A 60,575-nucleotide genomic window follows, 5' to 3' on the forward strand; every position below is an offset into this window, starting at 1 on the left:
CGGGGTAAGTTGAGCATAGGGGTAAGTTGAGCATAGGGGCAAGTTGAGCCACCAGCCCCAGGCTAATAATGAATGAGTCAGACATTGTGGTGGTGTCATGTATTGATGACCCATAGCATAACCCCTAACCCCACCACATTGTTTCCAACTTTGAAACAAAAAGTAGTTTTTTAGAGGGAAAAATATGAATTTCAGCCAAAAAAGTAAGTGCTTTATAAACACACATGTCTTTAAATATAATAAAGACATGATAACAACATTATTAGTCCAGGTATGGATCTTCATTCTTGTCATAGTCTTTTATAAGATGGATGCATAATAAATGTGTGGATACAAAATTATCGCACTAAGTTCGGACTGGGGTAAGTTGAGCCAAACAGCATGGGGCAAGTTGAGCCATTGAGCGATTGAAATGCAGGCTGAAAGGAGCAAATTTACATGACTGCTCTTTTCCTTTTACAGGATGTTAGTATTTATAAAGAATTAGCAAGTGAAAAGACTTTAAACAAAAAATTGACATGCTGGTTCTCCCCATACATTTTGTACATAGTTTTTGTGGCTCAACTTACCCCACAAGGTGGCTCAAACTTACCCCATATATGGGGCAAGTTGAGCCATTTGACATCGTTTTTTTCAAAGGTCACAATGACTTTCAGTGTGGGGATAGAAAGTTATATATAGGTGGAAAATATTTCAGAAGAATTAAATTTCAAGGCAAGGTACTTATTTCGACAAGATTATTAATCATATCAATTTGAACATGCAAAAAGCAAAAACTGTCACAACTTACCCCGCCTTCCCCTACAGTGTACTATGAAGATCATATTGTATAAGATTTCCATGAAGGTCTGTATCAGGTGTAATTCGTTGAACAAACCTTAAACCCTCACACTCTTTGATCAAAACTCATCCTGAAATCCTTTAGTTTTGCTGGTACAAGTGTATTCTACCTTATAGATGTATTAAACTGAAATATTATTTGCAGGTGTCTCAAAGTGGGGTATAAATGTACATGGATTATAGATGACAGTAATGAACCCATCCCTTGATGCTCTAAATTTATTGCCAGATACATTTACTACATACAGTTGTGGTATTAAAGGACAAGTCCACCCCAACAAAAACTTGATTTGAATAAAAAGAGAAAAATTCAACAAGAATTACACTGAAAATTTCATCAAAATCGGATGTAAAATAAGAAAGTTATGGCATTTTAAAGTTTCGCTTCATTTCATAAAACAGTTGTATGCACAATTGCACATCTTGGTCGGTATGCAAACGAGGAACTGATGACATTACTCACTCACCATTTCTTTTGTATTTTATTATCTGAAATATGAAATATTTTGATTTTCTCGTCAATGTCATGTGAAATAAAGTTTCATTTCTCCCTGAACATGTGGAATTCCATTATTTTAACATTTTGTGCTTCAGGCAAGGAGGTCCTAATCGTCAAATTTGTAAAAATTGAAATATTGTATAATTCAAACAATAAAAAACAAAAGAAATAGTGAGTGAGTGACATCATCGACTCTCTCATTTGGATGTAACTGGCTCGTTCATGTAACTATTTTGTTAAAAATAAGCGAAATTTGATGAAATTTTCAGCATTATGCTTGTCTGATTTTTCTCTATTGATTCAAATCAACATTTTTCTGAGGTGGACTTGACCTTTAAAAGGTTATTGAACCCCACCAGAAAATGAACAGTGTTTAAAGATATATTTCAGTTGTGGTAACGATCTCAAAATGACTTTTTACAGAATCTAATATATTGACCACCCAAGTGTCTGTTTGTATTAATAAAAAATATGTGCCAAAGGATTCTGGAAGAAATTGTGTAATTGCTGAGAACTAAGCAAAATGAGCGCGGATTCGGTCACTTCTGTCGGGTCTTTATTCCATCAATAATAATACACTGTCCCACGTGTGCCTATCTGTGTTGGCGATCTTCAGTGTGATCATATTTCAGCTTCAATTTTATGATTTCACAAAGCTCAGTTAATGTAACTGTACCAGATCTACATCCACGCTGATATAGTCATACTTAACCTTGATTTTACAGACTTTCTCACGAAATAAGTGTTTTACTGAAACTACTATCATTTAGCTCTAAGTTTTTCCCAAGTTTTAGATATTTCATTGTGAAGTCAGGTGATGAAATATGAATAATTACATTCAACATTAAAGTTTGTTATTGTTGTCTCCATTCAACACTTGGCATGAAGCAGTGCAGTTTCTGTTGGTGTATATGGAGTAAACACTCGGGAGCAAGACATTGTTTCTTATCATTACAACTTTTGGGAATATGTATGTACTTTTTAACAATAACATACCGGTACTCATTTCTTTCAAGATGTCGTTGATAATTGTGAATCATATTGTGGTATAATATTGTATTATTTTTCCTTCATGTTTAAAGGGCAACATTTTCATGATTATATTACCTTAGGTAGGGCATGATATTTAAACCGCCTCACACCAGCCCCCCCCCCCCCAACGTCTCAAAACAGAGTTTTGATTGTTCCGATCAACCACAACTAGGAAAGCTAGCAACATCAACATCTACATGTACATGTATAATGCATATTGTTTCAAAATATTTTCTAGATTTGCTGCATATTAGTACATTCACTGTTTTCTTGAAAATTCAGTGTGCTTCTCTTTGTTTATTATATAATACAAAGGACATTGTGCAAATTTCTGATGAAAAAAATATGACATAGATGGAATTCCATACAGGTGGGGTCGATGGGATCAAAGGGAATTCAAGATGGGACCAAGATCTGACATGACTTGGTTAATGGTGGGCCAAGTGACTGTTCATGAATGCCCAGCCATTGGGCCACACTGATATCAGAGTAAATTGTCCTGTTTCATAAAGACTACTTTCCACTTATTTCAACAGTTCTTTGTAGGTATTCATGGGGCCACATTATAGAGACTTTAATAGACCCATGAACGGATTTCCACCAAATTTGGCCGTGGATGTTTTGATTATGATCTGCCGAGACATGGTATCCAAAATGCTGAAATTCAAAATCCCTTCAGTAATCTTTAGTTCACCAGAGTAGTTTTTTTTCTCCTGGTGCAGTGTGAGGAATTCACAGTTCAAACAGTCAAGAAAAAGAAGAAAGAAACAACTCAATGGAAAATTAAAAAATTTCTGGAAATATTCAAATTCAACTGATCAAAAAATGAACTATAAATTACATGTACAAAGGATCATATGTGAGTAATCATTATAATACACCTGTACTGCACATGTAGTTATAAATAGATGATAGCAAATAATTCATTAATAATAATAATTCATTAAAGATTCATTATCTGCTTATATGCCTTGAATTGTATATTTGTTTTGTATTATTTTGTACTTCTTGTTTTGAACAAAGTATTGGCGAATGCCAGTGACGTTCTAATAAATTCAATTCAATTAATTAAAACTTAATGAAAAACTTCAAGAATAAAAGAAGGTAGGCGAGAACAAAGGTGCTTACCATCAACAACTCGATACAAAACAATGCTCACCTGAATGTTATACAACTATGTCCAACTAACAATCATGTAAATGCATCAAAGTGCTTTTTGCCAATGTACTCCTGAATTGTGCCGATTACTTTTCAAAGGAGTTTAGCCATATACCAGAGCCCGATTACACAAAGCATAGCATTTGATCATAGGGCTGACTTTTATGTTTGACTACAATGAACATTACGTGCAATGAAGCATACAAATTAAAGTACGATCGACAGCCAAGCTCTGTGTTAAAGGCCCCAGTTGTGATACGTATCATATCAACAGGAAATGAAAGCAAGACAGGTATTGGCCAACAGCAAAGACTGCAGCAGGATGTCACTCATATCTGTACTTTCAATATTACACGAATGGCTCAGCCATACCACAGAGACAAACCAAGCAAAAAAAATTATAATTTATATATACATGCAGTATGGCCCGTATTCTGAAGTTGGGTTTAACTTAAACTCAGGTTAAAAGTTGTGGTTTAAGTATGGACAGCCAATTGTTACATAATCACTAATAGTAGAGATATCATACTTCAGCTCATTCGGTTCTCAAATCATTCATAATAGTGTGGGAAGTATAAACAGATGATTGGCTTCACCATTGATGAATCAGGAAAGAGCACAGTAAACATTTAAGAAACGTACAACTTTTTAAAATTTTTGATACTTTGGCTCCCCATACTTAAACCACAACTTTAAACCTGGGTTGAAGTTAATGTACAGTACACTGTAAACCCGACTTCAGAATACGGGCATATTTATTTTTACTGATCACACCTGGCTTACTACACAAATCTGTTGCATTGGATGAACTGTGCAATGAATGAGGATTTCCAGGGGTCCCTCTTTTTTTTTTTTGGGGGGGGTTCGAATCCAGGGCTCTTGAGAATTTTGTAGTGAAATTGCCCAAAGCCCCCACATACTTTTTTTTAATCTGACTCACGACTCTAAACTGACCTAGGTACATGAGTACATGTATGTCATGGAACGGGGAGAACAGGGTTAGTTGGAACATGGGGTAAGTTGAAACATTGTAATTTTCTTTATTAGGCCTGTAAAATTTAAATTTATGCAATACTGCCCTAAATTCATTGCTATTAATAATACAAGTGTTGAATCATTATTGAAATAAATTGAGGGCAATATTGCATAAATTTATTTCACAGGCATTAAAGAAAATTAAAATGTTTCAACTTACCCCATGTTCCAACTAAACCCGGTCTCCCCTACAGCTTTGTTCAGGCTGTCATCTTTTTTGATGAGACTGTCCTACAGTGTATTTACCACATTGTAATAAAGTGAAGGGTCATAGTACATAAACATATCTTGAGAGCTTGTTAGCTACTGACATTTACAATGAACTTCCTGCTGATTGATATTCTGATATCAGTCATGTGCATTTATTTTTTTTACAGTACGTCCCACAAAAAAGGAAACCAGGATTCCCATGTCTTTTAGTTCACAGCAAATGAAATAATGAATTTATGATATTTACATAATCATAAAATTCAATCATCCTTCTTATTTTGATACCTAATATGAGACGAACACTTCAGGCATTGATGAGCAAGACAATTTTAAAATTTTGATGTCAGAAGTCAAAACCAGTTTGCGCAGAAAAAAATGGACATGATTGGTTTCTGATAAAAAAAAACGTGCATATTCGATGAATGGCAATGGCTCATTAGCATTTCTTTTGTATTCTTTTTTAAGATTCTCTAACTGATCACTAAAATGGAATTGGATTCAGATTCACACGTAAGTTTCTGTGCAAATCGTTTCTGATATATCACTCAATGTTTCTGAAAAAAAAAACATCCATATTCGATGAATGGCTCATTAGCATTTCTTTTGTATTCTTTGTTTAGATTCTCTAACTGATCACTAAAATGGAAGTGGATTCAGATTCACATGTAAGTTTCTGTGCAAAATCGTTTCTGATAAATCACTCAATGTTCATTGTGGTAATCTGCCAATCGCAAATGAGTTGCTATTAAGCTTTTGGTTTCAAATGAGATTCCACTCTTGCCATGAATATCAAATTTTATAGTAAAAACGTATCGTGAAATCTTTCTCTCAAAATGAGTTTCCTTTTTTTTGTGGGACGCACTGTATAATATTCAACAAGAACTGGCATTCCCGGCAATATAATTATTGAAATCATGACCGTGAAATGTTTAGAACTGGACCTCTATATTGAATTTTGCATCCACCCGAAAAAACTGTTGAATTGAATCGATAGAGAAATATCAAACAAGCATAATACTGAAAATTACATCAAAATTGGATGTAAAATACAAAGAAAGTTATGACATTTTAAGTTTCACTTTATCACAAAACAAATATGCATAACTCAGTGATATGCAAATGAAGAGTCAATTATGTCCCTCACTAACTACATGTACATGTATTTTTGCTTTTTATTGCTTGAATTATACAATTTTTACAGATTCAACAATAAGGACCAACTTGACTTGACCATTTACTGTTAAAAATAATGGTAATTCATTATATTCAGGGAGGAACAAAATTTTGTTTCACATGGCAATGAGAAAGTTAGAATATTTCATATAAAAGAAATATTGGGTGGATGATCAGTCTCCTCATTTGCGTGCCGACCAGGATGTGCATAACTACCAAAATACTAAATTTTTATTTTGATTGTTACGCAGGGTTGGCGGATTTAAATCACGTTGATTTAAATCGTGATTTAAATCGCGATTTAAATCACCATGATTTTTTTAAAAAAATCATTGATTTAAATCACTTCCATTGAAACATGTACAAATCATGGACAAAGTATTTGTTCAATGCAGTTTTAATTCTTCAAGTCAACTGAAAAACTTTGAATTAACTTTATATCAATAAAAGATCAACAAAGTCTTCATATCTACTTAAAACAAATTAAAATCAAATTAATAAAATCAGGTAATTCCTTAAAAACTACAGATGTATGTTGTCAATACGTACTCATTTTTTGTAAATTATGTCGAGTTTTTCTTCTGAAATTTTACATTCTTTGTCAGTTATTATTAGTCAATTTCTTTCTTAACATAAAGTTTTCACATAATCCAACTTTTCAGAGAGCAGTTTGTAAAAAAAATATATAATATATAAAAGTCAATGAGAAAAGGTTTGTTGGCAGTTTTCCAGTTTGATCCTTAGCCTACACATAACTACTTCTGTCATGTAAAATAAAAAAAATGATACCTGAATGTAATCAACATATTTAACATGCCTCTTATTTCGTATTGTTACATTTATCATACATTTGATGTTTTAAATAACATAATTATAAAAATCACATTAACATAATGTAGTACAGTCATAAGCTTTCTCTTATAAACCTTTTAAGTCACTGCAGCCCATTTTATGTTCAGTGCTACAAATAATGGAAGTTTTGTATCTGCATGTAATAATGGAAAGAGCTCTATAACAACAATTTGCAAAACTCAGAATAAACATTTAACACTGCATTTTAATGTTAAGATGCAGGTACTTCAGTTACAATCATTGGCAGTTGTAAGCTGTGTCTCATTTAAAATAAAATACTTCTTTTTGTAATACATATGTTGTAATTTAAGCAGTTTTGCAGTTTTTATCCTTTAAGTTAAAAGTAAGTAGATTCTTTTTCATACTTCATGGATCAAACAGATTTTTTTTGTAGAGAATATGGGAATGAAAATTGTAGATTAATGTAAAAAAAAATCACAGTAACAAAATGTAGTATAGTCACCCTTTGACTAAGCTATCTCCTATATTGTTCTCCAAAACTGAGAGTTTTGCAAGATATCTGTAGCAAGAGAAGAGCTTTTTGTCAAAAAGATCCTAAACATATACAGTTGTAGTCTCTCTTTGACTATTGTAAAGCTGTGACTAATTGAAAAAAATAATTGATTTGAATTATTTCTCTTACAATATACATGAATACTAGTAATTGGCAAAGGGTTTGTTGGCAGTTTTGATAAGGGATTTTTTCTCTTGGATTTTTTTAAATATTTGAATGAAAAATCCCAGAGGGGAATTTTCTCTACTCACTGGGAATTCCCTATGGAATATTCCTTCATAGGCCTATGTATGATAGAATTAAGTTCAGATACATGATTCCTCAAATTTATTTTTAATTGTCCATTTTTACTGGATTTTAATTACAAAATATGTGGTTAAGAACAATATTAGGGGTGAAATGTATAACATCAATATTGATGTCATTCTAAGAGTAAGGGGGGGGGGGGGATAATTACCCTTTTTTTTCGAAGGAACTTTTAAAAAAATCAAAAAAATCAAAAAAATCTGATTTAAATCAAAAAAATCTGATTTAAATCAAATAAATCCGATTTTTTTTATTTTTTTAAAAAAATCAAAAAAATCGCCAACCCTGTTGTTACGTAATAATTATTTACAATCAAAATTTAAATGTTATGATTCAATTATTAAATATTTTTAATCTATGAATTGTTCTTCAAAACGGCACTTCATAACATAGCTCATCGAAGCAGTTCAAGGGTCAAGCCTATTGTATTTGCAGTGTTTACGAATGAATACACGAGATCGGTCTGGTAAGAAACCTTTCATTTTTCGTATTTTTTGTGTAAAATAGTAATACCTTTATGGCTTTATACGAATTAATTGTTGGTTTATAAAGGTACGCAATTTAATAAAATTCTAGCCTAAAATTCACTGGATGCTTACAATATTAATACAAAGGGAATTCCCTTCTTGTGTATCAACTTCACAAGGCACAGTCCAATTGAATTTTTAGCATGTTTCTTGTGTATGCCCTCTATTGGTGGAAATTGAAATGTCAAGAAATTTTTCAATTTCTATTTTTAGTTTAAAAAAAATAAAGAATTTAAATTATTTTAGAGTATCGTTATATAATGAATAGCAAAAATGAAAACTGACAGTAAAAAATCAAGCATTTGTCCCCAAGAATAAGAGAAAATAAGCCAATTGTTACGAAATATTATTTCACCACACAGGGAGTAGTAACAGAGACTAGGTTATATCATAACTTGTCTATTGAATGATTGAGTACACTGTGCATGTCTAGGCTCTGTGATGTAATGACAATATCAAAATCATAAAAAATATCATCACGAGTCATAAGAAACAGAGTCCTCTACGCTAGCCCTGGCCTACTAGACAGCTAGCAGCCGTTTGTTTCGAGGACTTTTTTAATATTAATTTTTTTTTCCTCCTTGACTTGTACACAGATGGCTCGCGATCGTGCAGCCGCCATTAGGGTGTAAACAATGCAAAATCATCGATTTTTTTTTCTTTATTTCATAAAAATATGTAAAAAGAACTGGGTCAAAAATTATGTTTATCATTAAATTTTAGCCTAAAATGCACCAAAACAGGAGTAAAAAAATTAAAAGGGGGAAAACAGCAACTCCCACTTCCCTTGTTTATCCGAACTTAAAGGAAACCAAAACCCAAGACGAGTTCTAAGCAATCTTATTGAAAAGAGTAAAATGAGAGGAACAATTTAAAAAAAGTTTCATCAAAACTGGTTATAAAATAAGCAACTTATGGGAATTTGAAAACTCTTGTTGTTCTTTCTATGGGGATCCTCAAATTGGCAAATGTGCTTCAAAATGGCCGATTCTGTGGACAACTCTCCATTTGTTTTGTACACAAATTTTTAGATTTTCCTCATTATCTTTCAAATTGCATCTTGCCTCCTTCTGAGCACAACATATGTCATGGGAAAATATAATTCACACCACATATGTCAAGGTCAGGAGGAGATGTGAAATATATAAAATAATGGGGAAAATCTGAAAATTTGTGTATAAAACAAGTGGAGAGTTGTTCACAAAATCAGCCATTTTGAAGCTCATTTGCCAATTTAAGGATCCCCATAGAAAGTAAAAGACTTTTTAAACGTCCATAACTTGCTTACATGTAATTCATAACCGATTTTGATGAAACTTCTTTTAATTATTCCTCTCATTTTACTCTTTCCAATAAGATTGCTTCTCTTCTTGGGTTTTGGTTTCCTTTAAAACATATATGGCCATTGACTCCCTGTACAGATCGAGTTACAACTTCAGTCTCTGTAAGAACCAACTACCATCTGCTTGTGAAATGTCCTGCCTACAACAGTGGTTTTAACAGTGGTTTTGGCTCCTTCAACTGAGTCTTTCAGGAGCCACCTGGAACCACTCACCCTTCGTTAGCTCTCCAGTTTTTACTTGCACTATAGTTTAGTTTTGTTCAACTGCACTAAATGTCATGTGTTTTTGTGATTGTGGCCTTAGCCAAGTACGACTATCTTCTTCCTGTTACTGCAGGCAAACTCCTTAATTAGGATATAATTGCTGCAGGCGTGTGTGGCTAGTGGTGAATTTGAATTAATGATGTGCCCCCCAGATGAAAGTAGACATTTGAATTTCGTTTAGCCTTGTCTTAAAACCATCGACCGATTTAGCTTCACGTATGTCAACTGGTAGCAGATTCCATTCTGCCATGGTCCTTGGAAGGAAAGAGTACTTGAAGCAGTGTTTTTTTTTGTAAAGAGGACTGTATATGTACTCAACGGAAGAAGAAGTAACAATGTAACAAAAAACTATTCATGTTACGTAGATTAAAAACCTACAATCTTCCTGTTTGTGATCTACTAGTAGTCACCGTTTATATTGGCTACACACAGTGAACAATTGTGTACAACGGATAGCGGAGCGTGCACGTAGCGGTAGAAATGCTAAAATGTCCCGCTTCAAGTTCAACCACTGAACGAGAAATACATATTTTCAGTTCAGTGGTTGAAGCGGGACATTTTAGCACTTTTTAATCTAGCACCGCTCATGATTTTGCCGCCCTCGATACGCGTCACGTAACTAAGTTGCATTAACAATGGATCTAGGGACAGTGATTTTCCGCGATCACGGAAAACGGACGGAATTCACGGAAATTGCCTTCTGAAACGGAAAGTGGCATTTCAAACGGAAAATCACGGAAAACATATTTTTCCTCAAAATACACAGAAAAGCAACATAAATTACTCCAAAATCTCAACAAAATACGAATATTAAATGGCCACAAAACCTCACAAAACACGATCTCACTTCACCACAATCACGACAAAATCAACACATCGTGACTGCTCTTCACTCCTTCACACCCGATCGTACCCCTCGCCCAGGTCCTTCCCGGCCGCTCTGGCAGGGTACGGTCGATCGGCCGTATCGAAATCATTCACATGCAGGTCGTGTTTTGCTGCCCTCTACGTTTGAAAATGTACAGCACGATCTTGAAATCCAAAATGGCGGATAGATTGAAATCGTTGACTGCTCGAAACGATGTCCAAAATCCCCCAAAATTATCTATAAAAATTCATTCAACAGTGAAATAATGCTAGTCATATGAAAGGTGAGGATGTATTCATGCTAGATATATGTGTCAAGATATTTTTTGTTCCCGCATAGATCCGATTAGAGCGGATTCTACTGCGTTGTTGATACAGTGACAGATCCAAATTTTGACCAGCGCGAGCGTTAACTTGTATTATTGCTACTGGATGGGTAAACGGAATCGTCACTTTTCCGTGTGTACAAAGTCTATGGGGAAACGGAATTTCCGTTTTCTGACATGCCGAAACGGAATTTAAGATTTTCTGAAACGGAAAAGGCAATTTTTTGAAACGGAAAATCACTGTCCCTATGTAGCAAACATGGCGATGACAACAAATGTGAGTAAACTCTCTTCTACTTTTATTTCTTCATCGCATTTCTGCGATGTTTTTCAACCATAAGTTTCATTTTTTTAACAAACGTTGCCAACCGATATTTTTACCCATGTACAGAAGTGTTAACCTCAGATTCTAAACATAACTAGCAGTTTAGCATGTTTGGTGCATTTGTATAGTTGCCTTTTCCTTCAGTGCGTGGGATCCTATACATTCCCACGCCAGGCGTTAGGGGGTAAAGGTCAGTAGAGGCGCACGGCCAATATTGGAGACTGTCCCCAATGTGGGAGATTATCTCCAATATCAGAGACTTTTGTAAAGAATTTGGGTATCCAATTTCAGAGATGGTCTCCAATTTTGGAGACCAATTTCCTTTGTTTACATTTGCTGCAAAAGGATTACCTTGGCGGCAAATAAAAATGTGATAAGCAGATTCCTCATGAGAAATTACCCCTTTTCACCGTCTACTTTTGTTTTGATAAGGATTTTTGTTGTCAATCACACACAAAACAAATGGGCTTCTGACCTCAGTGATAAAAAAATTTGGGTGGAAAAAATCATGCTTTTGTTGGTGTTGTTTCTTTTGTCCTTTTACAAAGCAAGGCTCTAATGTGGGAGATTGTCTCCCCTATTGGAGAGAGTCTCCCATATATAGGCCGTGCGCCTCTACTGAACGTGCGATAGTACTGTCTATGATTTTTACTCCCAAAGTTCAAACGCCTCCGGGCTAGCCCTGGCCCCCTTGACGTCATCAAGTTTCAACACTTTGTTTTTCTGTGTCCTGTGAACAGTGAAGTGTGGGAAATTATGGAAAGAAATTGTTTTAATAAGGTGTGTAGTTCAGAGACAGATAGCAGACCTAGGACTCCCTACCCACTGTTACTATTGGTGACTTCACTCATATGCTATTTGAATACCTTCAACACAAAATTGTGATGAACCTCATTCGCTTGTGTATAAAAAATTGCATACACTGTAGGCTTAAGAGTCAACCTACAGTAACACTCACTCAGTCACAGACACAAACACATTCATTATGATAGCAACTAAGCAACTCGACTCTGTATTTAATTCTAGTACGGTACAGTTATACTAATTTACACAGAAATTACAAACAGGATTTTGGATTTTAAATAGAAATTTAGTAACTTACATGAAAAATATGGATTTATTCAAAAGTTTCAGCGGCCAGATTGGAAGTTCTCGGGAAAATCTTGGATTCTCGCCTCCTGGTTGATGACGTAATCATGTGATTACGTCGATCGTCTGGGGCCGATTGCACGAAAGGGTCTTTGCTACTTGCTAGACAACCGTCTTTCGTGTCGCCCATTTATTATGATGCGCCATGTGAAACGCATTTTACCTGCAAACATAATTATCCATCCGTTAAAGTAAACAAAACCTTTATTAATAAAATGACGTGATACATCATGAAATTGCATACAAATTGATTTAAATGCTAGCTAACAAATTTAATTTGTTTATCATTCATTTCAGAAATATCCCCCAAATACACTCATTCAATGAACAAGGTTTATAATATAACCTCGTTCTCGGTTACATCTCCATGTGTCACAAAATAAGGGTGGCAATGTTTGGCTTATTTTCTCTTTTTTATGGGACAAATGTTTAATTTTCTTACACTGTCGGTGTTCATTAAAGCTGTAAATCATATAACTTGGCTCTAAATGTAAATTTAATTCTTCAACTTTTTTTTCTTAATTAAAAATAGAGATTAACAAATGAAAATTTTCTTACCATATAAACTTTCCATCAATAGAGGACGTACACAAAAATATGCCTAAAATTCAAGTTTTTGAGCGCTCGGGTGGATACAAACATTATTCCCAAGTTATTAATGAGAAATAAGTTGCATCTGCATGGAATTTAGTAATTTTGGTCACAAAAGTGATATTTTAATGATTTTTCAAAGTGTGTGCTCTGTACAACATTGGCATACCATAGTAGATTCACCACAGGCAGGATGTAGTCTGCTGGGCAAACCCTTCACTCGAAATAAGGGTCTGATTGTGCAGCCTACTCATGCCTTGTGTACTGAAGGCTCTCCTGTATTGGAACAGCAAGTATTGTATGTGCTAGTCTTTGCGTGGAGGCACACTTGTTGATCAATGTTCCAATGAGGATCTGTCCTGCAGACTAGGCAGGATGGTACCAGTGAACAAGTGCCCATATACAGTGCATCATAAGATACATGTATGGCGACACGAAAGACGGCCCTTGGAAAGAACCTCTCGTGCAATTGGCCCCTGATATAGATAGTCTTTTGTTTCAGACTTGTTCGATCTATTTTTGAAGGTCCGTAATGAAACGATAGAAATTTGATGATGAAACCAACTAGCTATATTAATAAGGCCGGGGGAGCTAGGATTTTATTCATTTCATTCATTTATTGGTTTCTGCAACACTTTTTCATAAACACATTAACAAAGAAAATACAATAATAATATACATATATAACTGACAACCAAAACATAGAAAAAATGCATTTTCTATTAAAACATATCGATTATTAGAAGGTGCAGGGGTTGCCACTAAAGCTATGCTTGACTGCGTGGCAACCCCAGAAAGCAATGATAATTATTATTATTCATCCTACATATAATAAAACGCAAGGGTAACGTAAGGGTGCAGGTGCATAATGGCGGGGGGACGCTTCATTTATTTTGATTCTTGGTTTTTAACTGTTTTTTCTGTTTTTGAAATCATGTGTGTTTCATAAGATATGGAGAAATAGAACATTAACTTTGTGAATATTTATTCAATAAAGTGATTTGATACATTTTTGGAAAGGAAAAACGAATCTTAAAACCGTTTCAGTGAATTTGGCAATGTATTCCATATTAATTATGTCAGGCCCATGATGTCTAAGTGTTTTATGTGCTAATAGCGTTCTAGGATTTTCTAAGTGAATATTTTGACAAGTCACCGTGACTGTTGGATATAGGCTAAATATAAGTTCTTGTTATATGATAAGAAATCGGTAAATACATGAGGAAGCAGTTTGTAATGATATTTATACATGTATACATAAAATAGTTATTTGTGTGGTATTTATATATATATCTTATACGTTTTTAGACGATAAAAAAGAGCCTGATCAGTGTGTGAAAGGTACGTTGATTTGGCGCAGATGCAGCTTTCTTGTTTGTAATAAAAAGTAAATGTTCAAGGTTGGATTTACTACAGTTTCCCCCAAAGAGGTTACAATAATTAATATGGTAGTACCAATGCATTGTATATCATTAAAAGGGAAAGCTCTGGCAAAAACTACTTCAATTTGTATAATATTCCAATTCCTTTAGCCATAATTGATGAGGATATATTGCTTACGTGTTGGTTCCATGATAAATAATTGTCTATTGTAATGCCAAGAAATTTCACATATTCTTTTTTATCTATTAATTGGCTCATTGTCAATTAGAATGTCTCGGGGAAAATCGTCATTCCTATGAGTAGTTTGAAAATGAACAAAACGAGTTTTACTAATGTTTGAGGATAATATACATTTAAACCACGACGAAACATTTTTTAATTCAAAATTCATTCATCTACATTTCTGTGAGATAATAAAATGTTGGAGTCGTCAGCATTTCAAAAAACGAAAGAATTTGGGAAGAATTTATCATTGATATATATTAAAACAGAAGTGACTACATGACCGTAAAAAAAGGGGCCGCGAAACAGTTTTGAAGGGGGGGGGGGGGGCTCCGCCGGGCCAATCGCTTATAAAGTAACCCCAGACTTAAACATGTATAATGTATAATTTATTTGCGGCGTGTTTTTTAGAAATACTTCAAAATGAAATAAATCCCAATATGTTAATCAATCATTATTGATAAAACGAAATCGGAGCATTCACTAATCAATTTGAATTAAACAACAACGACCAAATCTCAGGCCTATCCCATCAATCGAAAGATCAGACAAACATCCATACAATTTAATCGATCACCAACCAATCCAACCAACCATCCATCAAACCAACCATCCAACCAACCAATTACCAACCAACCAACCAACCGACCGACCGACCGACTGGCCAATGCACATATTGACCAATTCCCGGGGGAAAGGGAAAGATGCACAAATAAAGCAAGTAAATTTCAAATAATGATTTTGCCTAGACTCCCAAAGGTTCTTGTATATCTTTTAAACTACTAGTATATACAGAGATAATTAAAAATATATATGTTAAAAGTTTTCGGTTTAGAGTACCACGGGCAGTGGCGTAACAGGGGGGGGTGGCAAGTTGCCCCCTGCATGGCGGATTTCGTCGGGGGAAAAAAACGGGAAAAAGAGAAAAGGAAAAGAGGAAAGGGGAAAAAAGGGAAAGTGAAAAATGAAAGCAAAGGGAAAGAAAGAAAAACAGAAATAGGGAAAATTGAAGGATTTAAAGCGGGAAAAGGAATGAAAGAAGAACACGTAAGGAAGTACAAAAAAATACTAAATTCATTACCATGCATTGTAAGCAATTAAGAGAGGGATATAAAATCAACAGACAGATATGACTCAATGGTACGGGCAATTAAGATGGGAATATGGCGGGAAAATGGAAGAAAGAGGCAAAAAGAAAAGGAAATGAAGTAGAGCCATGGAAAATCAGAATGAAAGGGACAAGAAAAAAAGAGAAGAACTTATTAACACGACTGGGCTGCCGAGGATTGAAAATATAAAAAATGAGAAGAAAGGTGGGTGGCGTTTATTATAAGCTTGCTAAATTTTATAGGCTACTGATCGCAATCAGGACGTACTCACACACAAAAAAATCCTTAGCCAAGATTAAGGGCTAGTCCCCCAATAAAGCCTTATACGTTGGCTAGATTTACCGTATAAAAAGCCGCTTAATGTTTACTTATGACCCGACTTGGGCTAAATTTTCAAAGCTATAATTTCGAAATCATTTTGAAAGGCCATGAGCCTTTCGGGGCTCACTTCGCTGGCGGCGGCCACTAGCTTTATATTCGCAACTATGTTGAAGTTAATAGTGTTGAGTACCCGCGATTTGATAAAAAGTGCATCTGCAATGTTACAAGGCTCCGGAAGCTCCGCCCCAGACCGTACCAGTGGCGGCACCCGAGGGGGAGGCACGGGGGCATTTGCCCCGGTGAGTTGACTCCCCGAAATTAAAAAAAAAAATCCCAAACAGCTTTTTCGTTCTTTAAATTTTAAACATTTTCTCCCCCATTCACTATATTAGCTCCCAATTTTTTTTTGTCATAAACCGTATTTTTCATGAATTATATACAATACCGGTCATGTTGGCTCAGTGGTATAGCGTCCGCCTCATGAACGGGAGGTCGTGGGTTCGATCCCTGGCCGAGTCATACCAAAGACTTATAAAAATGGGAGTTCTGCCTTCTTGCTTGGCGCTCAGCATTTAGACTGGAGAAGGGTAATAATAACACATTATGTTATGCAGGGCCCACTGGAAGAGCAGTCTTATGATTGAAGTGGCTACCCTGGGTAAATAAAACGTTAATATTATTATTATTAATTCAACAAAATGTCGCTCGCGCTACACGCTCACAGTAACATTACTGTTGTCTGAGACAAGTAAATCATCTGTTCACATGGGACTGAAAAATCCAGTGTTCAAGTAAATATGCTTCTCGCAATTAGAGTTTTCATTATTCGTTTTAGCGATATACACATCCTGCGTATTGATAATTAAAAAAAATCAGCTCGCGCTACGCGCTCGCATCATTTGTTTAATTAAATAGCCTTACAGTTCATGATTAAAAAAGTGTTTAGAACGTCCAATTATCATCTCAGGATATCAAAAAAATTTCAGCTTGCACGTACTTAGCGCGAGCATTATTTATTTTGGTGAGATATATCATCTTCATGATCATGACCCAATTAATGTAGTCCTTCACAGATCCCTTATCAAGTCAGTAGCTAAAAAAATAGCTTGCGCTTCTCGCTCGCTTTTGAGAAATAGGCAAAATATTTGTGTGTTACCCCCCTGTTTTTGCCTCTTAAATCTAGTTTAAAGAGCAGTGTGCCACCATTGCCCGATCGAGACCCGATCCGCACTGTAGCACTGGCCTCCAATATTTAAATAACCGATAACAAAAAAAGAAAAGACAAAATAAAAGGACAGGAAAGGAAAATTTAAATATGTTATTTTCTGATAATGTCAAAATCTTTTTTTCCTTCGGGACTTATTAAGGAACTTTTTTGCTGCATGCACGCGCCATTCTATGCCGCCTCTTAAGGTTGCACTTATCACGCATTGCGCTTCGTTCCGTGCTCAGGGCACAATCATACAAACAAATCCTGGGGAGCGTTTCATGAAAGGACTTGTCAGACGTTTTATCCGACAAGTCCTGTTTTATCCGACAGTTACTCTAGTAACAGTGCTTCTCAACCAATCAGAATCCAGGAAGGTTGTCAGATCTGACAACCTGTCGGACGAAAATATTGATGAAACGCCCCGCTGGGGAGCGTTTCATCCGACAAGTTGTCCGGGGGGCGTTTCATCAATACTTTCGTCCGACAAGTTGTCAGATCTGACATCTTTCCATGATTTAATTGATTGGCTGAGAGGCAGTGTTCCTATGGTAACTGTCGGATAAAATTGGACTTGTCGGATAAATCGTCTGACAAGTCCTTTCATGAAACGCCCCCCTGTTCATACCATACTGTCGACCGGGAAAATTTTTGCTCTCCCCCCCCTCCCGTCCACCGAGCACCGACCCCTGTTACTCCCTTGTCAACGGGATGGGATACTATCTGTACTAAGTTTTTATTTTGGTCGATTTTCAAATCAGTTTTATTGATTTTTTGAGGGGGGGGGGGGGTCGAACGCCAGATTTGACTGCAATTTCCTTAAAAAAATATTCTTTCAAATATCCTTTTTCTATCTTTCTTTCGGGCTTTCTTTTATTTTCCTTTCTTTTTTGTTGTTGTTGTTTAGATTTTCTTTGTTTTTTTATTTCTCTGACTAACTGTCACGGGCCCGTTGCAGAAAGAGTGGGAATCAATCGCAACTCTAAAAATCAAGCGCAACTTGTTTTTCAACCAATCAACAGCGCGCATTTGGGACTTGCGATTGATTTTTTTTCTAACGTTTAAACGCAACTCTTTCTGCAACGGAGCCACGGTCCCTTTTGTCGCCAATAAGGGGGGGGGGGGGGGGGGGGGTCAGGGGGTTACTACACCCAGAGGCGTCGATTATGGGGGGGGGGGGCAGGGGGGCGATCGCCGGCCCCACCAATGAAAATATTGGGGGGGCAAACATATCATTTTGCCCCCCCCCCCAATAATTCCGCATGTGCTAAAAATAAAATAAGATTGTAATGTTACACAGAAATCAGCAAGCGAGATTGAGATACACAACTCGTTCTTTGTCTAAAATCGTGCTCAAAATGTCCACTTTTCAGATTGGAATATCAAAAAATTTCAGCTCGCGCTTCGCGCTCGCATCATTTTTGTAACAAAAACCCATACTTTCCATGATTGAATAGGTGAATATGGTCCCGTTTTCAGTTTTAAACCTCAAAAGAACTCCCACTTCGATTTGCAATCTTTTGTTGGATATATATTTTGTTCTTTATTAAAAACGTGCATGAAACTCATTTTTTTCAGATCGAAAAATCAAAATTTTCAGCTCCCGCTTCGCGCTCGCATTAATCTGCTGGTGAGATATGTATGTATATATATATATATATATATATATATACATGTATATATATGTGTGTGTGTGTGTGATCGAGCGCCTTTGGAAAATTGATTCATGATTTTGCCTCCCCAATCTGAAAAATGGATCGACGCCCCTGACTGCACCCCCTGAATCCGCCAATGCCCATTCGGTAGACAAAGGATCGAGTTTGAAAATAGAATACAGAAAAGAAAAGGTCAAGGTATATAGCGGTCTGAAATGTAATTCATCCACGACTACAGTTTTTACGAATGAAATCTCGCCAAATACGAGATTTCCAAAATCAGTCTTTTACACCTGGCAAAAATCATGGTACGGAAATTCGAGCTGAACCTAGAAATAAATCCTGTTCAATCAATAACATCTATGTGTCAATAATTTTTTCATTAACATACGTGATTTGTATAATATCTGAAGTTTGTTTTCCTTACTTTACTTATACTTATATCTCTCGTAAAAGTCGAAAATCTTACATTTTGTATGAGGGTACGAGGGATGGATGTGCGATGTTTTTTTGTATTGGCCCATACGTTAGAAACTGTGTAGGCCCATTATGGCTATGCTGGAAGTTGAAGGAATTCCAGATACGACTTCGAATTTCATACATGCTTAAGAACCTACTTACGTTACTGAATATGATATTTGGGTAGATCTTGTGCCCTGTCATGTATCTGGTTGTATGGTAACCCAGGGAGCGCTGGCCCGCAGAGCGCTGCGGCACCAGGTCCAGGAGCTCGCCATGCGCGCCATGTTACATGTATTTAATTTACCCAGGCCATACTCACGGGACATGGGTAGATTATGGTCAAAATATCTAGTAAGTACCAGTCTGTGCCTCTGTCAGGATACCTAAAAAAAAAAGGTTCTCTCCTTAGACTCCTACCCCAGTCTCTTGAAAGACTTTCTACTGGTATCGCGACGCGATGCCGACAGAACTTTTTTTTTGAGGTTCCAGTCTGTGCCCGGATGTCAAGAAGTAATCGCAGTCATAATGACTCAATGTAAACATAATGTAGACCCTATCAGTTTCATATCAAGATTAATGGAAGACGGCAAACTGAAAATAGACAGTAAACTGAAAAATAGACAGTGAAGGTGGGATTGAGGTCACTGAAATAATCTATTTTCAGCACTCGCTATCCCCGTAGAGTGAGTCCCCAAATATTGGGTGGTTCCAAATACATGACAAAAATGACTTCAACTCCCCACAACAACTTGCATGCATGTGATGCATGAATATCTGCTAATGAATTGCACACACAGCTTCAGGTTGCACAACGAACAATTGTCCATAGACTGTGTACAATGGATAGATCGTCTCCGCACAGCAATTCTAAGACCGCTGATTGGTCAATCGCGCAGATCACGTCATGATCACGTGGTCCGAAAAATAATTCCTTCGGACTGCTTGCGGAAGTATCGATAGTGATAACGATATCCGGTCACGATGTGTACGCGGTAAATGGTCTTGGTTCGTGATCGGATCGCTCCGGTATCGATCAAAAATTATCGAAACCCTGCAATTTCATGCATATTCACGCGACGCTCCGAAACCCGGAAGCCAATTGACTTTGTGCACGTTGTGATAGACTCTACAAATTCCAACGAACACGATGACATACAGACGCTAATTTGTAAGATTTTGACGGAAAAGCAAAAAGTAATCGAAATTCTCTTACCTGTGCGTTATCGGTGAGAAAATAGATCCTCCGAGAATACCTTTCATAATTCATATAAAATACGCGAAAGTGAAATTCTAGGTCGATTTTGGTACGAGGTGATAGAGAATTGCACACTTGTTTTGTTGGAATTCTGTGTGGGGAAATAAAAGGCTTGCACTGCGCATGCTTACTATATTTTCATTCATAAATTGGTTCTCGGCAGTGGCTGGATGACGTCATGTAATAAGCAAAAATGTACACGACCACTACGTTCACGCTCCGCTATCCGTTGTACACAATTTGTCGCTGTGGGTTGCTGCTCAATAAAAATATTCCAGGGGTTAAATCCAGTGGTAAAATCCATGATTTTGATTTCCAAAGATTCGTATGACGCTTTTACTATGGACTCCAATTATCCAAAAGATCAATGACCAAAAAATCTTGTATGAAAGGGGTAAGTGATTTCCGCTGGAAATATCGCCTCCGAGATCGTACATGTTCGATCTATCGCAAAAATCTGCATGGGTCCCTGCATATTTTAGATAAAAATTTCACCTACATTATAAAATCTTGAAATAAAGTAAACAACATAATACCTGAAAGAATGATTCTTTTTCTTTACAATACCGAAATCATGAAATTTGATGGATATTTAGAGCATCAACTACCAAATTAAAAAAGGTGTTTTGGTCTGCGTTAAAGCTCATTAAATATGCAAAACCTCTCTAGTCATAAATATCACTTGGATGAAAGAAGCCACCTTTTTGGACATGCCTACTAACTGCTGTAGTTAAGTCATTGTCAAGAAAAATAAGAACTTGTTGAAATGAAATGAAGAATTGAATTTGTGTAAGTGTGAATTGTTCAACTTTATAGGGTCAAAAAGCTTTGCTGATTTAAGTTCACAAGATTCTATGTATTCATTTTTTTAGGAACTACAATTTTAAGAGGATGTTTTGGAAATTTGTAAACTTAACTAAGATTGAATCTTGATTCTGTTAATGATTCTTTTGTCTCTGATGATCAATAGTGTTAACTGTTTTTTTGGGGGAATAGAAATAAGCCTTCTTTAATGAGCCATAATTTCTGGGCTTTTTTTGTAGTGCAGCTGTTGCGTGGTCTGTGTTTCAGTCAAGGAATGAATTTTCCCATTCTCACCTGGGTTGAGTGCTGCACTGTATGCACAATATGGATGGAAGTCTTGCTGAAGCAGGAAATTAATGGCTTAGGTACTGGGGAATAGAACCCGTGACCCTCTTAAACTAGTGTTTATTTTCAAAAATTATTTTATGGCATTGGGTGATTTCAAGTCCGGTGATGGGCTTGGTGTTAGTGTTGGAATTGTATTGCTTCCCCTTGCTCCAAAACTTATTCTGAGTTTGTAAAACTGATCCAGATCAAATTATTGACATCTCAAAAACTAGTGGGTGACTTTTCGGGACCAACTTCATCTTATGTTTAGTGTTATAATAGTGTAAAAATTGACCTAACACCAACACCAAAAAAAGGTCAACACTGAACTTGAAATCACCCAATGTGATACTGAAGGCGAAGTGGAGTAAGTCCGGATTGAAAGGATACGTTTGTACTGCGGACCGACATTTCACCCCCTTTCAAAATGGCAATCTCCGCAGCGGTGTATCTGCAGTTGCTTCTGTGGTTTCCAAGCAAGTTTGCGTGTGTGATGCGTGGAATCTCCCCAATGTAGAAATGAATGAAGTTACGCGTGAGATACGCGATACCGCATTTCTGGTGCATAACAACTCCATTTGTAACCCACATCGAAAGGAGGTTGGGCTTTGAATCCGGATCGAAATAATCCTCGAATTTTCATATTGCCCTCCAAAGTGGAGTAGCTCCTCCTGGACTGGAGTAACTCCACTTTGGCTGTTGGTATGAAAGTGATATCAGAAATTTAAAAATTTTATCTGGATAGATGATTTGATGAAAGATTAAAACAAATATCCTCGTGCAAAAGTAATTATGGGCGTAAATAACAAGTTTTTCATGTTAAGGAAATAAAAATTCCTTCTCAGACTGAATTCTCTTGGCTCATTTGCAATTTTTTTTTGTTTTGTTTTGCAGCCGAAAGCAAAGAAAGTCAAGGGGAAGAAGGTGGCACCCACCCCCTATGCTGCCAAGAAGGCAGTCCCAAAGAAGGTGGTCAACCCTCTTTTTGAGAAGAGGACAAGGAATTTTGGAATTGGTAAGAAAGAATCAGACTTGGAATAATCACCTGATATTGATAACCATTTTATTGCAAATGAAATTTAAAGGTCAACAAGGGTCTATTTGTATGAAAGCATTGATCACATTTAAAAAAAAATGCAGCGGTTTGTTGATCTTATTCCCAGTAAAGTTACAAGTGTTACAACTTCAAAAATTATTGGTATATTGTTAAGTTACCTTTTAAGAGTGGTTGTTTAAACTATTCCAAGAAGTTGATTGCTTTTATTGCTCTACTGTGATGTACCTTAAGAATTTCTTCACCTGATTATATTTATGAAGAGTTGAACAGAGCTTTTTAAAACTGAGTAGAGCATTAGAAACATTATTTCTTAGTATTGATTACTAGAGTCAAGTTGGTAAAGGGTGAGTGAAATCTTATGTTTTTATAAAAGGGTATTGTGACATTGACCCTGCAGCTCTGCTTCATGCAGCTCCACTTCAATCTGTAAAAATAATGTATTATGAAAACTTGACAAGATCTTGTTCATAACTCAGCATGAGACTGAGGTAGTTGTAATGTTGATTGGTTTGTGTTTTGAGGATCAAAATTTGAGCTATAGTCCAGTGTCCATCTTGTCTTGTCTACATATTTGACAAAGAAGCACTCAATTAATTTGGAAGAAAAAAAAGGGGGAAAAAGGGATTAACCTTAAAGCCCCTTTCACAATTGGTGCGACTGCTCACAACCGTTGCGATTGTGTGTAATATACAGTGTGACCAAATGATCGCAAACGGTCCCATGAGCAATTGTGAAAGCCACTTTAGTCGCCCACTGTGGCAAAAAAACATGTACAATATTGATGGATGTAGTTATAGAATTTGCCAGGTATATTTCAGTTTTTGCGTATCAGTTTGAAAAATGCTAATCCAATACAATTTGTATGTAAATATGTTTATATTTCTAATCCATTATTGGTGATAGCCACTATTCCTTGGTTTATTGAGTAGAACTTGCTTATTCTACACAGCCTCTTATTACCTGTCCATTACCTCCTATTTCATCTCCCAGGTAATGAGATCCAGCCCAAGAGAGACCTGTCTCGCTTTGTGCTCTGGCCCAAGTATGTTCGTCTCCAGCGACAGAAGGCCGTCCTTTACCAGCGCCTGAAGGTTCCTCCTTCCATCAACCAGTTCACCCAGGCTCTGGATAGGCAGACAGGTAATACTGGGCTTTGATTTGATTAATCCAAGGCCACCAAGTCTATGGATGCGGATGTTTTTTTGACGGGCCTCGGGCACCCTTCTCTCTGACCCTTAAAAAAAATTTTGGTGGCCCTTTTAACCCGCCAAATTATTGCAGTGAAAGAATGCGCCGTTTAGAAAGTGGCCTGTGCTAAAACTTGAAATTTGGGGTCTGGGTACAATATCCTTAAAAATCTTGTTGCTTGTTGTTGACAACAACTTTTTGATGCATTTCATAATTAGGATGCAAAATTAATTGCAAAAAAGACAAGCTAGATAACCATGGATTAAAAGAATATGTGCACAGTAGATTGGGACAACCCTCCGTAGCTTTGTTTAACTTTAGAGTAAGATTTGGTATTAACGCAGTATTCTGCTATTTTTAGTATGTTTGATCAAGTCAATGATGCTTTTACTTGAGTATTTGCTATATGAGAAAGTGATTATACTTTTAACACCCTCTGAGACTTGACTAAACATATTTTTTTTTCTTTGTGTACATGACCTAGATATATTTGGGATTCTTATATAAGGGGATAATACAGCCTGCTTCGATGATTTAAACAAGTTTTTGTTGCTCTGCCTTGACCAATGCATTCTAGCCACCCAGCTGTTCCGTCTGATGCACAAGTACCGCCCTGAGACCAAGCAGGAGAAGAAGGCCAGGCTCCGGGCCCGCGCCGAGGATCGCGTCAAGGGACGTGAAGAGGTTCCTACAAAGCGTGAAGCACGCATCATGTCCGGCGTCAACACCGTCACCCGGCTCATCGAGACCAAGAAGGCCCAGCTTGTTGCCATTGCTCATGACGTTGAACCTATTGAGGTAACCCGACACATTTCTTGCTCCCTCTTGATGCAATAGCTTGGTGCATTTTAAATGGCGGTTTGGTAAAGAAGTAAAGTAATATGTAATGGAAATTGTTGATTTCAGTGGGCACTTGCTTAAAAAGATTTTTTTTCCATTTTCCATGTCTACAGTATGCATAGTGCAATGGAAGTGTTAAGTGTTTTGAAGCTCCACAATATACTTGGATGTCGTAAGCTACATGAAGAGTAAAATATATAAAACGTTAATTTTATGTTAGTTCATAACTGTTTTTGAGATTTTGCAAATTCACAAAACTTTTTCTGCAATGATGTGAGAATTTCTTCACCTGAAATTATTCATGAAGATTACACAATCGAGCTTTTTAAAACTGAGCAGAAAAGGAGAAAAAGAGAAACCACTTCTTAATTCTAGAAAATGTAATACGTCTTTTGCTATTTGTTTCCGCAATGAAATATGCATTACTTGAATGTGTGAAGCCAGGTGTATGTGTGCATGGACAATCTGGCACATGAGCCTCAAGGCATTGCTGTTTGACAAGATATTTGACACTCTAGAGGGAAAAACTTTGTCAAGATAGTTTCGTCCTGGCATTGATGGGGAAGGTATGATAACCATCAACGACGGATCCTGTCAAGAAAACGTATCAGCAATTTTAATTTTTAACTGTAACATTGCCATGTTTCCCTGCATCCCAGATTGTGATGTTCCTTCCTGCCCTCTGCCGCAAGATGGGCGTTCCCTATTGCATCGTGAAGGGAAAGTCTCGCCTCGGTCAGGTGGTCCATCGCCGTAATGCTGCTTGCCTTGCGTTCACCCAGGTCAACCCAGAGGACAAGAGTGCCCTCTCCAAGCTGGTAGACACAGTCAGGACCAACTACAATGACAGATACGAAGAGGTGAGTTTGTTGTAAGCCATGTGTAGGTGTGTAATGAAAATGCCCTCACTAGTATCCCTAAGCTGCAAGTTACAGTTCAGCATATGTTCAACATCTGTATGGCAGCATTTATCCGCAAGGAACATTTGAAAGTGCTTGGTAGATCCACTAGCAAGCTATGTTATCACTGTATTCACAAAGTTCTTGTATGTCCTCTAACCCAATCTAGGCCGGGGGGGGGCCTCGGAGGCCCCCCCCTCAACATATCGTGCGATATTTTCGCCGCGCGAAATTTTTTGACCGCGCCGCTCGCTGACTTTTTACTTTCAAGTCTTGCGCAACTTTTGAGACCAATTTTGCGTCACCCGGGTACGTGGTTCCGAAATTACGCAACATTATGTAAGTGCATGTCAGACCAAAAATTGCTCAAAAACGTGATTTCGTGTACTAAGTCAATGCAAATTGTGTTATCAACCAAAATTCATAAATGCATGATTATTTTTAGTTTTGCTGGTCTAAATGTATTTTATGCTTTTTATGATCACAGAAGAGTCCCCAACAAATTTCATTGAAAAAACAATGAAAAACAAAAGGTCGAAAAACAAAGAAATACATAAGAAATTCCAAAAAACAATATAATACATAAGAAAATGATTTGATATCGCAATTTTTTTCATGTACACTTGCTAAGAACACCACAAAGAGTTTCTATACCAAGAATTAGTACATTTGGAGCTTTATTTAGGGAGTTACAGGAAAAATTATGATTTCGCATACTAATTATGCATAATTAGCATAATCACTTAATAGCAATTCGCATGAAATAAATCACTATGCAATCTTGTAGATTATGTCCCAGGCAACCTGCGTGCCAATTTTCGGCGCGATCGCGCGGTTGACGGCCGAGATCTTACGGGGGGAGGCCCCCCCCCCCCCCGGCCATATGAACTCCCAAAATACCCCGGCCTAGATAGGGTTAAAAGATGTCTCATATACAGTCTTCTTTTGTTATATCTCATCGGATGCCTGAAATCTGATAATTTCAGTTTGCAAGGATTATTTTTCTCTATTCAATCCCCCCTTCTGAAATGACAGGTAGTTAATGTTTGGAGTGAGACGAATGGCCTTTATAATCAAGGTTGCAATGGTTTTTTAATCTTTTTGTGTACCTATCCTCTGCAGTGATGTTAGAATTTCTTCACCTGATATCAGAAGCTGAAGATATACAATCGAGCTTTTTAAAACTGAGCAGAGAGCATGTCAAGATGGAATGAGGGAGCATTGTTCTGAAATTGTATTGAAAAAACAAACCCAAGGGCCTGTATACTGAAGTGGGGTTTAACTTAAACTCGGATTTAAAGTTGTGGTTTAACTATGAGAAGCAAATAGTATAATTTTTTTTTGTTAAGTTGTATGTTTCTTGCGTTTATTCTGCTCTTTCCTGATTCATCATTGGTGAAGACAATCATCTAAGTAAACTTCCTTGACGATGAATGATTTGAGTGCCAAATGAGCTGAAATATGATATCTCTACTGTTGGTGATTTATGTAACGATGGGCTATCCATACTTAGACCACAACTTTAAACCTGCGTTTAAGTTAAACCCCGACTTAAGAATTCGGGCCAAGGTTCCTGATTCCTCTAGGAATTTTTATCAATCCCTGAGGGGCATTTCATGAAAGGTGTAAGCACTGACCAGCTCTATCAATTTCGATGACATCCTTTGTTTTGGATGGCTGAGAGGCACTGGCATCTCACTATGGTTACTCTCATAGAAAGTCAACTTGTCAGTGCGTACAACTTTATGATATGAAACAGTCCCCTGTTGTCTGGTATATTGTCAGAGCTTGCAAACTAATCTTGGTTTTGATTTGCTGCAAATTAAAGCAAAGGGGTCTGAATGTAATGGCATTTGTGGGCAAATGACAACTTGTCAGTGCTTAAAACTTAATTAAAAAAAATATCATTTGATTTCAGACCATGTGGGTTGTGAATTCATTTTTATTGCAGTGTGTTTTAATTTCCTTTTATTTATTTTCCTTACTTTCCCATTGTAGATCCGTCGTCACTGGGGCGGTGGACAGGTCGGCAGCAAGAGCCAGGCCCGCATTGACAAGCTAGAGAAGGCCAAGTCCAAGGAACTGGAGGCTAGAGCATAAGAACCATTCCTAGAGCATAACTTACAGACTGACAAAATGTTCAACCCTTACCATAGGGAAAACTCAGTAAAAAACACACACATCCCTATTATTTTTGGAAGGCAAGCATTACATTCAGGCTATATCAACTTCATACTGATGACCATAATCAGATCAGATTACAGGCAATTTTCCTAATGGGCTCATTTAGTGAAGGGCACCTTCGAAATATCTTCTCCATTTTCTTGACTGGAAGCATGATACAGTACATCTCTGCTATGTAATAAGCATGGAATAAATGACCATAGCATACACAAGTCAGATTAGAGTTTGGAATTTGTGTTTTGTCAGAATATGTCATCCACTGTGTGTGTGTGTGTGTGTATGTATATGTTGTTGAGTGGTGATTGTGAAAATATGCCAAGACCAACTGGGATGGTTCCAAATATTGCTGTAGCCAGGCATGGCAGAAAAGTTTATATTACTTTTGCATGCCTTTTCGCAACATGTTTTGTATTTCGCGTATAAAATTCTTTAACCCTTATCAAACTGGGGGGGATAAATTTGACCCTCCTAAACAAATTTTGTCGCTATGCCGCCACACAAATTTTTTTAACCACGCTGTTCAAAGACTTTTTACTTTCAAGTCTTGCATATCATTTTGAAAACAAATTTGTGATGCCCGGGTACGCGGTACCTAAATTACACAATATTGTCAGTCCCAAAATTGCTCAAAAACGTGATTCTGTGTACAAAGTCAATGCAAATTGTGTTCTTCAACCAAAAATCATAAATGTATGATTATTTTTACTTTTGTTGTTTTAGATGGATTTATTTTATGTTTTTTCTGATCGCAAGTGTTGTTCCCCCCAAAACAAAGAAATACATTAAAAAAATACATAGGAAATAATTTTTTGTAGATTTTTGTTGAAAATGTAAAAATTGACATGTTCACCAAAAATTAGCATTCTATTAGCTATATAAAGCGAGTTAAGGGCGAAAAAAATATTGGGGGCCAATTTCTTACCCATATTTGCATAATTGATTAATGAAAAATATAAGCGATCAACTTTTTTTAAATTTCACTATACAGTCTTCGAGTTTACATCCGGCTCTACGTGCGTGCAAATTTTCGCGGCGATTGCGAGATCTGGGGGGGGGGGTGTCAAATTGACCATCTCATTATATGTTGGTCCGAAATGGCCCACAAAGATGGGGTCAAGAAATTATTTATACTGTAAGTAGGACAAAAATGTGACCAATGGGAGAGAAGTCTGTTAGAGAGGGGATTCTGAATGGGTAAACTGCCAATTCGTTTTCTGCCGTCTCATCTGCTCACCACATGGTCGACCTTCATTTAGTCTAATGCATACCATACATCAACATTTCGTCCAACAACCATTTGGTCCAATCATCACTTTTTCTAATCACCAATTCGTCTATGACCATCTCGTCGCATAACCTGTTAGTCTAATATCCATCTTATTTTCATTCATTTCGCCTATTTGACACTAATTCCAAGTAGATCAAATGGTATATGGACTAAATGGCTGTTGGACCAACTGGTTATTAGATGAAATGGCATTAGACCATGTGGATAGTGGACTAACTGATGGGAGACCAAATGCGCTCGTATTTATTGTTTAGTAATATACCTATCCCGTTCAAAATTACTAAAAGTGCTTAGAAATACAATGTAATTTCTTAGGTCGGAAAGTCAAATTATCAGCTCGCGTTATTTGATTGTTGAAATATCGTCTTTATATGGGTAACTGCACAGTGTCCTTAACATGCCACCTTGTTGATCAGGCCAGAACGTATATTAAAAAAAATTCTTGACGAGGAATTCACTCTTGACAGTTATTTTTAAAGAATGTATTCATTATAATCGTGTATCTGAATATGAAAACGGCCCAAGTGCTATTTTTGGAAAAAATTGAGTATCTGAGTTATACAATGACTCATCTTGTTTATAAACGATAAATCTTAAATCATCTGAGATATGCCTCAAATAAAGGAGGAAAATCTGATACGAGTGGAAGAAAAGCCCAAGTCCTGGACTTCGGCTTTTTACATTCATATCATAGCGCCCTCTCTCTTCTACTTACTACAGAAGTCTACCATGTGTATGAATGTAAGAATAACCCTAGTCCGTATGATTCTAAAAACGACCCAGGTCCACCAGACAAAAGCCCCGCCCATAAATATCATATTAATGTTCATTAAGTATGTTCACGTAAATTTGTTTTATGATGTTCTTTGATATATTTCAACTGCCCAAATTAAAAAAATATCCTGTTTTTTTTTCAATTTTCTCAAAATGACCTCCTATGGACTTGGGCCTTTTTTATATGCAAGTCATGTGATTCTTTGTCACTGCAAAGAATTATAAAGAAAACCCCAAAAAATGAATAATACAGCTCTTGCAAGTTTTTCCAGAACACATGAATATTGCAGCTCTTGTAAGGTTTTCTATGACAAGGGTTTCAATTACGACACTAGTTTTTTCTCGAACGAATAAATTTGTTGCAATTAGCATAACAGAAAGATTCAGTGAGCTAATTAACATATAGGCCTACGTGCAATACATAGATTTTTTTGTCACTGTACTGTCTAAAAAGCTTGAAAACAAGAATATTGCAGCTCTTTATTTATGATTTTTTATGAAGTGGAATCATTCATTTAGGAAACTTTTATGAATAAGCATAATCAGCATTGTTTTAGCTAGTTAACTTACATATGTTATATATAGAATATTGATATGTGTAGTCAATTGCAGCTCTAAAAAACATGCGCAACTTGATTTTCAACCAATCAACAGCGCGCATTTGGGACTTGCGATTGATTTTTCGGCTTGCGTTTGAACGCAACTCTCTCTTCAACGGGCCCCAGTTTCAACCAGCAAGATTTGTTATCTATTCAAGTGGTGCAAATTATATCTATTCATGTTCTGCCATGAACGTAAATCTACAAGGATTTTTCTTTTGTTCAGGAAAATGACCTATTCATTCACCCCTAGAGAGATGAGATCAAGATGAGATAAAGGATTTCAAAAATATATTTTGATTCATTTCCTTTGTAGATATCATTAGGTGGCCTAGTAATCATTCAATCAATTTGTCATCAATCAGGCATCAATCAATCAACCAATCATCCTTCTATCAATCAATCAACCAACCAATAATCCATCCATCAATCAATCAATCAATCAATCAATCAATCAACCAACCAATCATCCATCTATCAATCAATCAATCAACCAATAATCCATCCATCAATCAATCAATCAACCAATCATCCATCCATCAATCAATCAATCACTCAACCAACCAACCAACCCACCCCCCACCCATCCATCCATCAATCAATCAGTCATCAATCAATCAATCAATCAATCAATCAATTTTTAAGTTTGATTAAAGATATCTTTTGTCAATTTTCTCAAGCCTTCAATTTTAAATTTAGGTGTGATATATCGGCCTGTAAGTTGTAAGCTGAAAATCTAAAAAAAAAAAGAAATCAAAAGAGAGAATGAAGAATATAGTGACTGGACTACATATTCAACGTAATATGGTAATAACGAATCTTGGATTGAGAAGTTTACTGATGAGTGCTGAAAAAGGGCTCATATCTTTATGTTCGATGAACAATTATCGCTTAAAATTTGAGCCAGTTGTATAAAACATATACTATAATAGTGCAATCGAATCGAATTAACGCACAAATCCAATAACGTCATCTGGTGGGTGTTTCATAAAAGTTGTCATTACGGACTAAATTGTCAGTGCTGACAATTTCAGTAAAATCGTTGGTTTTGATTGGCTGAAAGGCACTAGCTGGCCTCTGACTGTTACTATATGGTAACTGTCGGAGAAAGACAACTTGTCAGTGCTGACAACTTTCATGAAACGTTCCCTGCATGGGACCGTTTTTTGGTCAATGGTCGCATACAAAGAAATTTGTTTTCTAATCATGGCTTTAACAATAAGTATACATATTGATCAAAAGTGCAATATATCTCAACAATATTGAAAGCTTTACACATTTAATACCCATAAAAAGTCATACAATATATCCATTAGCAAGCAGGGAAAGCCGCTTAAGTCGCTTTATCACCAACTTAATTCTTCTTCTTGTGTGGTTTGGCTGGCAACCAGTCGAGAAATGACTATTTTGTTTGGAGATTTTTTTTCTTTGAAAGGATGAATAGGTTCTTGATTTTCTCCATTTTTTCTGTCTATTTTATTTCATTTTTTCCTTTTCTTCTTTTAATTTCCTCCCCACTTTTTCTTGTTTCTTTTGTTTTGATTTCTTTCCTTTTTCTATTTCCCTTTTCTTTTATTTTCTGTTCTATTTTCTTTTCTTTTCTTATTCTCTTCTGAATGTACTCTCTTTTCTTTTCTTAACTCTATTTTGTCTTATTCTTTATCCTCTTTAAATAATAATAATGGATATTTAGGGGCGCTACAGCAGAGGAAATAAAAATGAACTAGATTTGGGACCAGAATAAAAGGGGGTGAAAAGTGCAGGAAAAGAAAAGAGCAAAAAAGGGGCTTACATTATTATGCTGTCAGAGCATTAATTGTCCTACGTCGAAACTGTGTCCGAGAGATCGAGACTCTTGATTTTGGAAGCTTCGCACTCGAACACAAAGAAATCACTCAACCACATCACCTATTCACTGTCTCGAGAATTTCGGTGGGGATTTTTTTGTACGTCCCCATCAGTGACTCATATCACGATCCCGATCACGATATATGGCGGTATTGTCATGATTAGCATGATTAGATATGTGCTGTTCTCTCCCGGTGTTCTCTCATTGTCGCGTTATGTGTTATTCATAAACAACGTACTTCGTTGCTGAATTACGTTTTGTACAAAGACGGAACGTCGCTGCTGTTCTAACCGCACCTTCGACATGCAGTTAAGGAATTATTTCATAAGATATCTTTCGGGAGAAGGATTGGATACAGAACCCTTTCGTCTACAACCAAGTCAAGGTGTATGAGTAGGCCTATCATGTAGGTCCATAGTGGTATGGGTATGAGCACGGTTTTCGTTAGTCCAGATTGGACCTTGTTCACGTACGTGAACCACCTATAGGCTATGTATCAACTCAGTGGAGCCCGCCATTATAAAAGCCCTCTCGCGGTAGGTCGCCAAGCAATCTTGTTAGCGACGCATGTGAGCACCGTCTTGCTCACTCTCCAAAATGTATGCGATATTAAAATCCTAAAAACTAATGGAATCGTTAAAATTTAGTAAGGCTATGAATACTTATCATTTACATTGACTATCAGTGTATCAACCTATATCAGATTTACAAGCAAGTGTGGATAAGATTTCGAATTACCAGTAATTTTGATGAGTGATACAATATGCCAAAATTTATGAAAATATAGCGTAAATTTCATATAGCATTTCAAAATCGTTATTTTCAATATCTTCACAATTTTTCATTGTTTTAAAAAACATCTTATTACTTTAACTATAATTTTATTTCGAACGGTGTACGTTCGATCTAATGTGAGAAGCCCGCCCCGCGCATGCGCCTTGTCACTTCTGACAGTAATATTCTTAAAACAGTCTCTGGTTATGAATTTGAGTTCATTATATGAGAGAGTAGGATACAGTGCGGTTAATACAGCTAGATCAGCACTGGCAGCTACAGTGACTTTGTCAGATGGTATCAGTCTTAATACACATCCACTTGTTACCCGCTTCATGAAGGGTGTGTTTAATTTGAAGCCTCCCAGACCTAGGTATGAAAGAACTTGGGATGTGACAATTGTATTATCTTATTTGCGAGGATTATGGCCCCTGACGTCCTTATCCCTTCAGGACTTGACAATGAAAACTTGCATGCTCTTAGCATTAGTGTCTGCTCAACGACAGCAGACCCTTCACCTTCTTAGTATCACCAGTATGGATGTTACAGACTCAGCAGTCACCTTTTCAGTAGATGAACTGTTAAAAACAAGCAAACCAGGAAAAACTGGGCAGAAGTTAGTGCTTAAGAAGTATGGACATGACTCGCGTGTTTGCATCTATACGCATTTGTTAGAATATGTTGGCCGTACTAGGCCTCTTAGAGGACAGGAAACCTACCTGTTTATCAGCACCCGGAAACCACATTGCCGTGTGTCTAGGGATACTATTGCCAGATGGCTTAAGTTAGTAATGTCTAAAGCAGGTATAGACATTGGGGTGTTTAAACCCCACTCCACGCGATCTGCTGCTGCCTCTAAAGTTGGCAGGACTTTACCAGTAGAAAACATTATGCATCATGTGGGATGGAGGTCAGAAGCAACATTCCAGGAATTCTATAACAAGCCAATAGTAGAGGAAGTCGACTCGTTTGTGTCTGCGCTCTTAGGGGATACTGCAGATTCGACCAATGAAGTAACGGATTTGTAAATAGCTCATGTGAGTTTTACGTCAAACATTTGTCTTTTCAGTTATGGTTTCGAGGCCAGAGTTTACTTTAAAGTCTCACATTAGATCGAACGTACACCGTTCGAAATAAAATGAAGAGATTAAACGAAAACTTACCTGTTTGAAGTTTGATCTCCATTTTATGAAGTAGGTGTAGTGAAGAGCTAATGTGCCCTCCACTCCCTCCCATGTTTGGTTAACTGAAGGTCTAAGAGGGGTTATAGCTTCACACACCTACATACTATATACCTCCACGTAGTGGATGGGAAATTTTACCCAGAATTGGAAAACTAATCCAGTGGGCACTACGTGGGGTTTTTAAACTCTGTCCTCACGTTGAATTGTGGCAAGGCGCATGCGCGGGGCGGGCTTCTCACATTAGCTCTTCACTACACCTACTTCATAAAATGGAGATCAAACTTCAAACAGGTAAGTTTTCGTTTAATCTCTTCATTTTCCCGAACTGATAACGTTGGTAGGCTATTTTCTCCATCGCTTAAAATGGAATGTCGGGCTTTCGAAATCAGGTTAATTTTTGTTATATTTCTAAAAGAAAAATCGTTAGATTCGAGCTACTATACCATTGTTCTCCCGAAGAAGGGTTGTCATCTCATAATGTTGTGTAAATGATACATAACAATAAAACTTACGAGTGTAGCAATCCATGTTGGATAACATTTTTCAGTATGAGTTTCGTAATGAAGAGAAAAAATAGGTTCATTCTTAGCACGCGAGCCGCAGAATAATAAATTTTAGCGTGTGCAGACAGGGCTGATCGTCTTGACTGTCCGTTCGGATTATCCAGTCCGATACCGCGTCGGGTTGTATATTCCACGTACCTTTTCCCCTTGCGATGACCACTGTGCAGTTTTAGTGTTTAATTTTGATACTCAATCTGTGAAATTAATAGTTTACCGATATCTAAAAATGCTTGGAATATACCTGACACATAAATTATTTCATTTTCGGTAATTATTATTTCTTTCCTGAATTACAAAAAAGTCAAACTGCCTAGTGTCAAGAATGTGTAACATTGACTGTATAAAATTACAACATTATCAAGGTTTGGGAAATATCTTGTTAAGTTTGCCCAATGTCATCAGTATCTCACGGTATATGTTAAACAGAAAATATAGAACAAGTGTATATTTTGTAAATTCCACGGCCACATATACCATCATGCGACATAATATATGAAACCGACGTGCATGGCCGCCGGGGGGGGGGGGGGGTACTCAAATTATTTTAAAATCAAAGTAATAGCAATTTTATAGATCTGCAATATTCCTATCCATGCTCTCGTGATAATGACTTAAAATCATGGTGAGTTGCAATGGGGAGGGGTCGATGAGGGATACTGAAAAGGACCAAAATGAGATTGCAGGCCGGTAGAAATAAGAGGGGCAAATATTAATAGGTTAGTTTTATTGGAGGAGAGCTTGACCATAACAGAAGGGAAGGAATAATATGAGACGGTTGAAATTTAGATTGGGAGAGCTGATCTTTGAGATATAAAATGTCACAAACACAAAAACAAAAAAAAGAGAGAACAGGGAGATAGGAGGAAAAGAGAAGCTCTTGCAATAAAATATATCAAACAGGCACTTGTCTGGGGCGAAAGTGAGTGATGATAACTTATGCCCGCCCCCCCCTCCCTCCACTCCCTAGTCAATCTTGGTAGCAGAGACACCGAGAAGATGATTGATGAAAAAGGGGCTAATGGGACCCGCAGAAAAAAATCAGTAATCTTGAACAGGACAGCTTGAAAACTTATAGTAGGATCCTCATATTGTATAGAATTATAATTATGATAAAAGGTAAAATTCCACGATAAACAACAGGAATTAATATTAGAAAATAAGGTTATTTGAAAGAGAGTGGGAAAAGGACCCCCCCCTTTTCTCCCGATCCGCTTGAGACACCTGAACCCGGCTCCCGGCCCTTCCTCTTCTTCTGTATACCATCTCTTTAAGTTCGTGAGGCGGCCGTGGAATTTACAAAAAATACAGTTGTTCTATATTTTCTGTTTAACATACAGTGAGATACTGATGACATTGGGCAAACTTAACATGATATTTTCCAAATCTTGACAATTTCTATCATGATTCTTGACCTATAAGATTGACGTTTTGTAATTCATGCAGGAAAGAAATAATAATTCTCGAAAATGAAATCATTAATATGTGTCAGGTATATTCCGAGCATTTTTCGATATCGGTATTTCACAGATTGAGTATCAAAATGAAGCACTATATAACTCTACAGTGGTCACTGCAAGGGGACAAGGTACGTGGAATATACCACCCGACACCAGTATGGGACTAGATAATCCCGCGCGACACACCAGGGGATCAGCCATGTCTGCGCGCGCTAAAAATTATCGTTCTGCGGCTCGCGTGCTAAGAATGAACTTGATTTTTCTCTTCATTACGAAACTCATCCTAAAAAATGTTATCTAACATGGATTACTACACTCCTAAAATATATTGTAATGTATCATTTACACAACATTATGAGATGATAACCCTCCTTCTGGCAAACAGTTGGTATAGTAGTTCGAATCTAACAATTTTCTTTTAGAAATATAACAAAAATTAACCTGATTTTGAAGGCCTGCCAGCCGAGAAACAGTAATCTATCAACGTTATCAGTTCGGGAAAATTATACTAAATGTGATAAGATGTTTTTTAAAGCAATGAAAAATTATGAAAATATTTAAATTAAGGATTTTGAAATGCTGTACAAAATTTACACTATATTCTCATAAATTTTGGCACTTTGTATCACTCATTAAAATTGCTGATAATTCGTAATATAACCGTCACTTGCTGGTAAATTCGGTATGAGTTTGTACACCGATAGTCAATGTAAATGATAAACATTCATAGCCTTACTAAATTTTAACGATTCTATAGGTTTTTAGGATTTTAATATCGCAGACATTATGGAGAGTGAGCAGAACGATGCTTACATGCGTTGCTAACGGGGTTGCTAGGCGCGAAAATCCGATTTAGCTCCGCCCACTTTTTACACTGAGTTGGAGGGATTCACGTACGTGTGTTGTTTGGAAGTGCCCTTTCCCAAAAGCTAACATAGAGGGCACATGTCTCCCAATCTCTAATCAGCGACAATCCACTCTTCTTCGCTCCCCACCAAGGTCCAGTACAAAACTTTGCTGCGTCAGAAAAGCTAAGTATCAATCAAACAAGTTACACGGTAGGGGGTCAGGTGCCCTAGTCTCACACACCAAACAAGACACATTTTTACCCAAACAACTTCACCTCAAACAGGATGAAAAATGCAAAGTTGTGTGTTTTTTTACACTGTAATCATAAGACTTCGTGTTCATGCACTTAAGAAATATCTATTCAGCGCCTAATTTCTCCCTCGCCAAAAGATTCCTCCCATGAACCAAGTATTAAAGTTTGAATAAGTAGACTACACCAGTTGCAAGGAGACACCAGCTGGTAAACGTCTCTGGCTCAGGCAGTAATCAAGAGATGCTGACCCCCTCCCCCATCGTGGTCAATGGGCAGTGGAGGGTCAGGGGAAACCAGACCCGTGGCCTACAGGTACGACTAGTCTCTTGTACCAAACTTTTGCTTCCACTCAAATACAAGTTTACCCCCAAGGACGATGAAAATATACAGATGTGACCGATGTTCTTCAGAATGGACATATACCACCATGATTATTTGATATTCAAATTTTGTTCTCTTGAAATGTTCTCTTACCCAATGATTTCGTCCCTTGAATAAGTATTACAGTTTATATGACTGGACTACAAAAACCAGGACCATGTGGCTTCCATGAAATGACCTCCTGACCTCCATGATAAGGGGCAGTCAGTGTAATGTAATTCATACATGCACTGAATGTATGGACTCCATAATTGGAGTCCTATAGTATTTCTCATTCATCTAAATGCCAATTCGTCCATTTGCCAACTTTCTATTTGGTCTACCATCAATACATCCTCTCACCACATGGTCTAGTTTGATGTCATTCCGTCTAATAACCAGTTGGCCAATAGCCATTTAGTCCATTTACCATTTGGTCTAATTAGACTAAGTGTTGTGCAAAATGAATGAAAATAAAGTGGAAATCAAGCAATTATTATATTAGACATCGGCGGATCCAGGGGGGTGCGCGCGCCCCCCCTAATATTTGAGCGGCGCCGAAGGCGCCGCTCAAAATAAAAAAATAAAAAAAAGTAAAAGAAAGAAAAGGCGCCGCTTGAAAAATTAAAAATAAAGGAAAGAAAGGGAAAAGGCGCTGCTTAAAAAAATATACACTGATATAACATTAGCAACAGTAAAGGAAAGACTATCCCCAGCAAAGCGTAATCATATCTGATTCTTCCTTATTTTTTCTTTTAACTACCCTTTTCCCAACAACTTCGCCGGTAGCAGTGCGCTGCCTGCATATAACTGGCGCCAATCAAGAATAATCAGCGCCACCTTAATCTAAATCGGCGCCGGACAAGAATAATCAGCGCTATTCAGTTATAAATCGGCGCCAGTCAAGAAAAATCGGCACTGCCAGAGTCTTAACCGGCGCCGATCAAGGATAATTAGCGCCACCTAAATCTAAATCGACGCTGGACAAGAACAATCGGCGTCATCTGGTTATAAATCGGCGCCAGTCAAGAATAATCGGCGCCTCCTGGTTCTAGATCGGCACCAGTCGATTATGGATTGCCGCTGCCTGAATCTTACGTAACGTCGGGTGTCTACAAAACTAAGACCTAAGACCTAAGACCCCATATACATACTACCAAAAAAACTACAAAACTAAGACCCAACCAACTACAAAACTAAGACCCTGTGTAACACTCATTGGTATGCAGCCTAGTCTGTACTCCAGACCCAGTTGGGAGATACACTTCGCAATACAAAACTACAAAACTAAGACCCAACCAACTACAAAACTAAGACCCTGTGTAATATTCATTGGTATGAGTCTAGTCTGTACTTCAGACCCTGTTTGGGAGAAACACTTCGCCTATCCTATGTACTCTATACAAAACTACAAAACTAAGACCCAACCAACTACAAAACTAAGACCCTGTGTAATATTCATTGGTATGAGTCTAGTCTGTACTTCAGACCCTGTTTGGGAGAAACACTTCGCCTATCCTATGTACTCTATACAAAACTACAAAACTAAGACCCAACCAACTACAAAACTAAGACCCTGTGTAATATTAATTGGTATGAGTCTAGTCTGTACTCCAGACCCAGTTTGGGAGATACACTTCACCTATCCTATGTACTCAATACAAAACTACAAAAATAAGACCCAACCAACTACAAAACTAAGACCCTGTGTAACACTCATTGGTATGCAGCCTAGTCTGTACTCCAGACCCAGTTTGGGAGATACACTTCGCCTATCCTATGTACTCAATACAAAACTACAAAACTAAGACCCAACCAACTACAAAACTAAGACCCTGTATAATATTCATTGGTATGAGTCTAGTCTGTACTTCAGACCCTGTTTGGGAGAAACACTTCGCCTATCCTATGTACTCTATACAAAACTACAAAACTAAGACCCAACCAACTACAAAACTAAGACCCTGTTTAATATTAATTGGTATGCAGCCTAGTCTGTACTCCAGACCCAATTGGGAGATACACTTCGCCTATCCTATGTACTCAATACAAAACTACAAAACTAAGACCCTGTGTAATATTCATTGGTATGAGTCTAGTCTGTACTTCAGACCCTGTTTGGGAGAAACACTTCGCCTATCCTATGTACTCTATACAAAACTACAAAACTAAGACCCAACCAACTACAAAACTAAGACCCTGTGTAATATTCATTGGTATGAGTCTAGTCTGTACTTCAGACCCTGTTTGGGAGAAACACTTCGCCTATCCTATGTACTCTATACAAAACTACAAAACTAAGACCCAACCAACTACAAAACTAAGACCCTGTGTAATATTCATTGGTATGAGTCTAGTCTGTACTCCAGACACAGTTTGGGAGATACACTTCACCTATCCTATGTACTCAATACAAAACTACAAAACTAAGACCCAACCAACTACAAAACTAAGACCCTGTGTAACACTCATTGGTATGCAGCCTAGTCTGTACTCCAGACCCAGTTTGGGAGATACACTTCGCCTATCCTATGTACTCAATACAAAACTACAAAACTAAGACCCAACCAACTACAAAACTAAGACCCTGTATAATATTCATTGGTATGAGTCTAGTCTGTACTTCAGACCCTGTTTGGGAGAAACACTTCGCCTATCCTATGTACTCTATACAAAACTACAAAACTAAGACCCAACCAACTACAAAACTAAGACCCTGTGTAATATTCATTGGTATGAGTCTAGTCTGTACTTCAGACCCTGTTTGGGAGAAACACTTCGCCTATCCTATGTACTCTATACAAAACTACAAAACTAAGACCCAACCAACTACAAAACTAAGACCCTGTGTAATATTCATTGGTATGAGTCTAGTCTGTACTTCAGACCCTGTTTGGGAGAAACACTTCGCCTATCCTATGTACTCTATACAAAACTACAAAACTAAGACCCAACCAACTACAAAACTAAGACCCTGTGTAATATTCATTGGTATGAGTCTAGTCTGTACTCCAGACACAGTTTGGGAGATACACTTCACCTATCCTATGTACTCAATACAAAACTACAAAACTAAGACCCAACCAACTACAAAACTAAGACCCTGTGTAACACTCATTGGTATGCAGCCTAGTCTGTACTCCAGACCCAGTTTGGGAGATACACTTCGCCTATCCTATGTACTCAATACAAAACTACAAAACTAAGACCCAACCAACTACAAAACTAAGACCCTGTATAATATTCATTGGTATGAGTCTAGTCTGTACTTCAGACACTGTTTGGGAGAAACACTTCGCCTATCCTATGTACTCTATTCAAAACTACAAAACTAAGACCCAACCAACTACAAAACTAAGACCCTGTGTAATATTCATTGGTATGAGTCTAGTCTGTACTTCAGACCCTGTTTGGGAGAAACACTTCGCCTATCCTATGTACTCTATACAAAACTACAAAACTAAGACCCAACCAACTACAAAACTAAGACCCTGTGTAATATTCATTGGTATGAGTCTAGTCTGTACTTCAGACCCTGTTTGGGAGAAACACTTCGCCTATCCTATGTACTCTATACAAAACTACAAAACTAAGACCCAACCAACTACAAAACTAAGACCCTGTGTAATATTCATTGGTATGAGTCTAGTCTGTACTTCAGACCCTGTTTGGCAGAAAGACTTCGCCTATCCTATGTACTCTATACAAAACTACAAAACTAAGACCCAACCAACTACAAAACTAAGACCCTGTGTAATATTAATTGGTATGAGTCTAGTCTGTACTCCAGACCCAGTTTGGGAGATACACTTCACCTATCCTATGTACTCAATACAAAACTACAAAACTAAGACCCAACCAACTACAAAACTAAGACCCTGTGTAACACTCATTGGTATGCAGCCTAGTCTGTACTCCAGACCCAGTTTGGGAGATACACTTCGCCTATCCTATGTACTCAATACAAAACTACAAAACTAAGACCCAACCAACTACAAAACTAAGACCCTGTATAATATTCATTGGTATGCAGCCTAGTCTGTACTCCAGACCCAGTTGGGAGATACACTTCGCCTATCCTATGTACTCAATACAAAACTACAAAACTAAGACCCAACCAACTACAAAACTAAGACCCTGTGTAATATTCATTGGTATGAGTCTAGTCTGTACTTCAGACCCTGTTTGGGAGAAACACTTCGCCTATCCTATGTACTCTATACAAAACTACAAAACTAAGACCCTGTGTAATATTCATTGTTATGAGTCTAGTCTGTACTTCAGACCCTGTTTGGGAGAAACACTTCGCCTATCCTATGTACTCTATACAAAACTACAAAACTAAGACCCAACCAACTACAAAACTAAGACTCTGTGTAATATTCATTGGTATGAGTCTAGTCTGTACTTCAGACCCTGTTTGGGAGAAACACTTCGCCTATCCTATGTACTCTATACAAAACTACAAAACTAAGACCCAACCAACTACAAAACTAAGACCCTGTGTAATATTAATTGGTATGAGTCTAGTCTGTACTCCAGACCCAGTTTGGGAGATACACTTCACCTATCCTATGTACTCAATACAAAACTACAAAACTAAGACCCAACCAACTACAAAACTAAGACCCTGTTTAATATTAATTGGTGTGCAGCCTAGTCTGTACTCCAGACCCAGTTTGGGAGATACACTTCGCCTATCCTATGTACTCAATACAAAACTACAAAACTAAGACCCAACCAACTACAAAACTAAGACCCTGTATAATATTCATTGGTATGAGTCTAGTCTGTACTTCAGACCCTGTTTGGGAGAAACACTTCGCCTATCCTATGTACTCTATACAAAACTACAAAACTAAGACCCAACCAACTACAAAACTAAGACCCTGTGTAATATTCATTGGTATGAGTCTAGTCTGTACTTCAGACCCTGTTTGGGAGAAACACTTCGCCTATCCTATGTACTCTATACAAAACTACAAAACTAAGACCCAACCAACTACAAAACTAAGACCCTGTGTAATATTCATTGGTATGAGTCTAGTCTGTACTTCAGACCCTGTTTGGCAGAAAGACTTCGCCTATCCTATGTACTCTATACAAAACTACAAAACTAAGACCCAACCAACTACAAAACTAAGACCCTGTGTAATATTAATTGGTATGAGTCTAGTCTGTACTCCAGACCCAGTTTGGGAGATACACTTCACCTATCCTATGTACTCAATACAAAACTACAAAACTAAGACCCAACCAACTACAAAACTAAGACCCTGTGTAACACTCATTGGTATGCAGCCTAGTCTGTACTCCAGACCCAGTTTGGGAGATACACTTCGCCTATCCTATGTACTCAATACAAAACTACAAAACTAAGACCCAACCAACTACAAAACTAAGACCCTGTATAATATTCATTGGTATGAGTCTAGTCTGTACTTCAGACCCTGTTTGGGAGAAACACTTCGCCTATCCTATGTACTCTATACAAAACTACAAAACTAAGACCCAACCAACTACAAAACTAAGACCCTGTTTAATATTAATTGGTATGCAGCCTAGTCTGTACTCCAGACCCAATTGGGAGAAACACTTCGCCTATCCTATGTACTCAATACAAAACTACAAAACTAAGACCCTGTGTAATATTCATTGGTATGAGTCTAGTCTGTACTCCAGACCCTGTTTGGGAGAAACACTTCGCCTATCCTATGTACTCTATACAAAACTACAAAACTAAGACCCAACCAACTACAAAACTAAGACCCTGTGTAATATTCATTGGTATGAGTCTAGTCTGTACTTCAGACCCTGTTTGGGAGAAACACTTCGCCTATCCTATGTACTCAATACAAAACTACAAAACTAAGACCCAACCAACTACAAAACTAAGACCCTGTGTAATATTCATTGGTATGAGTCTAGTCTGTACTCCAGACACAGTTTGGGAGATACACTTCACCTATCCTATGTACTCAATACAAAACTACAAAACTAAGACCCAACCAACTACAAAACTAAGACCCTGTGTAACACTCATTGGTATGCAGCCTAGTCTGTACTCCAGACCCAGTTTGGGAGATACACTTCGCCTATCCTATGTACTCAATACAAAACTACAAAACTAAGACCCAACCAACTACAAAACTAAGACCCTGTGTAATATTCATTGGTATGCAGCCTAGTCTGTACTCCAGACCCAGTTGGGAGATACACTTCGCCTATCCTATGTACTCAATACAAAACTACAAAACTAAGACCCAACCAACTACAAAACTAAGACCCTGTATAATATTCATTGGTATGAGTCTAGTCTGTACTTCAGACCCAGTTTGGGAGAAACACTTCGCCTATCCTATGTACTCAATACAAAACTACAAAACTAAGACCCTGTGTAATATTCATTGGTATGAGTCTAGTCTGTACTCCAGACCCTGTTTGGGAGAAACACTTCGCCTATCCTATGTACTCAATACAAAACTACAAAACTAAGACCCAACCAACTACAAAACTAAGACCCTGTGTAATATTCATTGGTATGAGTCTAGTCTGTACTTCAGACCCAGTTTGGCAGAAACACTTCGCCTATCCTATGTACTCAATACAAAACTACAAAACTAAGACCCAACCAACTACAAAACTAAGACCCTGTGTAATATTAATTGGTATGAGTCTAGTCTGTACTCCAGACCCAGTTTGGGAGATACACTTCACCTATCCTATGTACTCAATACAAAACTACAAAACTAAGACCCAACCAACTACAAAACTAAGACCCTGTGTAATATTAATTGGTATGCAGCCTAGTCTGTACTCCAGACCCAGTTTGGGAGATACACTTCGCCTATCCTATGTACTCAATACAAAACTACAAAACTAAGACCCAACCAACTACAAAACTAAGACCCTGTGTAATATTCATTGGTATGAGTCTAGTCTGTACTTCAGACCCTGTTTGGGAGAAACACTTCGCCTATCCTATGTACTCTATACAAAACTACAAAACTAAGACCCAACCAACTACAAAACTAAGACCCTGTGTAATATTCATTGGTATGAGTCTAGTCTGTACTTCAGACCCTGTTTGGGAGAAACACTTCGCCTATCCTATGTACTCTATACAAAACTACAAAACTAAGACCCAACCAACTACAAAACTAAGACCCTGTGTAATATTCATTGGTATGAGTCTAGTCTGTACTTCAGACCCTGTTTGGCAGAAACACTTCGCCTATCCTATGTACTCTATACAAAACTACAAAACTAAGACCCAACCAACTACAAAACTAAGACCCTGTGTAATATTAACTGGTATGAGTCTAGTCTGTACTCCAGACCCAGTTTGGGAGATACACTTCACCTATCCTATGTACTCAATACAAAACTACAAAACTAAGACCCAACCAACTACAAAACTAAGACCCTGTGTAACACTCATTGGTATGCAGCCTAGTCTGTACTCCAGACCCAGTTTGGGAGATACACTTCGCCTATCCTATGTACTCAATACAAAACTACAAAACTAAGACCCAACCAACTACAAAACTAAGACCCTGTATAATATTCATTGGTATGAGTCTAGTCTGTACTTCAGACCCTGTTTGGGAGAAACACTTCGCCTATCCTATGTACTCTATACAAAACTACAAAACTAAGACCCAACCAACTACAAAACTAAGACCCTGTTTAATATTAATTGGTATGCAGCCTAGTCTGTACTCCAGACCCAATTTGGGAGATACACTTCGCCTATCCTATGTACTCAATACAAAACTACAAAACTAAGACCCTGTGTAATATTCATTGGTATGAGTCTAGTCTGTACTCCAGACCCTGTTTGGGAGAAACACTTCGCCTATCCTATGTACTCTATACAAAACTACAAAACTAAGACCAAACCAACTACAAAACTAAGACCCTGTGTAATATTCATTGGTATGAGTCTAGTCTGTACTTCAGACCCTGTTTGGCAGAAACACTTCGCCTATCCTATGTACTCTATACAAAACTACAAAACTAAGACCCAACCAACTACAAAACTAAGACCCTGTGTAATATTCATTGGTACGAGTCTAGTCTGTACTCCAGACACAGTTTGGGAGATACACTTCACCTATCCTATGTACTCAATACAAAACTACAAAACTAAGACCCAACCAACTACAAAACTAAGACCCTGTGTAACACTCATTGGTATGCAGCCTAGTCTGTACTCCAGACCCAGTTTGGGAGAAACACTTCGCCTATCCTATGTACTCTATACAAAACTACAAAACAAAGACCCAACCAACTACAAAACGAAGACCCTGTGTATTTTAATTGGTATGAGTCTAGTCTGTACTCCAGACCCAGTTTGGGAGATACACTTCACCTATCCTATGTACTCTATACAAAACTACAAAACTAAGACCCAACCAACTACAAAACTAAGACCCTGTGTAACACTCATTGGTATGCAGCCTAGTCTGTACTCCAGACCCAGTTTGGGAGATACACTTCGCCTATCCTATGTACTCAATACAAAACTACAAAACTAAGACCCAACCAACTACAAAACTAAGACCCTGTATAATATTCATTGGTATGCAGCCTAGTCTGTACTCCAGACCCAGTTTGGGAGATACACTTCGCCTATCCTATGTACTCAATACAAAACTACAAAACTAAGACCCAACCAACTACAAAACTAAGACCCTGTATAATATTCATTGGTATGAGTCTAGTCTGTACTCCAGACCCAGTTTGGGAGAAACACTTCGCCTATCCTATGTACTCAATACAAAACTACAAAACTAAGACCCTGTGTAATATTCATTGGTATGAGTCTAGTCTGTACTTCAGACCCTGTTTGGGAGAAACACTTCGCCTATCCTATGTACTCTATACAAAACTACAAAACTAAGACCCAACCAACTACAAAACTAAGACCCTGTGTAATATTCATTGGTATGAGTCTAGTCTGTACTTCAGACCCTGTTTGGGAGAAACACTTCGCCTATCCTATGTACTCTATACAAAACTACAAAACTAAGACCCAACCAACTACAAAACTAAGACCCTGTGTAATATTAATTGGTATGAGTCTAGTCTGTACTCCAGACCCAGTTTGGGAGATACACTTCACCTATCCTATGTACTCAATACAAAACTACAAAACTAAGACCCAACCAACTACAAAACTAAGACCCTGTTTAATATTAATTGGTATGCAGCCTAGTCTGTACTCCAGACCCAGTTTGGGAGATACACTTCGCCTATCCTATGTACTCAATACAAAACTACAAAACTAAGACCCAACCAACTACAAAACTAAGACCCTGTATAATATTCATTGGTATGAGTCTAGTCTGTACTTCAGACCCTGTTTGGGAGAAACACTTCGCCTATCCTATGTACTCAATACAAAACTACAAAACTAAGACCCAACCAACTACAAAACTAAGACCCTGTGTAATATTCATTGGTATGAGTCTAGTCTGTACTTCAGACCCTGTTTGGGAGAAACACTTCGCCTATCCTATGTACTCTATACAAAACTACAAAACTAAGACCCAACCAACTACAAAACTAAGACCCTGTGTAATATTAATTGGTATGAGTCTAGTCTGTACTCCAGACCCAGTTTGGGAGATACACTTCACCTATCCTATGTACTCAATACAAAACTACAAAACTAAGACCCAACCAACTACAAAACTAAGACCCTGTGTAACACTCATTGGTATGCAGCCTAGTCTGTACTCCAGACCCAGTTTGGGAGATACACTTCGCCTATCCTATGTACTCAATACAAAACTACAAAACTAAGACCCAACCAACTACAAAACTAAGACCCTGTATAATATTCATTGGTATGAGTCTAGTCTGTACTTCAGACCCTGTTTGGGAGAAACACTTCGCCTATCCTATGTACTCTTTACAAAACTACAAAACTAAGACCCAACCAACTACAAAACTAAGACCCTGTTTAATATTAATTGGTATGCAGCCTAGTCTGTACTCCAGACCCAGTTGGGAGATACACTTCACCTATCCTATGTACTCAATACAAAACTACAAAACTAAGACCCTGTGTAATATTCATTGGTATGAGTCTAGTCTGTACTTCAGACCCTGTTTGGGAGAAACACTTCGCCTATCCTATGTACTCAATACAAAACTACAAAACTAAGACCCAACCAACTACAAAACTAAGACCCTGTGTAATATTCATTGGTATGAGTCTAGTCTGTACTTCAGACCCTGTTTGGGAGAAACACTTCGCCTATCCTATGTACTCTATACAAAACTACAAAACTAAGACCCAACCAACTACAAAACTGAGACCCTGTGTAATATTAATTGGTATGAGTCTAGTCTGTACTCCAGACCCAGTTTGGGAGATACACTTCACCTATCCTATGTACTCAATACAAAACTACAAAACTAAGACCCAACCAACTACAAAACTAAGACCCTGTGTAACACTCATTGGTATGCAGCCTAGTCTGTACTCCAGACCCAGTTTGGGAGATACACTTCGCCTATCCTATGTACTCAATACAAAACTACAAAACTAAGACCCAACCAACTACAAAACTAAGACCCTGTATAATATTCATTGGTATGAGTCTAGTCTGTACTTCAGACCCTGTTTGGGAGAAACACTTCGCCTATCCTATGTACTCTATACAAAACTACAAAACTAAGACCCAACCAACTACAAAACTAAGACCCTGTTTAATATTAATTGGTATGCAGCCTAGTCTGTACTCCAGACCCAGTTGGGAGATACACTTCGCCTATCCTATGTACTCAATACAAAACTACAAAACTAAGACCCAACCAACTACAAAACTAAGACCCTGTATAATATTCATTGGTATGAGTCTAGTCTGTACTTCAGACCCTGTTTGGGAGAAACACTTCGCCTATCCTATGTACTCTATACAAAACTACAAAACGAAGACCCAACCAACTACAAAACTAAGACCCTGTGTAATATTCATTGGTATGAGTCTAGTCTGTACTTCAGACCCTGTTTGGGAGAAACACTTCGCCTATCCTATGTACTCTATACAAAACTACAAAACTAAGACCCAACCAACTACAAAACTAAGACCCTGTGTAATATTAATTGGTATGAGTCTAGTCTGTACTCCAGACCCAGTTTCGGAGATACACTTCACCTATCCTATGTACTCAATACAAAACTACAAAACTAAGACCCAACCAACTACAAAACTAAGACCCTGTGTAACACTCATTGGTATGCAGCCTAGTCTGTACTCCAGACCCAGTTTGGGAGATACACTTCGCCTATCCTATGTACTCAATACAAAACTACAAAACTAAGACCCAACCAACTACAAAACTAAGACCCTGTGTAACACTCATTGGTATGCAGCCTAGTCTGTACTCCAGACCCAGTTGGGAGATACACTTCGCCTATCCTATGTACTCAATACAAAACTACAAAACTAAGACCCAACCAACTACAAAACTAAGACCCTGTGTAATATTCATTGGTATGAGTCTAGTCTGTACTCCAGACCCAGTTTGGGAGATACACTTCACCTATCCTATGTACTCAATACAAAACTACAAAACTAAGACCCAACCAACTACAAAACTAAGACCCTGTGTAATATTCATTGGTATGGTATGAGTCTAGTCTGTACTCCAGACACAGTTTGGGAGATACACTTCACCTATCCTATGTACTCAATACAAAACTACAAAACTAAGACCCAACCAACTACAAAACTAAGACCCTGTGTAATATTCATTGGTATGAGTCTAGTCTGTACTCCAGACCCAGTTTGGGAGATACACTTCACCTATCCTATGTACTCAATACAAAACTACAAAACTAAGACCCAACCAACTACAAAACTAAGACCCTGTGTAATATTCATTGGTATGAGTCTAGTCTGTACTCCAGACCCAGTTTGGGAGAAACACTTCACCTATCCTATGTACTCAATACAAAACTACAAAACTAAGACCCAACCAACTACAAAACTAAGACCCTGTGTAATATTCATTGGTATGAGTCTAGTCTGTACTCCAGACCCAGTTTGGGAGAAACACTTCGCCTATCCTATGTACTCAATACAAAACTAAGACCCAACCAACTACAAAATTAAGACCTTGTGTAATAGATCAACTGTGTGTGTGCGTGTGTATTTGAGTTTTGTCAAACATGTATCAATCAGATATGATTATTTACGTCTGGGATCAACCTTAAACGCCACCTTCCGAAATGCGTGACCAGGGTTCGAACCTCTGCATCAATTTCTAACTTCCCCATGTAGCTTGGATTACAGGCGCACGCCACAACGGTATGCAGCTTAGTCTATTTTCCAAACCATGTTATTTAGAAAATCTTCAAACCTACCACTTGATCCTAAAAGTCTGTACTTGAGACAAAACTACCCGAGAACACTTGAAAGGGCATTGCTACTCAGATATGTTCTTTGTCTGCTTTACACGCAAAACAATGCTATGACTATAAAGAAAGTTCATTTATTGATTTATTCATTTGAATTGGATTGCTACAACAAGGGTATCTGTATCAGTCGAAAAGCTGATCGCATATTAACACTTTACAAAAAAAACATTCAACATCCAATCGTAAAGCTCAATTCACACTAATTCTCTACGTCATATGAAATGGTGCTTGTGTTAAATTATGACCTGCATTTCTATCACAAAAACCTATAATTTATAGTACATGCTGCCGAACAACATAAAGTAGTAGTAGTATGGTATTTATTCAATAAGAAAACAGGCAAAACAGTCCAAAGACTGAAAAATCAAGTGCACACTATAAACAAAGGCAAAGTACAATATCATAAAGATGAAATAAAAGCAAAAATAACAACTAACCGATAATCATATTACACAATCATAAAAGATATACCAAAAGAAAAATAAAGAAACTTTAAAAAGCAACATATTGATCAATGAAGCATGTACAAACGTCAAGAAGTGTGAAAGTGTAATTCGAACAGAACGCAACTAGGGCATTAAATGCTATATTACATGTATAACCATATAATATGGGGGCAAAAATAAAGGGGAAAAAGAGAAAGGGAGAGTGATAGTGAGAGGAAACCAATACTACGGGAATCATAAATCTAAAAAGCAAATGAGAAAAGGAAGAGAAAGAAAAAAAGAGAGGATGAGATAGGATGAATAAGGTGTCTCCAATTGTTAATTACAGATTACAACATTAAAAGTTCATAACATAATCTTAACTAGAAAGAGAAACAGGAGGAAACAAAGAGAAAGATGGGGGAGATAGAGAGAGAGAGAGTGAGAGGGGAGAATGACAGATCGGAGGGGGGGATAAATGTGGTCGGTCAATTCTTGATAAAAAAAATACATGTTTGTAATGATATTAAAATCAAACAGAATCAAATGTGGCATTTATATACATTCATCTGAAAACATCAAGAGATTTAGCATTTGTGGATGATCATACTTAAATACAGCACCGAAATAGCAACAGTACAGCATCATGCAGCATCAATTCACTGCTAAATACATTCATACCGCACTAATTATGTTACCAAGTGATAAAACATGCACTTTCCTGTCCAAAACTTATTAGTTTGTCTGTATGAATGAAATTCTAGGCTAATTAATTCTCTTGTTTTATTGATGATTACCTCAAAAATTTCAAGACTAGTTGCCAGCACACACTTAATGAGAGCCCTCAAAAAGTGTTTGCAGTTTGTTCCCCGGCACCTTTAAAACTTCCAAGCATGGGCTTTGGGAATACATTCAATGTATTGGCAAGTATAGAATTAAAAGTGTCTATATCATAAAGAATTTCCACTTCATTGCACATTTTTTTAGACTTGGGTCTTTCCATGAATGAAATCGCTGACTGATAATTTCAAAACTATCTTGAACAACTCAAAATCATTTGTTTATTTTTTTCAAAGTTGACATTGGCCCCTAGATAATATCTTACATTTAGATTTTATTCATTTTCCGTTCACAAAGCACAACAAAATCAAACAATACATAGTCAAATACAACATCAATCGAAATAAGGTATAAACAATGAGAATTAATGCAAACTAAAGTAACTTTGACTATAATAACTATACAAAACAGAACGGAGTGGCTTGCCAAGAAAAGCTTGCATGTGCCTGAAATTGCATTCATCCATTCGCCGATCGATAGCATTTACATCGGTTCAGTTTTATATATTAACTGATGATCAGTGCTTATCGACCGTAAATGACCTTTGGGTCATTCGACCTGCAGCTTATACATGTACATCAGTGGTACTTGATTACCCTATTGACCACGTTTCATAAAATAACCTTGGTTAAGATATAAATCTTGATACCAAACCATGGTCAAATTTCATTGATCCTAAATGACTTTTGACCTTAAACATGTGACCTTCAACTTCTATACAATGATACTTGAAAATCCTTGAGGTCCAAATGTCATGAAATAGGTCCTTATACATTCAAAATTAAACGGACATATAAAAAAAACTTAACTTGTGTTGAGTAACATGATCAGAGTTAAAAGACCATAAATAACCTTGGTAAGATTTTAACTTTGATGCTATCGCTATAGCTGCCACTGTCAGAAAGCAGCACCCCTACAGTATAAATTTCAAAGTTCATTTTCTACATTTCCAAAAAACATGAATACATCAAATCATAACAAGTAAAATGTTTGCACCACGGACAAAATAAGGTACAAAAATTACTTTAGATAAGTGTTTAACAGACATAGGAAATCCAAAGGGTAAAAAAAAGGGCCAATCAAAAAGTAAAAAGATTAACCCCTTCATTTTAGGTTGCAAATTAAGGAAAGAAAAACAAGTAACAAACAAAATATCGAGAGTACAAGAAAAACACATGAAAAACAACAAAAACAAGCCAATATGTAATTAGATTTAATTCCAATATAGTTCTTTAAGGGATGTGATTGAAGTTTGTACTTAACGATCTTCTTTTGCTCGTGCTGGACAATTTTGGCAGAGCTAGGGAACTGAGATGTTTCGTCATGTAGGTCTTGCGAGCATGGCGGGGTTCCTTCTGAATGGAATTTTTGGGATTTGGAGTATCTAGAGAGCTAAAAATTAGGGCTGAAAAGGGGGTTCATCAAAGTGGCACGTCCCTGTACCACCAATATTATGTTAATGTCCCCTTCCCCTGGTCACACATAATTTCAATAACATGGGGAGACACGATCTCTACATGCCATCTACATCTGAAAGATTACAGAGAAACTTGGAAGAAAATTTGATTATTTATCATAAACAATCAGACTATTTCCTCTGGATCTTAACTCTTTGCTCGCTTTGTTCGACTAGAGTCACATACAGGGGGCTGCCAACTTCGACTCAAGTCACAGTCCATTCACAATACACACAGAATGTACTAAGTCTATTGTTCACGCACACATACACAATATTGATGAGTGCATCGCATTGTACTTTGACACACAAAGCTTTTTGTTACAATAAACCAATCAAATGCTATTGTGAGCTGAATTAGCCAAGTCCATGCAAATCCCCTCTTAAGGGTGCACCTTGAAATTAATGTGGCGCAGGAGTGATTCTGTATGTGGCGGGCAAAGAGTTAAAATATGCATACATTTTCCAAAATATAACACAAGACTAAGATTACGAAAGGTAAACAAAAACTGCATGTCAATTATCTGAGATTGAAGTGATTTATCATCTTATGCACATATTTTGTGCAATATCAATATCTAATCACAAACTGCTTCAGGCCTCGTAAAGGTGAATATCATCATTTTGATGCCCCCCCAAAAAAAAAAAGGATTGAAGAAGAAAGAGAGAATGGTGAAATATACTATTTTCCAAATATTATGTCAAAATCTATCATGAAATTGTATTTTTGTAATACAAAACCAAAATTTTGGCTCCTTATGCCACCGACCATCAGATAAAGTAGACCAAAACAGATGAAAATTACAACCACCTGTTAGCATATTCCCCGGGGGGCACTCGACCCAAAAAGTGGTGGGGGTGTGCTGCGGGCGAGAAAAAAACGGGGGCCTTGGAGCGGGCTAATTGTAAAAAGGAGGGTCCTCGGAACGGGCTTCGGAACTACAAATGTTTGTGAAAATGGGGGTCCTTGGGATGAGTCCCCTGCATGTGAGTGTGTATATGCATCCCTCTGGAACGGGCATAGTTACGTGAATGCAGCTAGCCGGGCGGCACGGGTGCGCTAGCACATAGGCAATGGTTGGACATCGCTCAACGGCCGCTTTTCACCAAAACTGCGGCTCAAACAATGCGACCGGAACGGCGTAACAGAAAATATGCGAAGCTTTGGAGCGGATTTCTTTCTTCCCTTTTCACGATAAGAAGGAAATGCTATGCCTTGGAGCGGCTTTCTTTGTTCTTTTTCCCAATAAGACAAAAATGCTATGCCTTGGAACGGAACTTTTTTTAGTGTAAAAATGGGGGTCCCCTCCGCGGCACATACCCACTATGCATTATATACTGAGTGCCCCCCCCCCAGGCATATTCATTATCTGAAGAATGTCCATATCTTCTTGAGTCCATGCTAGCTATGCAACACTTATTTCATTTCATATGTGTACATATTTCAAAGTATGTTGAAACCAAGCTCATGCTTCAAGAGGTCTTTATGGGAAGAGCAAAGCCTGCATTTGGTTCCATCATCTAACTTCATGAGAGAGGCCGTGAAATAAACAAATCGCCGAAGAATACAGGAAGCCTGAACACAGTAATACTTGGTTGTATATTTGGAAGAAATGCGACGTTTTTGGGGTTCATCAGATGTGGAGTATGTCCATTTTTCCTTATGTGATATGACAATATCAAATGGACGTATTAGTTGGTAACGTGGAAATTCCACTCCGCATTCTCTACATTCTTTGGCCTTCGGCTCATCTGTCAAAAAACAGACAAAGAATGGTTCGTTGTTGTGATGCAACTCTGTAAAAGGCCTGGGTGGCAAAGAGTTAACATCACTTTCTGTATTGGAAGAGTCTGTACCTGAGGTTTGATGTCTTGGCCTCCATGGATTCTTGTGTTTTCCACCTTTTTTCCCTGCTGTAGGACTGGCAGGATTCATCTGAAGGTAGCCTTTACTCTTAGTTTTTTTCTTGGTTATAAACTCCAGGTGAGCTCTTATTATCCCACTTTTCTGTGCAATACACAGACTATGTTTGCACATGGGACTACGCTTAAAAGCAGGGCAATCGCATGAAACATGATTTGCAAACAATGTACAGGTGTAAAAGCCCTGCTTGTTGGCCTTTGAGGCAACCAAAAATTTCTTGCTACTACCGACTGACATGGATGGCTTTTCACTAATGGCACTTGGCGTTTGCATTAGCAACTCTGCCTCTGAAATTACTATTTCTGCCACATCTTTGGAAACCTCAACGGCTGCCTGTAAACGGTCCTTCAAACCCACATCAAACAAAACTGGGGGAGGAGTTATATGAACTTCGTTGTCATCAGGTGGCAAGGATACTTGCTTCTTTCTTTTGATGTCATCAAGGGTAAGACTATGGAATTGTTTTAGGTACAGAGCTCGCCGAGAAGTACTCCAAGAAAACCAGTCTTCTTGCTTCACAGCAAGGTAGACTGCTTTTTCTGATAAGGTGTACTCATCACTCATTCCGATCAAGGCCTTGGTTAATTCACTCATTTGGTGATTAGTGACCTCCTCCCAAACATTTTTGACAAAGGAAAGATTTGTAGTTGGGATTCTGCTTTTCGGAACTTTTGAAATAGCTTCTTTCTGTCTGGTCAGAATGTTGTTCAAGCTCTCAGACTGGTTGGTGTATGGCCTGTCTGGCTGACCAAGGCGGTTGCATGGCATCCCTGCCTTTTCTCTTTGACATTTAATCATGTTGTTTGCCAACATGTTTTCTTTCTTCTTTATGTATCTCCAAAATCGCGAAGTATACGGTTCTTTTACACCCAAAATCTGCCTTTCTTTAACGTCCAAAGATGTTTTTCTGGATTCCAGCATGGCACTCAATTCATCTGGAGTGTTACATTCAACCAGACCATCTTTTCCAAACACAAAATCTAAGAAGTATTCCTTGTCTTGTTTTGATCTTATACCAATTTCATCTAGCTTCTGTTTACAGTTGGTGTGCACGTGACGAAAGCACCGCAACCCTGTAGCTAATGGGAAACCTTCTTCCATTGCCTTTGACAGGGCTGCCTCACCATCTGTAATGAAGCCAGCAAGGTTTAATCTCAGTTGAGGACAACTACGTGATATAGAAGAAACTATCCTTCCATATGTAGCTGAATCTTTGCCATGGTGAATGGCAGTTGGCCCAAGAAACACCGGATGAACCCCACTTCGTTTGCTTTTTAGCAGCAAGTGACGATAAGTTATAGGTGTAACTTCGAACTGACCAAATTCAAAAGTCGGGTCAATACTTATTGGAAGGGATTCTTTTGATTGGCTGAAACGCCCCAAATCAACACACATGTGTTGAGTTCCCAGTACCCAAAGGTCTTCTGGAACATCTTGGTGATCAAATATGATTGGATTTTCTTTTGCTTGGGCGTACATCAGAAGTTCTTCAACATCATCATATTTGTTCTGTATGCGGTATTTGGTTTGATACACCTGCTGTCGTGACCTTGGAATTTTCCCAGGATCACTTATTGCCATGATTCCTCCGTCAGACAGGGAAATCTTATTGTACACGACAGCACTGCTTGAGCCATCGTGGAGCTGTGATTTTATCTCACCCAGAGTACTTCTATGTGTAGGATAAAATGGTGTGTCACCATGTTTTCTGTTACCATGAGGTAGCACATCATACTTTACCTTGTCTTGTGCTAGTTGGTTGTGAATGTGGTATTGAAGAAGACATGCATTATTTACCACATCGCCCTGTGGATCTAGCAGCATGAATATGGAGCGGCACAGACCTGCATAATTCATCTTAGAATGCATAGAGAGATGATACTTGTTTTTGGCATTTGTGGTCAATTCCAACTTCTTCTTATCTATTATTGTGATGGTATCATCTACACAATCCACACCAACCGTCCAGGTTGCGATTCTGAGTAGTTTGGCATATATACCATTCATGTCAGATTTCACATCTTCAGTAGTAGCGAAACAACTTGTATCAAGGAGAAAGGCATAATTTTCCCGTACACGTAGAGGCACTCTCGTGCATTTATCAGCTTCTCCTAACAAGATTTTTACTGCTTCTGCAGGAGTGAACCTTTTGCATTTGCCAGATGTGTAGACTGGGAGTTCTTTGTCATCTGCATAGAATTTTTTTTCTTCACTGGAGCTTGGTTTATTTTGGACATCTGCAAATAGTAAGGAATATTTTTTAAACATTTTTAGTATTACATAGTTTAAAGAAAACACTAATATACTCAGATTATTAGATATATTAAGTTTTGAGTCTGTAACAATAGCTTTTACAATAAAACCTAGAATCAATGCTATATTTTTCAGATAAATTTATCAAATATCCAAGAAAGTATTTCTAATACATGCTATGTGATTGGTAAAATTTCCTTTGTGTTACTGGGATTAATGTCAATTAAATTCCCTACGTCAATGTGGAAAACTTAACTTGAAAATCCCAATTGGGAAGAATTGAGAAGTATGCCAAAAAACAGGTGATTTAAAAGCAAAAATTGCCTCTGTGATGTGTAAATCGAGTTCCAAATCAACATCCGGATTTACTATAATTCTGTGTGAATAAATTAATACATATAATAAAATATAGATATCCTTTATTGAGGAAGGCCTCTCTTACCTACTTCATGTTCTTCCAAGTTTACAGAGTTTGAAGTTTGGAAACGAGTCCAATAACCTAACGAAATATTTGTCAAATAATTTGTTAAAGTATGTATTTGATTTTGCTTACCAACTGAGAGATGGGATTGTGCTATCTGTGATGCTTCATTGTGGGACTCATCAGAAGAATCATCAACAAGAATTGGCTCAGTTTCACTATGGTAGCTTTCATTGTCATGTGATGATATTGAATCTTGGGTACCTTTATATGGCTTACTGTCTTCTGACAATATGCTAACATCAACAGGAATAATATCCATCTGACTCTCTGACTTGTCTGCAGCAAACCTTTCTAAGTATGAGATCAAGTCACTGACGGTTCCAAAATGGATGAGGCATGCAGCACCATCAGGACAGATACCACCTTTGTCATCCCTTGAGTGCGAGTCAAAGAGACTGTACTTTCCAGTCTCCTTGGAATGAAGAATAGCTGTGCATTTGTCATGTATTCTTAACATGAAATTGTGGTTTGGCTTTTCTTGAAGCTTTGACATCATTGTTTTTCGAAGCTGAGTTGTCAGACAATAAGCCACATCTGTGATCCCAATGCTTGCTGTAATACGGCGATCATCTAAATCAAATTCCACGGTAGAAGGGAATTCATCAACATCAAGCATTGCAATTGACCTTTTTTCAGGCCATCCCAGTCCTTTGAGAATAGCAAGATGTTCTCTGTCCCTTCTATCAAGATGTTGTTGATGTCAGAAGTTGTCCATTTCATATGAGATTTGACCGATGTGCTTAGAACTGCCATTAAGCTTATGGTACTACATTGGGTCCCAACAGCACTGTGCGTGAAAAATCCAAATGATGCCTGATGAAAGTCTCCTCTCACTACTGTCATTGCAATCTCTGCTTCTTCATTCTGAAAATTAAAAGGGAATGGATAATCATTTGTCTTCGACTTTATAATGGAACATTTTTTTAAATAACTGAGAACTAATATGAGTTATGGCTGAATATTTAAAAATTCAGACCTGTCTGGATACATGCATGATGATCATTAACATGTAATTGCCCCCCGGGGGTCACTTCCATTCGCGAGTGGATACCATGCGCGACCATGGGGTCTCAAAAAGCACCCTAAACACGTAATTTCAATATTCAGAAAATGCACCCCTTAACTTAAAGCCTGTGTATAGCTTTGGTAAAAGGTCAATAATGTGATTGATAATCGAATATCATCTAATAGGACAGTCTTACTGAAGCGTAGAGACCGTTAGATATTTTTCCAACTGCACTTCTCTGAGAAAATTTCAAATATTCAAATCTTGGATATATAGCGCCCTCTCTCGGCGATGCTTGTTTTAAATTAAAAAATGGGCATTCAAGCACTTATCTTATAAATTTAGTGATTAGATATCCAAAAGTTACAGACAAAGAACATATCTTGAAAGTTTCAGCCCATTCCATGATTTGGAATAGGATTTAATTGAAAGACAAAAACACACAGATATTTTAATTTGATCGGGTGACCCGATCAAGTTAAATTTCCATGTAAAATCGCAAAATTTATCCTGTAAAACACATTTTCATTTCATATCCTCCACATCATAACTGTTATATGGCATATCCATTCATATTAGCTAGCAATGAATTGGAATAGTGATAGGTGCATTTTGGTGGATTTACCAAAACTATACACAATCTTTAAGTAGTGGCTTGTGAAACCCAACCCTTAACAAGTATTGGAAACAAAACGATACTCTTGCCAAATATTCCGTGAAATGAACCTCTAAACAAGTACAGGAATGTTTTAGTGTTACGGGTCATTCGGTCGTCGGTTTTACGTTATTTGGTTTAGTACGACCCCATCTTCTACACCTCGCGCAAATCGGACTCTAAACACGAAGTGTTGGGGTAAAAAGGACATCCTTTAAAAACATTTTAATTTTGTTTTATCATCCCCGCAAATTCGACCCTAAGCACGTAATTTTCCTAACAAAATAGATACCCTTATTACATTATTTTTGTGTTTTTGACACCCTTATCACGTTACGTACGTAACGTGCCCTATCGTGAAAAAGACATCCTTTTTTACGTGTTTTTTTGGTCGCGCATGGTATCCACTCGTCAATGTAAGTGCCCCCCCCCCGGGAATTGCCCCTTAATGCTTCTTTTATCATGTTTATGGGCTTCTTGTAAGTGCCACATGCTATAAGAAACTTAATGATTAAAAACCGTTGATACCTTGATACGAAAGTTATATGTTCTTTTATAACCACCATGATGTGTGGGTGTGTGTGTGTCTGATGCAACATCTTTACATCAAATATTGTAACTTTTTATCCATGCTATTAGACACTTTGTCTATGATTCCTTGGACAGGATTAAAAAACGTTCAGGCCTTGGTTTCTTGCTTTGTTTCCCTCCCCCTGCCACACCTTTGAAGAAGAAAAATATCTTGGAAAAATACTGATATTTCACATTAAATTTCAATTTAAACGTTTTGCAACCAAGACAACAATTCCTACCTATAACCATGAATGTTTTGTAAAAATTGGACTGGCAACTACACATTTCTGTTTTCTATAACAAATTTATTAACAAATTAATCCATTATGCAACTTTTGGATCTGAGCTAAAAGAAGACTTGGCTTTGTTAGAGTCGAACAGAACTGACTACAATGGGTAGCGTTTAGACTAAACAACTCATAAATAATTCATAAACAGTGTAACTTTGACCACTGCAATGAAACTTGGAAAAATTGAGTTTTGTAGGCTACCTTCACTTCCTATTTCATATACGTCACAGATGTATAACAGTGGTGATGTAAATTTAGGAGTCATATGACCCGAAGAGCCACTCCTTCCTTTGCTTTCATATTCAGGTATGAAATTATGTAGCTCCGAAAAAATGACCCTTACACTAATTTAGGAATGCT

At 37.5% G+C, this 60,575-nt stretch overlaps 1 protein-coding gene and 3 non-coding genes across 4 annotated transcripts; all 4 read left to right on the top strand.

Moving 5' to 3' along the window:
- Positions 1-19,122: 19,122 nt before the first annotated feature.
- Positions 19,123-28,135, top strand: LOC121428855 (60S ribosomal protein L7a-like). The gene is made up of 6 exons (XM_041625720.1): positions 19,123-19,215; positions 22,650-22,770; positions 23,803-23,952; positions 24,578-24,798; positions 25,500-25,700; positions 27,738-28,135. The coding sequence occupies exons 1-6, from the start codon at positions 19,213-19,215 to the stop codon at positions 27,837-27,839; spliced, it is 798 nt and encodes a 265-aa protein (XP_041481654.1). The 5' UTR covers positions 19,123-19,212; the 3' UTR covers positions 27,840-28,135.
- Positions 23,024-23,103, top strand: LOC121429347. Its single transcript, XR_005971898.1, has one exon. It is a non-coding gene; the product is annotated as a small nucleolar RNA SNORD36 (small nucleolar RNA).
- Positions 25,104-25,180, top strand: LOC121429343. The gene has a single exon (XR_005971894.1). It is a non-coding gene; the product is annotated as a small nucleolar RNA SNORD36 (small nucleolar RNA).
- Positions 26,856-26,932, top strand: LOC121429345. Its single transcript, XR_005971896.1, has one exon. It is a non-coding gene; the product is annotated as a small nucleolar RNA SNORD36 (small nucleolar RNA).
- Positions 28,136-60,575: the final 32,440 nt, after the last annotated feature.

The sequence above is a fragment of the Lytechinus variegatus genome, chromosome 15 (genome assembly GCF_018143015.1).
Source record: "Lytechinus variegatus isolate NC3 chromosome 15, Lvar_3.0, whole genome shotgun sequence".
Taxonomy (NCBI): domain Eukaryota; kingdom Metazoa; phylum Echinodermata; class Echinoidea; order Temnopleuroida; family Toxopneustidae; genus Lytechinus; species Lytechinus variegatus.

Coding starts and splice junctions, on each gene's coding strand:
- LOC121428855 (XM_041625720.1), top strand. Junction 23,953..24,577: donor GGCTCTGGATAGGCAGACAG/GTAATACTGGGC, acceptor AATGCATTCTAG/CCACCCAGCTGTTCCGTCTG. Junction 24,799..25,499: donor ATGACGTTGAACCTATTGAG/GTAACCCGACAC, acceptor CCTGCATCCCAG/ATTGTGATGTTCCTTCCTGC.